The following is a 72,089-nucleotide window of genomic DNA, read 5'->3' on the forward strand; positions in this document are numbered from 1 at the left end:
GCTGCATCTTTCATTCACTTGCTTAGTTGACTCTCTCTCTCTCTAGATTATTTTTACTTTTTGTGATGGAAGGTGGGTTGAATATGCATTTTGATTTCTCAAACTAATTTGATGGGTAGATAGATAGATAGACAGACAGACTCTCCTCAAGATTCTTGCATTTCTGGGTTGCTTTATGACTGCACTCTGGAGGTGATTATTTCTCAGTTTTGGATCTAATTTCTTCAGATTTAGGCATCTGGGTAATTCCAAATCTGTTACTTAGGTTCTTGATTTTTCTGGGTTTTGTTCAAATAATTGTGTGAGTTTCAGATTTTAATTTTTGGCTCTTTATTACATTTAACTGCTCTAATTCTGTAAAATTTTGATTTCTGCTGAGAGAGGAAAGCTAATTAAAAGAGCTTTCTAGTAAAATTTATTTGTTTGTAAAAGCATCTCTGTATTATAGTGAAGCTTCTATCCCAGTTTATGCTGTCACAACTCAACTATTGGTACTATAATCTGTGCAGCTGCAGTAGATTTCTTTTGTTAATGGTTTGATTTTCTGTTGATATTTCATGTTTTTTTTTTTTTTTGTGTTTCGTGTTTATGGGTTGTTAATTCTTTGTAGAAGTAGGCCCTGAGGAATCAGCACAGTCCTCTTTCACTTCCAAGCTGACCAGAAGTTCCCGATTCGTCCTCACAATGGTTTCAAGGTCCTATTCTAGCTTACTTGACCTTACTTCTGGTGACTCCCCAACTTTTGGCCGCGAGAAGAAGAGGTTTCCCCGAGTGGCAACTGTCGCTGGAGTATTGTCTGAGTTTGATGATGACAACAGTAATAGCGTTGGCTCTGATGCTCCGTCATCCATTGCTCAAGAACGGATGATCATAGTGGGAAATCAGCTTCCACTTCGGGCCCATCGGAGAGACGATGGCGAATGGTACTTTAGCTGGGATGAGGATTCACTTCTTTTGCAACTCAAAGATGGCCTGGGAGAAGATGTAGAAGTAGTCTATATTGGTTGCCTTAAAGAAGAAATTGACCCAAGTGAGCAAGATGATGTAGCCCAAACTTTGCTTGATACTTTCAAATGCGTCCCTGCATTTATCCCACCTGACCTTTTTAGTAAATTTTATCATGGTTTTTGTAAACAACATTTGTGGCCTTTATTTCATTACATGCTTCCTCTCTCACCAGATCTTGGTGGTAGGTTTGATCGGTCTCTATGGCAAGCTTATGTTTCCGTGAACAAGATATTTGCAGATAAAGTAATGGAAGTGATTAGCCCTGATGATGATTTGGTGTGGGTTCATGACTACCATTTGATGGTGTTGCCAACATTTTTGAGGAAGAGGTTTAATAGATTGAGGCTTGGATTCTTTCTCCACAGCCCGTTCCCTTCGTCTGAGATATACAGGACACTTCCTGTAAGAGATGACCTTCTAAGAGCACTTCTGAATTCTGACCTTATTGGCTTCCATACTTTTGATTATGCTAGGCACTTCCTCTCTTGTTGTAGTAGAATGCTTGGCCTTTCATATCAATCTAAGCGAGGATACATCGGGCTTGAGTATTACGGTCGCACTGTAAGCATTAAGATTCTTCCTGTTGGGATACACTTACACCAGCTCCAAAATGTGTTGAATCTTCCAGAGACTGAATCTAAAGTTGCTGAGTTGCAAGATCAGTTTAGGGGGAAAACTGTTTTGCTTGGGGTTGATGATATGGACATATTTAAAGGAATCAGCTTGAAACTTTTGGCCATGGAACAATTGCTTATTCTACATCCTGATAAGAGGGGTAAGGTTGTTTTGGTTCAAGTTGCTAACCCTGCCAGAGGCCGGGGGAAAGATGTCCGAGAGGTCCAGGTAGAAACTGATGCCACAGTGAAGAGGATCAACGAGACATTTGGAAGGGAAGGATACAAACCTGTGGTCTTGATTGATACCCCGCTTCAGTTTTATGAGCGAATTGCTTATTATGCAATTGCGGAGTGTTGTCTTGTTACAGCGGTGAGGGATGGAATGAATCTTATACCCTATGAGTATATTATCTGCCGCCAAGGAAATGAGAAGCTAGATGAGACTTTAGGACTAAACCCAACAACCCCAAAGAAAAGCATGCTAGTGGTATCCGAGTTTATAGGATGCTCTCCATCACTAAGCGGGGCAATCCGAGTCAACCCATGGAACATTGATGCTGTTGCTGAAGCTATGGATTCTGCTCTTATGGTGCCAGAGGCAGAAAAACAGTTGCGACACGAGAAGCATTATAGGTATGTCATTACACATGATGTTGCATATTGGGCGCGCAGCTTCTTGCAGGATCTTGAAAGGGCATGTAGGGATCATATGAGGAGAAGGTGCTGGGGAATTGGTTTTGGCTTAGGGTTCCGGGTGATTGTTTTGGATCCAAATTTCAGAAAGCTTTCAGTTGAACTTATTGTTTCAGCTTATAAAAGGACCAAGAATCGAGCGATTCTTTTGGATTATGATGGTGCTATGATGCTGCCGGGTTCAATTATTACCACTCCTAATACAGAGGCTGTTGGAATCTTGAACAATTTATGCAATGATCCCAAGAATGTTGTCTTTCTTGTTAGTGGGAAAGACAGAAAGACTTTAACCAAGTGGTTTTCTTCTTGTGAAAAGCTTGGGATTGCAGCAGAGCATGGCTATTATGTGAGGTACGTGCCTGTTTGTTGTTATAGCCCCCTACTTCTTGTTTCCCTGCAGTTCCTACAAGCTACATAGAACTTTTCTTTATATTAATATTTACTTTTCATGTCATTCAAATTCAATTCCTGTATATTTCAGTTTCCTGCAGTAGAATATAACCTCAACCTCATGCCTGCTAATTTGCCTTTCTATAAGTCTTCTAGGCCATCCTCTCTTTCAAGGCTGGTGCAGCTCTACATTTCCCACTAACTGCAGTTTCCGGCCATAAACTTAAACTTGTGATTTTTGGTTTTGGATCTTTGTCCTAATCAAGTCCTTGTTATAGGTATTACATACACACTTTAAAAACGAAGGAACAAAAAGAGGAAAATATGATGAGAAATAAAAAAGAACTTGTTAATGTAACTTATCTTAGTTGGTCTTCTATCAGTGGCTAAGTTCTGGTTGTAGATGTCACATGGACAAGTTAGAAAAAGACAGGAAAGAAGAGGAGCAGATACTATAAACTTTTTACTTTTCTTCTTGTCATTTTTCTTAATTAAATTGCTTAATTAAAACATCTTTGAATTTTCCCAGTATATAACCCTTTGTAGCTTTCTGGTTGCAAAATTGAAATAATTTTAGCTTTCAGCATAGTAATATCGAACTAGGATTAGATCTGGTCAAGGTTTGTGTCCGAGAAGGTTGGGCAGCTTCAGTTTCTAGTTGTACGAAGAACTGACGAACTTGCAGTCTCACTTGTCCAGTTTACTAACAGCTTGTGTATTCAATATTTCAATTAAAAAATGTATTTCAAAATATAAACTACTCTTTTGTACAAAATAGAAGGGCGGAAAGGAATTAGTGAAATTAGGATGGCTACTACATATGTTGAATTATTTTCCCTACATATTAATTAGGGTAGCTCTTCCTATCAAAAGATTATGTCACTCAATTTACATCATTTTTAGATACCCTTAATACTGAAACATGAAAAGTTCTAGTAATTATGTTACAGCGGATAAAACTATTCATGTTGAAGAACTGGAATTGGAGCTCAATTTATTATTTCTCACATGTTTCGGATTGTCATATGCTTGATAATGGAGTTGTGCCCATTTATATGCTGAAAATTTTGAATTCAAATGCTACAACTCTTAATAATAGAGTTGTGCTAGTTTGTATCCTTTTTTATTCTGGGGACGTGAGGTGTACCACAGTGCAACCTTCATATCAGTCTCTAACCTAGTGATGCATTTTCCATTCATGGAATTTTGGAAAGAGAAACATGTCTGAAGATTTCTTTGTTTGTTTGTGGTGTATTTAATTTTGATCGATACTCTTTTTCAGGTCAAATCATAATGCCGACTGGGAAACTTGTATCTCTATTCCAGATTTTGATTGGAAACAGATTGCTGAGCCAGTAATGCAGTTATATACCGAAACAACCGATGGTTCTACCATAGAGACCAAAGAAAGTGCTCTTGTTTGGAATTATCAATACGCAGATCCAGATTTTGGCTTTTGTCAGGCTAAGGAGCTTCTAGATCACCTGGAAAGTGTTCTTGCCAATGAGCCAGTTTCTGTCAAGAGTGGTCAGCACATTGTAGAAGTTAAACCTCAGGTTAGTAGCTCTTTGTTCTCCTTCCACTGTCAGTTTATAGCCATTCCTAAGTCTAATCTTGTCTTCTATAGTAACATGCACTAAGTAATTGAGACGTTCTTAAATATTATAATTATCATTATAAGTTTGATATGTTCTCACTATAATGAGGACTAAGATTCCAAAGCAACAGATGACATTGGAGTATTAGGTACAAAAAGAATCCTGAATTCCCTATGTGCAAAGGAATATATTCTTTAGGGACGGCATTACATGCAAGAATTGAACATTCCATTAATTAATGTCCAGATAATTGCGTTAAAACCCATGAGTAGAACTCATTCTCAAGAACTAGCTTATAAGGAAAGGGTGCCCTTTGTTTATTCTCATACCATGTTAAGCCGAGGGGTAGAATTTCATCCTTAAAGATTGGCTTCTTTCAAGGAAAGCGTGCTCATGCATTTGTACATTGCAAATCCCAAATGGTACTCATGTGATGTGGAACTATGCTAACTCTCTCATCCAGTGTTATGAACTGGGTTTAACATGGTTTCAGAGTAGCTGTATCGTAAGGATGGGTCAAGGTTATATTGCTTGGCCAAGGTAGAGTGGGAAAACCTAGTGTCTGCAACCCTGCAATCCTGGTGCAGAAGTAAGTGTTAGAATTGTTCCACATGCCCTGCATCCCTTTTGGGTTAATGTACAAGCAAACGGGCACCTTTTGGAAGAAACGGACGGGAACTTTTTCCTTGAAACGAATTTTAAAGATGAGTTCCAACCTGGGTTTTAACTAACAGGTCAGAAAATTGGAGAGAGCGTCAAGTAACCTTATGCAATTGCGTTGGGAGAAGTCGAGAGGATTCAAATCTATTAATAAGTGTAACCTATCATTCTCTAATCTTTAAAGATTTTTCATTTTTTTTCAAGGAAGAAACATCTCATGGTGAATCTAATTTATTGGACTGTTTTGAATTGATTAGACTCATAATAGCATCTCTTGTATGGATCATAAATTGGATGTTGACTTTTAGTGATTCTCCTATATATTTCAGTTCAGATATTACAGTGTGATATTTGTTTTTAAGATTTTGAAGCATGAAAAGTGAAAAAAGTATTGCAAACTCTCTTTGAGGTTTCGGTGGTATAGAGCGGAAGCTTAGCCCCAGACCTTACAAGTTTCTCTTCTTCTATGACCATCTCATAGGGTGTCAACAAAGGCCTTGTAGCGGAACGTCTCCTCGTAGCAATGAAACAGAAAGCAATGCTTCCAGATTTTGTTCTGTGTATTGGGGATGACAGATCCGACGAAGACATGTTTGAGGCGATAATGAGTTCAAGGGACTCTCTCTCTCCGGTGGCTGAAGTGTTTGCTTGCACTGTCGGTCAGAAGCCCAGCAAGGCCAAGTACTACCTGGAAGACACAACTGAGATTCTGAGAATGTTACAGGGGCTGGCCAATGCTTCGGAGCAGGCGGCCAAAAGCGCTGCACCGCAACTTTCTCAGCGAGTACTTACTTTAGAAAAGTAAATAGATTATTCATTGAAACCCCGTTCTGTTATTATGCAGTGACTAGTGTGTGAGTGGCTAAATTGTAAAATTCGCTCATATCTTGATGTTGGCCTTCATTACTTTGTGTGTTTCTGAATCTTTCAACCGAGATGTTTTGGCGGGGCGCAGAGCTTACAGGATGTATGAATCCAATATTATAAATCGTGTAACGATATTATCCAATTTGTGAAGGCATACCAAAGTTTTCAAATTTATATAATTTTCTCTTAGGGGACCAAAATCTAGTTTAGCTTAGATTTGCTAGTGAGCATAAATGTCCATCTGCACGTAATTATGTTTGCAACGTGTTTAGCTAGTTTTGGTTGGTTGGTTGAACCAAACCAATCCCACTATTTTGCATAGGTTTGAAGTTTGAACACAAAAAAGTGTCATTTAGACTGAATTGAGCAGTAATTAGTCTGATTTGGGTAGGTGCTCTTTTTATCTTGTGGAAAATTAAAATTATTCAAAGAACGAAATCTCCAGCACAACTATTTTCGGTATAATCGAAAAGAAAAGCATTTCTAGCAACAATGAGTAAAGACTTATCCCAAAGATATGTATTTTGAATGAAGCGGTCAAAACTAGTAATGGTATCAGTGAGAAAATTCGCCTTCTAAAAAACATGAGATCTAGACATAAAAGAAAAATATTGTACAAGTAATGTGATGTGCTCAATGATGGTATTCAACAGGCAAAGCGTCCTGCACTTAATCAAAATAAAATCAATATTATTTTATCACGTTACTATTACTATCAACTTTTAAAAAATTAAAGGTTAGTTTATTAATTTCATGAAACGTCAAATATTGTTTGGTGGTAGAGATTTATAAATTAGAATGATAGGATGCAATTTTTGCTTTTATATGTGCTTGAAATTTAGTTGTTTCCTTCTCTCTCTCTCTCTCTTTTTTTTTTTTTTTTTTTTTTTTTTTTGGTGAAAAATTGTTTATGTTGTTAGGGTTATGGTTGTTGCTTCATAAGATTATAAAAACTAATGAAAAAAATTTGAAAATTTTGAGTTTAAACGATAAGGACAAAATAAAGGGTAAAGTGAATAGTATTAGGATTGACGATAATGACAAAATAAAGGGTAAAGTGAATAGTACTAGGATTGACTTTTTAGTGTAAAAATATGGTTTTTCATTAAAGTGAACAGTACCAGGAGTTTTTCGTTAAAGTTCCCTAGAATTTAATGAAGGGAGACAATGTATGATATAAAGCAGGACAAGCCAATAGAACTAGAAGGTCATTTGATCAAGTCTCTCAGATACATTATTGTCAACGAAGGGTGAGCACGTGATGTTTTGTTTCAATAATTCGTTCTCCAATAAAAAAAGAAAAATTGTTAGGCCTTTTCACTTATAAGTAAGATGTTTTAGGTTTGATTTTCGTCAAAGGCGAATTTGAACCAGATTATTGCTAGCCCATTGTGAGACTTAGCTTGTTCCCCCACCTCCTTAATGTAGATAATATCGCTTGTTCAAAAGAAAAAAAAAAGATTGGCTTTGGGAACATATACGGTCGGTGACGGGTCCAGGATTTGAATTTGGGTGGTTGTAGTATTAAAGGTTCAAATTTTTTAGATAAAAACATAGTGTGAAGCGTGCAAAAGAAAAAAATTTAGTTTATTCACTAAGGCATTTTGTCGAACACTTGATGAGTGATATTGAGTGAATTTGAGTGTTGTGCATGAAACCTGTCAAGATATGCCTAGCAGGATTTACATCAAATACTTAATATGTACAAAGAGACTAGTACAAAATATTCGAACAGTCCTTGAATGACTTTCACATGTATATTTTAAGAACTTCGAGTGATCCTGAGACCACCTAAGTTCCAGTGTGCATTCGCCACTGTATATGGTTGCAAATGCCTGTCATGATCGTGTCACTATTTATAAACTATATGAGCATCTGGGTGATAGTTATTTGTAACGGGAAGAGATCCTCTCCGGATCTCTCCTACCAAATCCTAGGGATCTGGAGATCCAAACCCTTGAAATTTGATCAAACGACTACAAATAGGGGGCCTCTCTAAAAGTTATAATAATTGTAGCCGTTGGATCAAATTTCAAGGGTTTGGATATCCGAATCCCTACGACTTGGTGGGAGAGATCTGGAGGGGATCTCTTCCCATTTGTAACCATCTCCAAACCTTATTTAATTGTGGAGATAAAAGGCCTTAGGGTTCCAATTGTCCTCCCGTATTACCATTAGACGAAGATAAATATGGTAGGGAGCCTGGTCTAATGCTAATTAATGTACAACAAAACATCTTAAAAGCAATTTGACTTATTATTAATTTATAAATATGAAAAATCAACTATCCAACTTCATTAATGTTTTTTACTGTGTAAAACAAACCCAATATGAGTATATCTTTTTTCTCATACAAAGATATTCTGTACGAGAATATGTATGTTTACCACCGTCAGGTGATGGGGGTGATGTCAAAATATTATGTATGGATGTTATGAATTGCCTAAACAAGAATTCTTGAACCACAAAAATCCTTAGTTAGAATGAGATTCCAACTTAGCACCTTTCCTTTTGAGATTTTGAGAAGAGTTGCTCTTTGGGAGACGAAATAAAAGAAGTGTTTCGTAAGAGCATCTTTAATGGGAGTCCCTATTTAAGGACTTCAACAACGACATATGAGAACTTATATAGGGACTTAAAAGAATCTTCGAGTCCCTAAAGGAATTTTAGCTGCAAGGGATGATCCTCATAGTATAATCCTTAAATTTAGGGACTACAAGATTAAAAAAATCCAAGAAGAAAGTTGAAATGTTGGATCCCATAGGTAAAAGAAGAAGAAAAGAAAAAAAAAAATATAAGTGTGGGACCTACCCTGATGCTGTGTCAGGCGAGTAAGCTTTATTTGCGCTTGTTTTGTGCGTTTGTCATAGCTGCACAACAACTTCATTTGAATTGCAAGTGACATCTCAGTCATAAGTCATGTGGGCCTCACTCCATTTTGAGTCCCTAAAACCAGTCCTCAAATGTAGTGCTTTTTTATACAGACTCCGGCCAATCCCTCTACTATAGGGATTGGAGCTTTGTCCCATTGGAAGCCATAAAGTCCCTAAATTTAGAGACATACGGTGATAGAGGGTGGTCAGAACTCCATTTAGGGACTCTATTGGAGATGCTCTAAGAAATTGTTTCTTTTGTTCACGTATTGCAAGAATGTATATTCTTCCTCGAATTTTTCATTGAGAGGTAAATGATTAAATTCTTTTAAGAAATAAAGTTTTTGGTCGGAATGAAATATTAATCAAACCAAAAGACCCTTTAATTATATAAAGGATTATAGATCAAATCACACTTTTACCATTAAACTATACCTGCTACAATCCGATTATTGTATATAAATGAACCTTTGACACAAATCTTAAAATTTAAACTCATTCAATGAAAATAATTAGGGTGGTAAGCATTACCACCATTTGAGGATGGTGAGCAAAAATGCACCCTGATTTGAGGTATGCTGCAAGTTTGCTTGCAAGGTTCATGCACTGTCCTACAAACGAGCATTTTGGCATTGTGAAAAGAGTGCTAAGAAATGTGCAAGGAACTTTGAACTATGGTTTGGAATAGGAAAAGGGGAAGGGAGATGTCCTATTTGGATATTATGAGTGGTTAGTGACTTAGATGATGATATGAAGAGTACTTTAGGATATGTCTTTACCTTTGGCAATGAGATGTTCTCTTGGACATATGTGAAACAAAGCTGTGTTACTTTGGTCACAGCTGAGGCTGAATACATAAGTGCTTCTGAAGCAACTGCTCAAGCAATTTGGCTTCAATTTTTGTTAAAGGATTTTGGTGAAATGCAAACAAAAGTTACTCCTCTCAAGTGTGACAACACCTCAATCATTGCAATCACCAAGAATCCAGCCTTCCATTAAGAGACTAAACACATTAACAGGAAATACCATTTCATCAAGGAAGCTTTGCAACAAGGAGTCATTGACCTACTCTATTGTCTAGGTTTCAGACATGCTCACTAAAGCTCTAGCAAAGGAAACATTCAACTATTTGAGAAACTTGCTTGGAGTAAAATCAGTGGACAATTTAAAGGGGAGTGTTGGACTATAATCCTGTTTACTGATATTACAGGTGTAATTTTCTTATTGAACAATGTATTTGTGTTAGCTTACAAGTTGGAATTGGACAAATGTATTTAGTTCATAGGCTAGATAAGATGGAGGGTTGAGATTGCATTTGTATTGGTTACTCTCTCTTTTAACGATCACAGTTTGAATTGTATTGAGCTCATAAGCTCAACATGACTTTTGTTTGAATCCATGGAGTTACATCCTCTGTATGAATGAAATTGCTGTGTGGACATTCTCTCCTTCTCACTTGCTCTCATCACTCTAAAATAAGCCTTCATTCATTGTTCATCTTTTTGGATTTACACTCCTTTTTATCCAGTAGATTTTATAGCATCTAAGCCCATCTCTAAAGGAGATGTCAAAAATGCCATATAGATATAACAAGAACAAATTGTGGAGCAAAATATAATCAAGAAAAATATAGAGGTGACACATGGATTCTTGGGGTTAAAAAGACAAGATTACCCTCAAGGGACATTGAGATTTCTACACGCAAGTAGGGGACAATCATCCCTCAATCAAGGTCAAAAGTGATCAAAAGAGGTATTAATTCAAAACCTATTTCATCAACCCTCATCAAATCTTCCCCACAAGGTAACTCCCAAATTATTTCTTTCAAATTATATTGATTAGTTAAATAATTGATTTATTACTCAATTAATTCATTAATTAGCTAATTGATGGTGATTAACACCCAAAAAACCACTAAAGTGGTATGCTCCCATCTCTCCCAAAGGGGCCGGCCACACATACCACCTTATTTTCTCCAAAACTTACTTCCAAGCTTCTTGCAAAATTCTCTAAATTCTCTAAACATTTTTCCCTTAAAATTCTAACTTTGGCATCAGAGGTTCTTCAGCCAAAGCCCCCTATTCATCGTGGGCGCGTGAGGCTCTTGGCCTTGACCTAAGGTGTTAATTGTTTTTGCAGGTGCATTTTCATCCAAGAACAAGAAGGAAGAAATTTTCATCCATAAATTGGTGTTTTCATTGAGAGTCTTGATCAAACGCTCTTAGAAAACTCTCGCATTCAAGGTTTTTCGTTTTCTTGTTCACTTGTAGATTTTTCGTATGTTCTTATTCTTGGAATTTTTTTTTTAAATTCTTCGATAAAACGTAAAAGAAAAGTACAATGGCAAGAGATTCGGAAACCTCGACAAATGGAAATTCCAATGTTCAAGGATTAGGACCGCGAAGATCTACGAGGCTTAACACAACGATGAGTGGAGCGGCACCACCCCCACGAGGCACCACCATGGTAATCACCACGGCAGGCACCTACAGCAAGGCCCACGGGGCCACGACCACGGCTTAAGCCTAAGACCAGACGGCCCGAGCCACTCAAGCTCGATGCGTTGCTAAGCCTAGCCCTAGCCTTACACCCATGTGCGCCACATGTCGAGTAGCCCATTCTAGTGGCCCAGCCTACTCCCGCGGCCTAGCCTGCTCCCGTGGACTTCTAAGCAGCCCAAATTGATCGAAGATTAGTTTAACCGTCCTAACTTCAAATTTCTGGGTCTACGATTGAACCAAGGGCATTTTCACCACATTTCTCTGCGGATTTGACATTTCCTAACTCAAATCTTGCGCCCAGAGTCTACCACAGTTCCACTGCTCAAGGAGACGCATTTCTTCCAAGCTTTTCCAACCCAAATGGAGATCAACACTTGTCTGGATAAGTCGTAGAATTGACGAGCTCCCTTGTACAATAGACGATCTTGGTGAATCAGCTTTTGTAGCGCATTGAGATGCAATGTGCCCTAGATAAGGTGTCTTGAAGTAGGACAAGGGTAGACGAAGAACCTCTCCAGCAGCGTCTCGAAAAGCAAGCACTCGACCGACCATAAACCGAGCATTCGGGCAGTGTACACTCCTGATTGAGCCCCTAAGATAAGCCCACAGAAGAGCATACATTCATGGTTAGGGCAACACTCCGATAATCAACATGAGCAACCTTCTAGGTAAAGTGTTCATTTACAGCTAGGCTTGCAAGGAGTATCCTCCACCTCACATCGGAGTAGGCAGCATGAAGGACGAAGAGAAGTAGTCACTCAATCCAGCTCAAGCTCAACCATCAGCTTATGAAGAATTCCCTCGCCTGCTAAGAATGAACCACATGCACTGCAACCACATCATAGACGAGCCAAGCACGTAAAAGAGCAGCCTAGACCAGTAGAAAGGTAAATTTTTGACATCTCCTGACCGACAAAGGCAAATTCAGGAAAAAGTAAAAAGGTTCATGACTGAGCGATTGCATGATTTCCAACGCAACAAGGTCACTAACGAGGCATTATGATGGGACATGACCAACATAAGTAGATTACCCTTCACGGACGAGATCGAGCAGGCAAAGCCTTCATGCAAGTTCAGCATGCCATATTTCACATCCTTCAAAGGGGATGGAGACCCAGAAAAACACCTAAAGCATTATCGAAGCACAATGATCCTCTATTGAAATAATGATGATCTCATGTGCAAGATATTCGCCACCACTCTACAAGGCAAGGCCCAAGATTGGTTCTACACCCTGCTGCCACAATCTATTCGGAGTTTCGATAAGTTTTCTTTAGTTTTCACCAAAGAATATTCATCATATCGCTCGATCAAGAAAAAGTTATACCACTTATTCAAAATCAAGAAGAACCTAAAGGAGTCACTTTGCGACTATGTGAAGAGGTTCAAAGCAAAGAAGGAAAATTTAGTCGGATGTAATGACTCAATAGCTAAAGCAATCTTCCAAAAAGGACTCCCAGTAGACCACCCGCTATTCAGATAATTGATCATAAAAGAAGATCTAACTTTGGAAGACTCTTTCACGAAGTCCCCCACTACTCTGAAGGAGATTCAAGGTCTGACTGGACGAGCAGCCACATCTGAAGCAGCAATAAGCTTTACCATCATACGAGAAGAGCTTGGGGCCCAACTACCTGTATTCCACAGTTCAAAAGCTCTCCTCAATGCGAAAACTAGCTACCAGAAATTCAAAAGCTAACTTTGGAGACAGTTGTTGCAACTTGGAAGCTCAAGTTATACCTTCAGACACACATAGTCATCTTCATGACGCACTATTCCACCTAATCCAGATGCGCGATGATAAAGGCGCAGACATTGGCAAAGCAAAGTTTTTTTAAGAACGCAACAACTCAACTCAAAAGGCACGCCAAGGGTAAACGAACACTAGAAGGACACTCGAAAGTAAATTTTGTCCTCGTCGTCCCAGAAGATTCTACATAGAAGCAACATGTACCGGCAAGTTGAGCACCACCTCTTGCTACGAGTCACATGGCCCTAGTTGACCCTTGTTCCATAATTCAGCTACGTGTAAAATACCCTCAGCTCCACGGTTCCCTATTGCGCCTTCACGCCTAGCTTAGGCGATGCAACAGAGTGACACAATGACACTCCGAAGGCAGCCAAGCACACCCTAGCCACGCCTGCTTCGCCCGATGGAGACTTCTGGCATTTGCACGTCGACGGTGCATCTAACTACAAAGGCTCGGAAGCAGGTATGGTCTATGTCACCCCAGACGGTTCAATGCTTGAGCAGGCAATTACTTTAGGCTTCAAGGCATCCAATAATGAAATAGAGTACAAAGCTTTACTAGCAGGCCTCCAAATGACAAAAGACTTGGCGGTGAAAAAGCTTGCAATTCATTCCGATTCCCAGCTAATCACTAGGCAGACTATTGGGGAGTACACAGGAAAACATCCAAGGATGGTGCAATATTTAGAGAAAGTACGCAAGCAACTTGAGGCATTTCAGACTTGCACCCTCACTCAAGTTCCGCGGGCAAACAATGCCTATGCGGATGCACTAGCCAACCTAGGCTCTGCCCTCGATCACCAACTCAAATGCTCTATCCCGGTTGAATATCTAGACAAGCCAAGCATAAAGGCAGAGCCGGCAGCCGAAGTGTCACGAGTTAGTACAACTCCCCACGGAAAGGTTGGAGTGTAGAAAGCTCCAAATAAAGGCAGCACACTACTACATATGGAACAACATTCTCGCCTTAAGATCCTACACTGGACCACATCTCTGTTGCTTGGCGCCTCCCAACGACCTAAAAGTTCTAAGCTCAATCCACGAAGTCGTTTGTGGAAATCATTCCGGAGGCCGATCCTTAGTGCAAAAGGCTCTTAATGCAATCTACTACTGGCCTACCATGCATCAAGATGCTAAGAAGTTAGTGCAAAAGTGCGATTGCTTCCAACGTTACAACTGGTACTAGCGAGCTATACCCACAAACGAGTCATTCGCCGTTCATGCAGTGGGCAATCAACTTGGTAAAGCCAATGTGGCACGCTACTGGGGGCAGAGGCATGATGATTATGGCAACCGATTACTTCACCAAATGGGTAAAATCAGAGCCCATGACAACCACAACTCAGCCGGACATAGAGCGCTTCATATGAAGGAACATTATTTGTCGATTTGGCATCCCCAATCCATTGTCACCAACAACGACCCGTAATTCGTGGGCAAATATTTGATGAAGTTCTTTCAAAAGTATGATATTAAGCAGCACATGTCCACATCGAGATATCCTCAATGCAATGGGCAGGGCGAAGCATCCAATAAGACGATTCTCGACTACCTCAAAAAATCCCTTTCCGACAAGAAGGGAAAGTGGCCAGACGAACTCCCCGGATGTCTATGGGCATATCGCATGACCAAATGACAAGCCACCAATGAGACACCTTTATCTTTAGCAGTTGGTTTAGAAGCAATCATTCCTCCCAAATGTCATCGTGCCAAGTATCAGCACCTTACTGCCAAGATTTGAGCAAAATAGGAAGGAGATGACCACAAGCTTAGATCTGGCAGAAGAGAAGCGCGAGCAGACCATCACTCGCATCACAACCTACCAGTAGCGGCTCAGCTCCAGCTACAACAAAAGGGCCAAGGTGGTTAGTGCGAAAGGATAAACTTAATTATGTTTACAACGTGTTTAGCTATTTTTAAATTTAAGTTGTTATAGTTTTTAAATTAAAATAATAAATTATGTTTGGCTCTTTGGCCCCCTCAATTTGAGATGGTTTTTTGTCACAGGGCTATGTTTGGCCTATGGCCCTCTGCCCCTTCTGTTGGAGATGGTAAGAAATATGCTATGACACTGTTCATTAAAATATTAATTTCTTGGAGGGCTATAGGGCTAAAATGAGCCCTCTGGCCCTCCAAGAAATTAATATTTTAATGAACAATGCAGGGCCGTATTTCTTACCTTCTCCAACCGAGGGCCATAGGGCCAAACATAATTTATTATTTAAATTTAAAAACTACAACAACTTAAATTTAAAAACTATAACTTATATTTAAAAATTACAACTAAAATTAAAAAAAAAAACAACTACTTAAATTTAAAAAATACAAGAACTTAAATTTAAAGTTCATAATCAACATCATCTTCACCATTCGCCATTGTAGGAGTATAGTCGGACGTAAACAATAGCCGTCGGGCCATAATTTCCCTCTTTTTTTTACTCATTGGACTATAATCCAAAGTGTTCCATTGCATATTCCTATCATTCATCTCTTCTTGTATTTGTTTCGCCCGTTCTTCATGCCTACGGATCCTTTCTTCTACGGCAAAGGCATTTTGCTCCGCCATTAATCACAATGCGGCGGCTACTTCTTGTTGAGCAGCATAATCATCATTTGCCTTGCCCTTTTCCTTCAATCTTCGGGCCTTATTTCGTTCCATAACCCTAGGTATGGAACCTTCACTCGAGGAAGGATTTTCTACCCTTGTTTCTTGAATGGTAGGAGATCGATCTTCATCCCCATCTACAGCTGAGGATTGAGTTTTGAACACCGGCATAGGACCTACTCTATGTTGAGGTGGATCTTCAAATAACAGATCTTCAAATAACACCCACCCTTTACAAATTTCCCAACAATCGTGAAACTGAAGGGGTTTCGAGCTACCCTCGCTTGACGTTCCTAGAAAATTTCCCAACAATCGTCAAATACAATTCCTCCACTTAACGTACCTAGAAAATATAATTACAAAAATTAAAGGAAAATAGTTTATGAAATTAAATGTAATGTAATTACAAAAATTAAAGGAAATTAATTTATGAAATTAAATGTAATATAATTAAATATTTAAAATAAATTGTGAAAACACTTACTTCGTTGTACTAATTGGCACTGCTTTCATGTCTACTTGTGGCTGTTAACAGTGCTTGATGCCATTTATTCAAACTTGGATGAAGATGTTTCTTCCATCTTGAAGAACAACTCTCGTGGTTTTGGGTATTTGGTGGAGTGATGCCTTCGTAGAACTCAGTATTTTTTGGACACACAAGCCCAAACACCTTCACTTGTTTGAGAACTCCCCTTCACACTATCTTCTGAGACCCATCTATAAGCCCTGCAAAGAGCTTCATCTTCTTTTCGGGTCCAAACCCTACATTTTATTGCAAATGAGGACATTTGAAAATTATTGAAAAAATTGAAGGAAAGATTATTGGAAGAGGTAAGAAAATATGAGAATTGAAATGGTGTAGGAATGACTTAGGTATTGACAGAAAAAAATTGAGAATTTAAAAAAAAAATTCAAATCCAACGGTAATTGACGTCAGCTAGCCACCTGGTTGGACCTTTGGCCCTTTTTTGTCCAATGGGGCCCACGAGCCCTTTGGTTGGATACAGTTTTCGGGTTATTTTCGATCATCTGGTCCTCTGGATCCTTCGGTTGGAGATGATCTTAGAAGAAGAGCTCTGACTTGGTGAATATGGGTTGGGAGCTTTTAGTTTAGGTACTAGTTGGAAAATCAAGTAATTTACTAGTTAAAATAATAATAATATCCAACCGTACCATTATAAGGCCATAGTCATTAACTTTCCTAATGAATTGTGACTAACAAGCATACGTAAGACTTTTTTTTAGAAGAATTTTATTTTATTTATTTATTATTTTATGGAGTTAACCGCTTAGGTCGTAGGTCTAGTTCCTAGATTTTGGTCTCTGCCCAAAACCCGACGAAGACATGTTTGAGGCGATAATGAGTTCAAGGGACAACTGAAATTCTGAGAATGTTACAGGGGCTGGCCAAATGCTTCGGAGCAGGAGGCCAAAAGCGCTGCACCACAACTTTCTCAGCGAGTACTTACTTTAGAAAAGTAAATAGATTATTCATTGAAATCCCGTTCTGTTATTATGCAATGACTAGTGTGTGAGTAGCGAAATTGTAAAATTTGCTCATATCTTAAAGTTGGCCTTCATTACTTGGTGTGTTTCTGAATCTTTCAACCGAGATGTTTTCGCGGGGTGCAGAGCTAACAGAATGTACTAGCTCATTTCCGCATACCAAATGCAGCCTCAGGATGTATGAATCCAATATTATAAATCGTGCAACGATATTATCCAATTTGCGAAGGCATACCAAAGTTTTCAAATGTATACCAAAGACGAGCATTTTTTGCAACAATGAGTCAAGACTTATCCCAAATATACGTATTTTGAATGAAGCGGCCAAAGCTAGTAATGGTATCAATGAAAAAATTTGCCTTCTAAAAAACATGAGATCTAGACATCAAAGAAAGAAAAAAAAATGGAAAAATTAGTATTTGATCCATAGTTACTAATGTTCATTGATTGAAACTTTATTAGTTTTCAGATTTTGATCCAAGTCCTTAGTATTAATATAATAATGAATTACATGTCAGTTACATAATTTTTCAAAATAAAAATTAATAATAGATTTAGAATTTTAATACTCACACCTTTATTAAACTCCTAACTAATTTTCAATTCAAAATATTTCCAAAATAAAAAAAAAAATTAGAATAAGTTTGTACCCATTAGCTTTTTTAAAAAATGTTTTCAATTTTTTAATCTTATATGTACCCATTCGTGTAATTTTTTCAAATTTTTAATCTTAAAATGTATCATTATTAAATATACCAATTTGTTATATGTAAAATGTACCCCTTTTATATATATATATATATATATATATATATATATAAAATCTATTCATTTTTTTTTCTAATCTATTTTTAAACATATTGAGTACATTCTTTTTTCTTTGATTTGAAAATGTATCCATATCAAGTTTAATCGAAGAAATTTACTAATGTTATTAAGCCTAATATCTTTTTTCTTTTGTGATCTTGAAGAATGTACCAATGTTTTGGTATAATAATTTTTTGGTTAATTTTGATGAATGTACCATGTTTACACACACACACACACACACCCACACACACACAATAGTATATTTACATTTTAATATTTTTAATCTCACAAATTTTATTTTTTATTTAAAATCTCATTAATATAAACAACTATAATTTTTAATTTTTAATTTAAAAAATATAGTAACATACAAAGAAATAAATTATCACATTAATTTCAGAAACTTCGATAAAAAATTAAAAACCAACAAGATTTCAGTCAAATAATATTCATACAAGTAATGTGATGTGCTCAATGATAATCTTCAACAGCCTAAACACCCTGCACTTGATTAAAATAAAATCAATATTATTTTATCACTTTACTATTACTATCAACTTTAAAAAAATTAAATGTTAGTTTGTTAATTTCATGAAAAGCAAGTCCAACAACTTTCTTTCGCTCATTATTATACATTTCTTTTTTGGATAGAATTTAATGAAGAGAGACAATGTATGATATACAGCACGACAAGCCAATAGAAAAAGAAGGTCATTTGATGAAGTCTCACAGATACATTATTGTCAACAAAGGGTGACAACATGACGTTTCGTTTTAATAATTCGTTCTCCAACAAAAAATGGAAAATTGTTAAGTCTTTTCACTTATAAGTCAAAAGTTTTAGATTTAATTTTTGTTAAAGGTGAATTTTAACCACATTATTATTAGCTCATTGTGAGACTTAGCATGTTCTCCCACCCCCTTTTTGTAGATAATATCTAGACCTAGCAATTTCTTACACGACACGAAAATAATGGGTTTCGGGTCAACACGATAACTAATGGGGTCATTATCGGGTCACACGATAATAACGGGTTCTTAACAGGTTTACACGAGAGTGACACGCATGTCCTTAACAACCCAACTTTTATTATTATTTTTTTAACATAAATGAAGCAACAAATTTTGGCATATCAGGCCAGAAAAAAAATATTGACAATATGTGAAATTGCCAAGTCAGTCACCACATTAAAGTTTGATGTTTTGAATTTGACGTCTCATTTGAAGATACTCTAAAAATTTTGATTAAGAATAATGTGGTGGTTTTTAAGCATTAAATAATGTGGATGATGACCTAAATTATAACTAAAAAAAAACAATAATGTTAAATGAATAAGTAACAACTAATACAAAAAATTTGAAAAAAAAACGAGAAACCGACCTAACGTGAAATCCAAGAAAGTATTGGCCATGAACGCAGAAAGGAGGCAACGAGAAACTTCCAACGTTGTTTTGTTCTCCCCAAGTTGCGTCTTCCGAGTTGGAACCTGTTAGCCAAAGTCGGACGAGCTCACTTACTTTTCTTAGTAGACAAGTTTGCTTGAGTAGATCCAACTCACCTAATTACGGCTCCGGATTATTCGTGGCCCAAGAGTAGTTAATCAAGATTCCCAAAACATGTGTATGCGTGGCGCTACCAAAAAGGAAATTAAGTTTGAAGTTTTAAAATCGTGAGCGTCAAATTAATATGGGATTGGAGACATTCATGGATGAGCTCCTTGTCAAAGGGTCATGCAACAACACAACAATTTCTCCTCATTTTTCTCGGTGTGCATTTGTCTTTATTTTCTCGTTCAAGATGTAACCATACATAATTGTCACACTTTCAAGTCGAAGTGTAACTTTCCAATTTAATATGATTTTGATTTCTTCACGCGCACTGTAACTTTAAATTCTTGCACTTTGGATTTCATCTTCATTTTCAGTTCCATCCTCACGACTAGTTCAATTGGGTTGATGTGATCATGTTAATTTTATCTTCTCGAACATAGAGTAATTTTTTATTTCTCACACTTGTTGCAGTTTATTTTCCCGCAATTTACTTCCTCGCACTTTGTTATATCACACTTTGAATTTCCAGAATTTCAGTTACACACTTTTATTTTGTTACATTTTATTTTATCATATTGTAATTTTGGTTTCATCTACGTGATCTAATCAACTCCCAACACTAGTTCGATTGAATTGATGCAATTCACCATCCAAGTACACACCAACCCTACCGCCACATTAACCTTTAAATTCATTCCGCCTCACTTTTAGGAATAACACTTCACCCAAAGTCCTCGCTCACAAGGAATGGAGGATCTACGAACGAGATAGGTGGCTTCCTTGGTCCACAAATTGCATTGTAAGAAGTCGTATCAAAGAGCAATCCAAATCACCAACTTCTCTTTACTCCCTTGGCCTTAAGCCGCGAGTTGGAACACCTTCAACCAATCAGAATCACCAAGAGATCTCAAAACCTCTGCTCGATTACCAAGTGGCTGAGACGAATTTGTGACTAACAAAGGCCTTCATAACATGTTGCCTTAATTTTGATGCAAAATTACGAAGCACACACAAAGCATATCAAGCTATTAGTAATTATTCCAACGCTTTCACTTCATACAGTATAGGCGTCATAGAACTAGTTTTGAAGTGCTTTTAAAATGATTGAAAACACTTTTAGAGAAAATATTTTTGGGTTCCACATGATTCACTTGCGTTTTTACCAATGATTGGTTTTAAAAACGTTTTCACCAAAATTTTAAAATCACTTATAAGTGAGCCCATATCTGCTAGTGCCACTACAGCACAACCTACTACTAGATAAATGCCAAAAACAATGGAAAGGTAAGGAAAGAAATCAACAAAATAACAGAACGTGAATGTATAAAACTACATCAATTTTTAGATTTGCTCAATGTAAATTCCTTATCTATGGTCCTAACGTCCTTATTTTGAGGACCTGTGAGGACCTCTTTCAGCTGAATTATTAGATTAATCTAAGGGTATCTAGGCTTAATGGCTTAAAGCCCTTCCGTTACACCGAAACAAAATATTATCCGGGAATTGATTGAAGAAGAATAATTTCTTGCTTTTCTTGATTAATTCCCATGATTGAAGAAGAATGTTAATTACCAAGCACCATAAAAAAGATTGGGATTGCTAGGTTTTAAAAATTGGTTTTTCTCTTCTTCATCGCTAAACCCTATTGAGCTGTGAAACGCCCGTATAATTCCCATGATTTCCTAATTCAAAAGCAAAGTAGATGTGAATCTGAATCCAATAAACTGCGAAGGAAAAAAACAAAAACCATAGATCTAATATTTGGGGAAGACAGAGAGATAGAAAATCTTGGGAATCAAGCAAAGCAAGAACCCATCCCTCTTCAATCAATTCCAGGATAATATTGGGTTTAGATGTAACGGGAAGGATTTAAGCTAATAAGTCTAGCTACCCTTGAATTAATCTAAGGGTACAGATGAAAGAGGTCTTCACGGGTGCTCAAAATGAAGACCTTAGGAAAGGAGAGCTCTGACTTGGTGAATATGGGATGGGAGCTTTTAGTTTAGGTACTAGTTGAAAAATCAACTAATTTACTAGTTAATACAATAATAATATCCAACCCTACCATTATAAGGCCATAGCCATTAACTTTCCCCATGAATTGTGACTAACATGCATACGTAAGACTTTTTTTTAGAAGAAAAAAAAATTCGTTGTGTTAACCGCTTAGATCGTAGGTCTAGTTCCCAGATTTTGGGCTATGCCCAAAACCCGAGGCCTACACCTTAAGTTCTAAGCTCCTCCCAAAGACATTCTAGAACTCTTAACTCAAAATGACCAACCCCAAACCTTGACAAACCTTCTAAAACCCTCAAAGTCAACCCCAGGCTCTAAGGGACCTTACGAAATTCTAAAACAAATAAGCTTGAGGATGAGATGGTAATTTCCCATGTCTTTTATTTAGTCATAGGCTCACTTGTAATAAAATTTGTGGCTTATCCTAAAATATTTAATTAGACTTCTATTTTTCCTTGAATATGCTAATTTTTTCTTAAGGCTTATTCTATTAACACCCCACATATTGTTCATTAAACCTCACATACTTAATACACCCCACATTTTCTTTTTCAATTGAAAATTATCTTAATATACCGCACATACTTTCTCATAATACTCTTACACCCCACATTCTCATACACCTAATATATTCCACATACACCCCACATTTTTGATACACCCCACATTCTTCCAATCTTATAATACTCATTTTCAATTTTAATAAATTAAATTGACTTAGGATTAAAACCCTAACATTCTCTAAAAAGAGAAGCCTACAATCTAGTCTGTTGAGCTTGAATTTCATTGGGTCATCACAACCAATCTCCTTTTCTCTATCTCTTTAGCATTTTGCTAACAAAAAAGGATCTCTGCTAAAAAATGGCAACTGGGAGGAACCTAACAGAGCAAAAGTAAACCCCAGAAGATGAATAAGAACGGAAATTGTGTTGCTGGTTGGCCTCCTATGAAATTGGGTAGTATGGAAAGCAAAAGGAGGCTTAAATAATTACCGATGCCGTTGAATAATAAAAACAATGACAAATATGAAATTTTACCTCATGTGAAGCTTCCGAAATATTGATATCGTGTTTCATTCGTTAAATTTTTTTTCTCAATCAACGTATTTATAGTTTCAATAGTTAAAATTTTATTCAACAATGGAGTGCAGGGTGAGAGGGGTTTTGATAGTTGAAGAAGATAAATAATACATTAAAAGTAATTTGGGGTGTGTTAAGAAATTTCTTATTTTCTTTGAACCTCATAAGGTTGAAATTATCATTGCATAGTAAGTTACATAAGCCACTTAATATTAAATTTTAAGTTGGGGTGCATTCAATATTATGTGGGGTGCTAATAAAAAAAGTCTTTTCTTAACCTATGTCCAACTTGGTATTTAATATGAGTTTACTAGTGAATATTGTAGGTAAATAATGGAGAACGAAATTTATGATATTTTAGATGCAAGAAAGTTAAAAGAAGAAAGAGTCTTTTAATTAAGAAAATGATTGGAGAATTGGTAATTCATGGGTTAAAAGGTTATTGATTGCTTTAGATCCCTAAAGTGAATGATTTAGACTTTTTAAATTGTTCGGATTAACGCTACTTTCATTTGGTGTGTCAGCTTTAGGCCTATAATATATGGATTTGAAGAAAACGACAAGATTTGTAAAAATCATTGTTTGACAATGAGCCCAGTCGAAATTTTAGCGAATTGTGTCTTCTAATGGGTTTAATTTGGATTTTAATATTTTAGGATTTTTTTTTTATGTTTTGTTATTTGTTTAATATATTTCCTATTTGGACTTAGGGTTTGTTAAGAATATTTAAACACATTTAGGGTTGTATTTTATCATCTTATCATATTATTAATCAAAACTTGAGAACTTTTCTCAATTTTTTGGTGTTTTAGGATTCTATCCAAGAGTGACCATTCGTTATCCCTTTTATCTATATATAACTTTCGCTATATCAGCTTCATCACTCAAAAATAAATTGTGAGTAACAACTAGCTTCATTGGACTAAGCAGTATTTCCTTTCCTAATACTAGCATTTGCCTACATACTTTGTGTGTATGAACACATTTTTTTTACAAAATGAGAAGGGGAGAGAGAGAGAGAGAGAGAGCATGGAGGAGTGGGAGGTTTTTGTTTTTGGTTTTTATTTATTTATTTATTTTTTTGAATATTGGAGGTATTTTAACATCACCTGTAGGTGAGGCTTCAATAAAAAAACAGTAAAATTTGGACCTGTGAAATTACATTATTGCCCATCATTTTTTTTTTGTGTGATAGAAGACTAATTTATCTTTTCACCCTCTTTTTGTTGACAAAGAGGGTTTCATTAATTAGTAGAGATAAAATAAATTCCAAGTTTAAATCTCTCACCTCTCCCTAATTAAAAAACATGATAGTTGATCTTGAATTGTAGGTTTAAATTAAGTGTCTGGGAAATAATTGACGAGAAGATATGTTACCTATCATTTTATGCTATAGGTGTTTTAACCGTTATATTTGATTTCTGTTTATATTTTTTATTTTCAATCTCAGTCACTCATTCTCGTATAATTCAATGCTATATGTAGTATTAAAAAAAGGAAAAAAAAAGAATGCTATATGTAGTATTGAAGAAATTTCTAATACAATTTATATATAAACCATATAAAAGAACTCACAGTATATACAAACTTTATAATTAGGATTTGATCAAGATGAGTAGTACCTATCAACCAATAACTACAACTTTAGCGGTTGAGAAGAAGAGAAGCATTATGTATCTTGGCGCCGCCCCTTAATTTAATACGTGCAGTTCAATGTGGGTCAAAAGATGGATGTTATATGTGACAATGCAAAAGTATGGGAGAGAAGAGAATTTACCAATATACTCCACAGTCCACGGCGTATATCATATATGATACACACTTGCTCACCTCGCTAGCTAGCTTCTCCAATCGAAAAACTTCATGTTTTTGGTAATTACCAACAGTTGGTGCTATCTTGGGAATGGGTCACGCAAGGACGTCTTACATGGGAATTGGTCACTGTTCATGACGTTTCTGTCCAATAATAGATTGTCATGTCATGTGTAAGTTTTTCTTTCTATGATAATCCATTATTAGATAAGGACGTTATGATAGCAGTAAACTCGTTTCATATAAGTTGCTATCTTCAAGTGGTCCCCCAACTTCCCCGAAGCCTTCTTACATAGAACATGAACCATTGGACCATATAACATGTTATATATGCACATCCAGCCACCTCATCGACATTAAATTTTCAGTGAGAGAGAAGTTAATGCACGGCAAAATCTCAGAAAGCAATCTCCAATATATCACTTAAGAGGCATAGTAATCAAGGTTTTTGACGCAAAAAGAAAGATAAAAACAAAAGGAAAGAGAGAGTGGTTGAGTCTCTCTAGTCTCATGCCATGTCTCTCTTTGCCAAGGGAGATGATTAATCGTCACACACGAGCGGTTGTGTTTGAGTTGATCTGACTGTTCATGCATGTGAACTCCTCAAAACAGAAACAACAAGAACCTGCTTGCATGCACGACTGATTCTAGCATTACTCACACGGCTAGTCATAAATAATGATAAGTAGCCTCTCAAGAGCGCAGTTATGATGGTTAGAGGAGAAAGGTGCGTAAAAACCCCAACCGTCTGTCACTGAGACATCACTTACACGATACTTCCATAACCTAAGTCAACCACCCATGCTGCTGCTTATGAATAGCTCTCTTAATTAGTGACGCCATCATACTTTTTCTTCCTTTTTTTTTTTTTTTTCTTTCTTTTTTTTTCGAAAAAGAAATAGAAATTAAGTTTATTTTTTGTTTGTTGTATAGTTGAGCAGTAGTGAGTGACCCCATTATTAAACACCTCCGGTCCAGCCATCCATATAACTGTAAATTTGAGGCACACATTGTTCACAACAACCAACCCCCTTTCTTGCTAGCTACTTGTTCCATCTTCTTTCTTTCTTGTGTTTGTTTATCATCCTCCCTTGACACTTTGACACCGATCGATCGAGTTGAAGGCAGCTGCAACAATGACACAGCCGGACACGTTTACTGGCGGCGGTAGCGGCAACGGCAGCGGTACCAATTATAGCGATGCGAAGAAGACAAAGAAAGAAGAAGAAGAAGAAGGTAAAGGAAAGCAGCAGCGGAAGGTTCCGTTGTTGAAGCTCTTCTCGTTCGCCGATTCGTATGACTACTTGCTAATGGCAGTTGGATCCGTCGGGGCGTGCGTTCATGGAGCTTCAGTTCCTATCTTCTTTATCTTCTTTGGCAAGTTGATCAATATTATTGGCATGGCTTATCTTTTTCCCAAAGAAGCTTCTTCCAAAGTTGCTAAGGTAATTAGCACTATTACTTTATATTTTATAAGTTGCAGGTAATTAACACTATTACTTATTTTATTTTGTATTATGTATATGCAAATTTTAGTATTGATTTAATTAATTATACGAAACTAGGTACGAACGGTGTTTAAAATCTACCAACTTGTCGATATTAGTGTCAAAAAATTTTGGAAATCAAGGATCGATACAGAAACGGGGGGAAATAAAAATTTTACCTTATATCGGTGAAATATAGGAAAATCAATGAATATCGAAAAAATATTTACCGATTTACTACAATAATTTTTCAGAAGCCATTGCAGATTTCGAATTTTGACCAAATTTGAATGAATTGATAGCCCGCTCCATTGCAAATTTCCAAATTTACAGTTGAAGTCAACCGATATCAATATTTTCATATATTTATATATCAATATTTTGAACACTGGTATGAATGGCTAAAATACAACACTGGCTATTCAAGCACTACTTCTTTTTTTCTTAATTCAGAGAGCCTAGCTATATTTGGGATGAGGATCCTCTTCGGATCCTCTCTGTGGGAATCTGAAGATCTATCAATCGTGTCCATTCATCGTACATTGTGCGGTCTGTTTTCGTTAAGTACTATTTATATTCAATTTTAAATTCAAAATTCAAAATGATTTCTAACTGCATGATGTATAATAAACGGATTCGATTGATTGATCATCCGGATCACCACGAAAAGAATCCGGAGAGGATCCTATTCCCTCTATTTGGGTTTCTATTGTACTTAACTTAGATCCACATGGACTCTACACCCTATTCTTATGAGAAACCAAACATATGTATGATTATTTTTCTTAAAAACTGGAAAACTAAAATATTGAAAGTTAATTTTATGAGTTTTTTAAAATTTGACTTTTTATTTTTATTTTATCAAAAATAAATTGGAAACTAAAAGTAGTTTTTAAGTTTTAGTTTTCAGTTTTCACTAAAAATAAAAAAATAAAAAATGAAATGATTGTTAAATGGCCTTTTAATTTTCAGATTGATCTGACCTTAATTAGTTTATGTATTTTGGAACTTTTGCAGTACTCGTTGGATTTTGTATATCTGAGTGTGGCTATATTGTTTTCTTCATGGACGGGTACGTACCTAAATATATATATATATATATATATATATATATATGGTTATATTAATTTTGATCTTTCTTTTTGAATTTTGAATTTTTTAATATTCGGATTCTAATCCAATGAATTAATTAAATAAATACAGAGGTGGCTTGCTGGATGCACACTGGGGAAAGACAAGCGGCAAAAATGAGGATGGCATATTTGAGGGCGATGCTGAATCAAGACATAAGTCTCTTTGACACTGAAGCTTCCACAGGAGAGGTCATCTCTGCCATCACAAGTGACATAATTGTTGTTCAAGATGCACTTTCTGAGAAGGTACGTGCAGTAATTCTAGTAATTAATTGGATTCTACCAAACTAATTACTTAATTAATTATCATAATTATAACTATTACCCCAGATAAAAGAAAAAGAAAAGGTTAATTAATTAATGAAACAAGTGAAATTTGATGAGGGTCAAAATAGTTGTTGTCTGGGAATTTGATGGGAGTCGGAGACGGTGCAGGAGTAAATGCAAAAGGCTATCAGCATTTAAAAGTCGGTTGAGGTGGTTGAATGGGTTTATTAATGGAAATAGTTGAGAAGAAAAGTATTTTGGCCATCGAAAACATATTAATTAATTAAGAGAATTGTTATTGACACTTTAAAAATCTTATTTTGCATTCTAAACTTTCTATAATTAGAAAGAAAAATACATTTATGAGGAGTGCAGAATAAGATTTTGGAAATATTAATAACAGTTTCCTTAATTAATTATCGGATTGGTTATTAATTAAAGGAATTGTTATTATCACTTCAAAAATCTAATTATACACACCTTTGTATTTTTCTTTCTAATTATAAAAAGTTTGGATTGCAAAATGAGATTTTTAGAGTGTTAATAAATTTATTTATTTATTTTTTTAATGGAAGATGTAAAATGTTTTTTGAATGGACATTTTATATACTTAGGCGGTTGGCTCCTCTTTTTATGGTAGTGCTATCTACACACAAATTTTACATTTTACAAACCGCTCTCAATTTTCAACCGTCGGATCGAAAGAATTGACGAGATCAATGACAAAAAATTAAAAAGGTTGCGTGAGAGGTAAAAATGAATGTGTGATAGCACTTTCCCTATTTTTAAAGTAAACGTGATTTTTTTTTTTTAACAAACGATATTATCCACACACTAATGGGAGAAAAACTTGTGTGGGGCTTGGCATGCCACTGGACTTTGCTAAGTGGCACTACAATCCACTCAAAAATCACCACGTGACAAGTCTTAAATATACTTTTTTTTCTCATTCTTTTATATTTAAAATTCTCATAATTATTTTTTTCACTAATGAATATGCATCAATTTAATGGCTTATATTTCGTCCCCCCCCTCCCTTTTTTCCCAAATATTCCCTCCAGTTTATGTTGCAGGGCATGCCTGCCTTCTTTAACTTCCCAAACAATCTCATTGTGTAATATTATTTGATTTATCTCTTCGAATATGCTCTTTACGAAGACTGAACCCTTTCCTCATAGCATAAGCATTGAGTACTTGAAAGGCTTCAATGTCAAAATTCACCACCATTCTAATTTTTACATCTTAAAACTCCATCGTCTCAGCAGCAACCTACCAATTAAAAAAAAAAAAAAAAACAAAAAAGGACTACCATATTAATAAAATACTCATAGTAAAGAACGGAAAAAACTATTGTATAAATATGTGGGTAATTCGTATCAACATATTAACCATAACATTGATTAACATTTGAGCCCAAATATTAGATTAACATGTTAACGAAAACAAATAAAAAATTAGGCTAACCCTAATACACCTATATATATGGGTTATTCATGTCAAGTTCACATGATCAAATCAAGTATTGTATAAATAACGAAAAAACTTAAAGATTATTGATTGATTTCCATGACAAAAGTTGGAGAAAGTGATTTTGTTTAGGGTACATAATTTTTTCTGAAGAACAGTGAGAGAAAAAAGTCGGAGAGACAAAGAAGTGGGAGAGAGAAGAAAGTGAAAGAGTTCTGCAACATAAATTGGAGGGACTATTTGGGATGGATAATCGTATCTTGCCATCAATTGTCCTTTTTTTTTTTAATAAAAAAAGAAAGAAAACAAAAAAAATATCCATTAGATTGATGTATATTAATTAGTGAGAAATATAATTATGAGAATCCTAAATATAAAAGAATGGGAAAAAAAAATTACATTTAAGACTTGTTACGTGGCGATTTTTTAGTGGCTTGTAGTGCCACTTAGCAAAGTCCAGTGGTAAGCCAAGCCCCACACAAGTTTTTCTCCACTAATGGGGATGAGATAGGCAGTAGAACTCACATTTACATTTCAAGAAATGTAAATGTGATGTTAATATAGTTTTTACATATCAAATTTGTTCTTACTATCATAATTTTTTTAGCTACTAAATATAAAATACGAGTAGAGTAAGATGCACGTTGTGAATGAATGATGAATGGGTGATGGATTATGGACGATGATGCAGGTAGGGAACTTCTTGCACTACGTAAGCCGGTTTCTTGCAGGTTTCATAATTGGGTTTGTTAGGGTATGGCAAATCAGTCTGGTCACACTCTCCATTGTTCCATTAATTGCCCTTGCTGGTGGCGTCTATGCCTACGTCACAATTGGCCTCATTGCTAGCGTTCGCAAATCCTACGTCAAGGCCGGTGAAATTGCCGAGGAGGTGATCGGAAATGTGAGGACGGTGCAAGCATTTGCCGCAGAAGACAAGGCGGTAAGAGAGTATAAGGCAGCACTCTTGAAAACGTACCAGTACGGGAAAAAAGCAGGACTGGCCAAGGGTCTTGGCCTTGGCTCCATGCACTGCTCCCTTTTCCTTTCGTGGTCTTTGCTTGTTTGGTTCACTAGCATTGTGGTTCACAAGGGTATCGCCAATGGCGGCGAATCCTTCACCACCATGCTTAACGTTGTTATTGCTGGCCTGTAAGTGGTTCAATAATCTTAAATGGTGTTGCATTGTCTTTGTTTTATACCTAATTCAATCTGTATGCATTCGTTCGTATTTATAGTATTTGTTCTTTTAATTTGAAGGTCACTAGGGCAGGCAGCACCAGACATCACTGCATTCATTCGAGCCAAGGCAGCCGCGTATACCATATTTGAAATGATAGAGAGGAACACGATGAGCCAATCTAGCAGCAATAATGGCCACAAACTGAACAAAATTGAGGGTCACATACAATTTAAGGACGTATGTTTTAGTTACCCGTCTCGTTCTGATGTTAGCATCTTCGACAAGCTCAATCTTGATATCCCTGCCGGAAAGATTGTAGCCCTTGTGGGAGGCAGTGGATCGGGAAAGAGTACAGCTATATCTTTGATCGAACGCTTCTACGAGCCACTTGCTGGCCAGATATTATTAGATGGACATAATATCAAGGAGCTTGACATCAAATGGCTTAGGCAGCAAATTGGGCTGGTCAACCAGGAGCCTGCCCTTTTTGCAACAAGCATTAAGGAAAATATTCTCTATGGAAAATATGATGCTACATTCGATGAGATCACACGTGCAGCTAAACTTTCAGAAGCTCTCTCTTTCGTAAATAATCTCCCAGAGAGATTTGAAACTCAGGTATGGATATGCTAGCTTTTCATTGTGACTTTGAATTATCAGAATGTCTCATATAGTGCATCTATCATTTTTCGAGGAAACAAATAGCTTGTGGAAATAAATATAACGTGATATACAATGGCCTTTTACACACAACTCTAAGTTGAATGCTCCATGCTCACCTTAGAGAAATATTCTCTTTTTTTCCGTTTTCATGCATTGACGTTCAGAGTTCTTTTCCTACAGGTTGGTGAGAGAGGAATACAACTTTCAGGAGGACAAAAGCAAAGGATTGCAATAGCACGTGCAATAGTGAAGAATCCATCAGTTCTCCTATTGGATGAAGCAACAAGCGCACTGGACGCAGAGTCTGAGAAGAGTGTGCAGGAGGCACTTGATCGTGCCATGGTGGGACGAACAACAGTAGTGGTGGCCCATCGTCTTTCTACGGTTAGGAATGCAGATGTAATTGCTGTTGTTCAAGAGGGTAAGATAGTGGAAACCGGGAGCCATGAGGAGCTCATTTCTAATCCAAACGGTGTCTATGCAGCACTAGTTCAACTACAAGAGACAGCTTCTTTGCAACGCCACCCCTCAATTGGTAACTCGGGAAGGCCACTAAGGTACTTGTTTGAAACTGTTACATCTTGGAACCTTTATATGAATCATTCTGATGCCTAGATCAACTTCAACAATTAGAATTGAGGTAGACCAATTTCTGCAGAGTATTACAATGAGTTTGGTAGAGGATAATAATCAAAGAGATCTTGTTTCTTTGAAATATTATTTTCTCCTTGCAAACACGGGTTGGGATAATCAGAAATCTTGCAATATTTGTTTAGCTTGTGAATTTGGCTCTAGTCATTAAGAAACATACAGAATATGGATGCAATTAGTCACTATTTGCATATTAATTCCGTAGTGACATACTCTCTGCCAGACTTTAAGCATACTACTATGATCCATTTGATTTGTTAACTGGGAATGACATTCATGTTTTAATAATATGTGGTTAACTTTTCCAGTGTGAGGTATTCACGAGAATTATCCCACACTACAACAAGTTTCGGAGCCAGCTTCCGTTCTGATAAAGAATCTGTTGCCCGTACTGGTGCTGATGTAATGGAGACTGTAAAGTCAAAACATGTTTCAGCAGGGAGACTGTATTCCATGGTTGGTCCAGACTGGTATTATGGCGTGATAGGAACCTTTGGTGGCCTTATTGCTGGAGCTCAGATGCCTCTTTTTGCTCTCGGGGTCTCTCAGGCTCTTGTTTCATTTTACATGGACTGGGAGACAACAAAACATGAGGTTAAAAAAATCTCTTTACTCTTCTGCGGGGCTGCATTTTTAACTGTCATTGTTCATGCCATAGAGCATTTTTGTTTTGGGATTATGGGAGAGCGACTCACTCTTCGTGTTAGAGAAAAGATGTTTTCCGGTATGTCACACCACATACTGTCTTTATCAAGTTTATGCTGATTATATCTTCATTTTACGATACTGATCGCTCATCTTCAATTTTTTATATTTGGTTGCAGCCATATTGAGGAATGAGATCGGATGGTTTGATGATACAAACAACACTAGTTCTATGCTTTCATCACGTCTAGAAAGTGATGCAACTTTGTTAAGAACTATTGTTGTTGATCGGACAACAATTCTTATACAGAATTTGGGTTTGGTTGTTGCCTCATTCGTCATCGCCTTCATCTTGAACTGGAGAATTACACTGGTGGTCTTAGCCACATATCCCTTGATCATTAGTGGTCACATCAGCGAGGTTCAGTTTCAGTACTATACTTAAAAGAGAAGGAATATTTGTTATTTACAGAATGCCAACAGTTTTTACATTTGTTTCAGAAACTTTTCTTTCAAGGCTACGGTGGAAACTTGAGCAAAGCATATCTAAAAGCTAACATGCTAGCCGGGGAAGCTGTGAGTAACATCCGCACTGTTGCTGCATTTTGTTCTGAGGAGAAGATCATCGACCTTTATGCTCGTGAGCTTGTGGATCCTTCTAGACGTTCATTTACTCGCGGTCAGATTGCTGGCATATGCTACGGTGTATCCCAGTTCTTCATATTCTCATCCTACGGCCTGGCCTTGTGGTATGTAGGTTTAATTACCTCTTTCCTTAGTATAGACAATGTAGGTTGGATAAACGACAATTTTATTCTATCCGGTGACTGACATGATGACCTCTTAAGTTATAATGTGTCAACATGAAAAGTAATGCTAAACAAAACTAATCACGGTTGTAATTTTCCGGTGACCTTAATTAGCTTCTAGATTTGATTGATAATATATACATTCCTCTCAGGTATGGTTCTGTTTTAATGGGAAAGGAGCTCGCAAGCTTTAAATCTGTCATGAAATCTTTCATGGTTTTGATTGTGACGGCATTAGCTATGGGTGAGACTTTAGCACTTGCCCCAGACCTCTTGAAAGGGAACCAAATGGTGTCATCAGTCTTTGAAGTATTGGATCGTAGAACTGAAGTCCTGGGAGACGTAGGAGAGGAGCTTATGAAAGTTGAAGGTACAATAGAGCTAAGGAGTGTTCACTTTGGCTACCCTTCAAGACCAGACGTATCCATTTTCAAGGACTTCAATTTGGAAGTGCGCTCGGGCAAAAGTATGGCACTAGTGGGGCAAAGTGGATCTGGAAAAAGCTCTGTGCTTTCTCTAATACTCCGATTTTACGATCCAACCTCTGGGAAAGTCATGATTGATGGTAAGTAAGCTTATGCGTAAAACTTTGTTCTTTTGCGCTAAAACATAGAACGAGGGAAACTATTGCTTGATCTATGCGAAGTTCGAAAAGCAAGACCTCCAATATAGTGTCATTGGATTCACATATTTTAGCCTCGTCAAAACAAATTTCTGAAACAATTTCTTGATCAGTAAAAGTTTGAACAACTTAATCAATCGCTCTTGGACCACTGCAGGAAAAGACATCAAGAAACTCAATATCAAGTCTCTTCGTAAACATATTGGCTTGGTTCAACAAGAACCAGCTCTCTTTGCCACATCGATTTATGAAAACATCCTCTATGGAAAAGATGGAGCTTCTGAAGCAGAAGTTATTGAAGCGGCTAAGCTTGCTAATGCGCACAGTTTCATCAGTGCCCTTCCTGAGGGATACTTAACCAAAGTTGGAGAGCGAGGGGTGCAACTATCTGGTGGTCAAAGGCAAAGGGTGGCCATTGCCCGTGCTGTTCTAAAGAACCCAGAAATCTTGTTATTAGATGAAGCTACCAGTGCTCTAGATGTGGAGTCGGAGCGCGTGGTGCAACAAGCTCTTGACAGATTGATGAAGAACCGTACAACGGTATTGGTGGCACATAGGCTTTCGACAATAAAAAATGCAGATGAAATCTCAGTTATACAAGACGGGAAGATTGTTGAGCAAGGAAGTCATTCGACACTTAGAGAGAACAGAAATGGACCATATTTCAAGTTAATAAACATTCAGCAACAGCAGCAACGACAACAGTAACAAAATTCGGAACAGAATACTCATCCTCACTGTGCCTTTGTAATTCTTTCAATTTTCTTGTTATTTCTTTTTCTTTTTAACCATATATGAATATCATATAGACTTGTCAAATGGAGATATTGCATTTATCTGAGAATAATGATAATATACACATTGGGGCGTTGCTGTACAAAATGAGTTGGTTTTTCTTATTGCTTCCAGACAAATGAAGTTGACAGATAACTCCCCACAAACCACTCTCTCTGACAGTGTAATAATCAACTTCTATATGCTTCCTTCTTGATTGAAAAACTGAGATCCTCAATCGGGATTCTCCTCCAACAATAAGTATGGAGTCCAAACTTGTGTTTTATTTTCTTAAATAAAACTGATGAGTTTAATACATGATATAAAGTTGTTGGATTTTTGGAGCGGGCCCGTTCCACTCTAATGACACTGATATTGTTCCCAACTTAATCACCTGTCCAATCCACACCACATGTCCAATCCGTCAGGTGTGGGGTTTTACCACATAAGGCATCGGTATTAGTTAGAGCCTTGGTTTCTTTTCACTCCACCGATGTGGGAGACTTTAACACTCCCCCTCACATGTAACCCCATTTAGTGGTTCACACATGAAGATTCACATCGATAATTGAAACTCAGAGGTCGACTCACGTTGGGCCTTGTTTTCAACGGAATTCAGCGGTCGTCTTTATATTAAGAGTTCAAACTTGTTTCCTTATGAGTGACAAGCTCGTTGGCTTGCACACAAGCTCATTGGCTTGCACGGGTCATACCGTGGGTTTTGATACCATGTTGGATTTTTGGATCGCTGGACCCATCCTACTCTAACGACACCAGTATTGTCCCTAACTTAACCACCTGCTCAATCTGTCAGGTGTGGAATTTTACCACAAAAGATCTCGGTATTAGTTAGAGTAGAGTAATACTATTTAAACCCCTTGGTTTCTTTTCACCTCACCGAGTGGGACTTCAACAAAAGTTGGGATTCTAATGCTATTTTCAGAAGTTACAACTCCTCAGCCTTTATTTGGCTAATCAATGGTGGACTCTCCAGATGACTTTTAAAAAATCGGCGGGGAGGGAGGAGAAAAAGCCCAGAAGATTGGCGTTCGCTCCCTTCTATAATTAAGTGGCTGCTGCAATTTTCTTTTTTTTTTTTTTTTTTTTTTTTTTTTTTTTGAGATAGGAGAATTAGTGGCTATTCCAATGCACTTGATTTTAGGCTACTCTAAATTTTACATCAAACGGTACTTGATCTGTCTACTGTGTTACATTTTTTGGGACTCCAGGACATAAGGTTCTTTCCAAAATAAACACAAAATCATCTAGTTGAATGCGTCATGCTGGATCTCCTATATAGTATGCATCTAAAATGCAGTAAGCTACATTAAACCAGGTTTATTTACAAGAACATGATAACAAGTAGCCTTTAGTTATCTTAACATTCGTTCCACAGTCATCCAATGTGTATTCTTTGGAGAGTGCTATATGAATTGACAGACCTATTTAACAACACACAAAAAGTCAGGCCTCTTGGTCGTCAAGTATTGAAGTGTACCAACCATACTTGTGTGTTGGGGTTGTACAAGATCCTGAGTCAACAAGGATGCTGCGGTGGCCACTAATTGTGTACTTGTGTGCAGCCGAGCATCGTCTTCTTCTGTCATTTGTTGTCTTTGCTCATCCCAATCAGATTCCATGTTGGAACTTGAACTAGAATTGTCAGCCATTGTAGATCATTTGATTATCTCATGCATCTTACAACAAGCTTAAATGCGGAAATTAGTTAACATGAACTAAAAAAAATCGATCTTTTACCTATGAAATTCAAAGCCTAGTTTCGGTGAACCAAGACTTAACCCAAATCTACAAGAAAAGGGATGAAATTTCATATATACCTTTGTAGATTCCTCTTTGCATGTGCAAAGGCTAATCACCCCAGGGAGGGTCTTCATTCCATGATATACTTTGCTCCTAGGCCCATTGGATTTGAATGGCAGAATAGAAACTCCAAAGTTCCCAAAAGAGGGAACCTTTAATTTCTCTACACCAAGGTAAGTTGTGAAGAGGAGATGAGTGACCTAAGAGGGAGATTGATGCTAGTGAATCTCCTCCTAAGGGCTAGCCTATGTAGAGGGAAAAGGGAGAAAGAGTTCCTCAATTTCTCCGAACAAAGGCCTAAATGAGGCTAAGGCGATAACATACTTTATATAGTCCCTCTAGGTCAGTGACTTAAATAAAACCCTAGCACTCATCTCTCTATGGCCAGCCTATATAGAGTCATTGGGATTTTGGCCCTGTCGATTTTAAGTTGTCATACAACCTAAGTTAATGTGTTTGATGGTTTGAAGCCTATTATTCCTTAAAGCCCAAAACTAACTCAGGTCTAATACGAACTTATTCATTTGATTAGTTAACGTCTTAATATAGTAAATTAAACCATTTAATTGTGTTTACTCAACTTTCTTTGTATTCTTCAATCTCTACCTTAATTGGTGTACGATCCATTAGGTTTTGTTGGATCAAGTTCAAGGCACGTGGTTTAGTAGTTGAAGTGAGTCTGGAATACCATAAATAAAGAAGGGATCATAAAACCAGGCTTTAGGGGTGGTTCTGGCATAGGTGCTTTGACGATGAAGTCAGTATTTAGGATATAAGATAAGTAGAGTGCTCTAAGTAGGGAAGAAGTGTATCACCCATTGTGAGAAGTCGATGCACCTATTTATAAACATACATAACCTATCTTTGGACCTAGGTTTTGGGAGAAAATGAGTGGCTATATATAAGGGTGTGGCTGGCCTTATTAGGAGAATTGGGACCGGCCACATTTGGTTGATTTGTGAGATTGATTGCAAGATATTATGTAAAATAATATCTTGCAATTAGTTTGGCAATTAATCAATTAATTAGGAAATTAATCAATTGATTTTGGCAATTAATCCTAATTTGAAAAGGATGATTGGGAGTTACCTTGTGGATGAGGATTTGATGATGAATGATGAGAGGGTTTAAAATAATACCATTTTGATCACCTTTAACCTCGATTGAGCCATTATTGTCCGTTGTAGGCGTGTGGGAATTCCGGTGTGCCTCGAGGGTAATTTTGTCTTCTTTACCCAAAAGTCCACGTGTCGCCTCCGTGATTTTCTTGATTATTTTTTGCTCCACAAATGCCCCCACACCTATTGGGCTGCTCACAGGAAAGGGCAGCAGGTGTAGAGATCTCCAACTTTGATGTAGATTCCTACTTAGACTTGGAATTAGATTTTTCTAGGAAGGGGAAATAAATCAACTTCGGAGGGCAATTATTTATCCCTACAAGAAAAAGAGAAAGCTAGAGAATATTTATTCCTCCTCCCTTAGCACTCTTCTTTGCTTGCCCGTGCAAAGAATCGTCTTCCGTTGATTTCTTTGTCTTCTTCACGCCATACCAATGTAAGAAAAACTTAATTTTCCTTGTCTTCTTCTTGGGAGGTGTTGCCACAAGGCAACCGTCAGAGTGGTGCGGCATGTCGACTGGCAGGGTCCAAAAGTCGGCTTGGCATGGGCCAAAGAGGTGGTATGGCTGGGGCCAATGCTTGTATTACTTAGCTTGACTGAAGCCAAGGATTGGCTCAGCATGGGCCAGGGAAGTGGCGTGGCATGGGCCATGGTTTGATTTCTCAGCTGTTATAGATAGAGCAATCAAGGATGAAGCTGCCAAGATCAGAGCTGCTGAATATGAAGTGTCAGATCAGTTATGTGGCTAATGTCCCCTGACCATTTGTTGCTTAGATGGTCTTCAAGTATTCGATCTTTTGAGTTATGTGGCCTTCTTGCACTGGAGAGCTTACCCAGATGAGTTTCGGGGAATTAGTTTATCCTCTCGCGCTGGAGAGCTTACCTAGATGGATGTCGAGGAATTAGTTTACCCTCTCGCAGTGGAAAACAATTAGTTTAACCTCTCACACTGGAGAGCAAACCCATATGGGTGTCAGGGAATTGGTTTACTCTCTTGCATTGGAGATCAATTAGTTTAACCTCTCGCACTAGAGAGTGGACCCATATGGGTGTTGGGGAATTGGTTTACCCTCTTGCACTGAAGAGCAATTAGTTTAACCTCTCATACTGGAAAGCAATTAGTTTATCCTCTCGCACTAGAGAACTTACCCAAATGGGTGTCGGGGGATTGGTTTACCCTCTTGCACTAGAGAGCATATAAGTCATTGTCATAAGTCTAGCTAATGAAAGCTGGACTGCTAGACAACTGAAATAATCCTCAGCCTATGAGGTCTTGTTTGGCGATCTATTTGTGACTTCAAACTGCTTGTGGAACCCGCATAAGGGTGTAAATGGAAAGTGCAGCGAGCTGCTCCTAGACTTTCTTCAAGTATTACACCATTGTTAAATGTTTCGTCATGTGCCCTTCTGAGGCTTGGTTGGTGATCAATTGAAAATCTAAATAGATTGCAAGCTTTTTCACTGCTAAGTCTTTCGCTAATAAAGCCTTGTCTTTTGCTCCGTTGTTGGATGCTTTGAAGTTTAGAGTGCCATGGGCTTGGTTGGAGCGATTAGGAGCCATAAGGCAAGATCAACAAGGCTGGGAGCAGTGGTATAAGATCAAAGGTTACCGGGAGCCGTAAAGAAGGTAGGCATGATTATGAGCATAATGTTGGGGCTGACTTGGGCCTAGTTGTGCGTAGCAGGTGGAATTGGAACACTAGGTATTTGATGCTCGGCTACTAGTGATGTGCTGTTTTAGTATTGAATCATTTGGAGTGTTGAGAGCAAGACATGCCCCTAGTTCTTGGTAGTTGGGCTGGTGTGTCCTTCTGGTACTCGTCTGCCCTCGGCGCGCTATTAGGCTGAGCTGCTGCATTTGTCGGAACATAAGTAATCTTTGTATCCGAAAATCTTTGTTGGATAGTCCCATCTGCTTGATTTTATCAATGAAAGGTGACCTGCTTATGTTGGTCATGTCTTGTCGAAGCACCTCGTCAGTAGCTTCGTTACGCTGAAAATCACGCAATCGTTTGGTCAGGTGCCTTTCAACTTCTTTTTGAATTTTCCTCTAGTGGGGCAGCAGAACTTCCGGCTACCCCCAGTCGTGACCTGTTGGTCTAGGCTTCTCTTCCATGTGCTCGGCTTGTCTATGTCGTGATTGCGGTGCATGTGGTACATTCCTAGCAGGCGAGCGAATTACTTGCAAACTACCGGTTAAACTTGAGCCCGATTGAGTGAGTATTTCTCTTCGTCCATCTTGTTGCCTATTCTGATGTGAGGTGAAGAATGCTCCTTACTGGCCTAGCCGCGAATGAACACTTCGCTTGGAAGGTTGCTCATGCTGATTATTGGAGTGCGGCCCCAACTGTGAATGTATGTTTGTCAATGGGCCTAACCGAAAGTGCACGCTAAGACGAGAGTATACACTATCTCGAGGGCCCAGTCAGTATTGTACACTGCGAGAACACTTGGTTCATGATTGGTCAAGTGGTTGCTTATCGAGACGCTACTGAAGAGGTTCGTCATCTACCCTTGTCTTACTTCGGGACACCTCGTCTGGGGCACGCTGTATCTTAGTACGCTGCAAGAGCTGATTCACCAAGGTAATCTGTTGAGCAAGGGCACTTGTCAACTCTATGACTTTTCAAGACAAATGTTGTTCGCCGTTTGGGGTGGAAGAGCTTGGACGATATACGTCTCCTTGAGTAGTGGAAGTGTAATGGACTCCAGGCTCAAGATTTAAGTTGGGATTTGTCAAATCTGTGGAGAAATAAGGTGAAAATACCTCCGGTTCAATAGTCGGCCCAGAAATTTGGAGCCGGGACGGTTGAACTGGTCTTGGACCGGTTTAGGCTGCTTGGGACACCACGGAAGTGGGTTGGATCTTGAATTGGGTCGCTGGCGAGGGCTGCCCCGTATACACTGCGCATGGGCGCTAGGCCTGCTTCCTCCTCAACTGGCTTAGGCCGGCTGCTGTGCGGCGCATACCTGGGCCAGGCTTTGCAAAATGGCGAGAGCCTGGGCTTGGTGCTGCTCCATGGCGTAGGCCTGGGTGTGCCATGGTTTAGCTGCTGGCTTCTAGGCCTAGGCTTCCTTCTGGGCCTGGGCTGCTGAAATGGCCGCAAGCTGGGCTACTTTCAAGGTTTACTCTTTTTGGGCCATAGCCTGCTATCTGGGCTGGCTACCTTGTGGTATGGGCTTGGGCCTGTTGCTGTGAGGTGACCTGCTCATCGTGAGCAGTGGGCTCACCGAAGGTTGCTGTCGTGGCTACTACCACAGTGATTATCGCGATGGTGCCCCGTGGGGGTGGTGCCGCTCCACTCGTCATCGTGTTGAGCCTCGTGGATCATCGTGGTCCAAATTCTTGAACGTTGGAATTTCCGTTCGTCATGGTTTCTGGATCTCTTGTCATTATACTTTTCTTTTACGTTTATTTAAAGAATTTTTGTATTAAAAAAATCTAGAAATAAGAACATACGAAAAATCTACGAATGAACAAAAAATTAGAAACCTTGAATGCAAGAGTCTTCTACGAGTGTGTAAATCAAGACTCTCAATGAAAGCACCAATTTGTGGATTCAAATTTCTGCCTTCTTCTTCTTGGATGAAAATGCACTTGCAAAACAATTAACACCTAAGATCAAGGCCAAGAGCCTCACGCGCCCATGATGAATTGGTGGGAGGGCTTTGGCCGAAGAATCTCCGATGCCAAGGTTAGAATTTTAGAGAAAATGTTTAGAAAATTTTTAGAAGAGAATTGGACCTAGGTTTTGGGAGAAAATGAGTGGCTATATATAGGGGTGTGGCCGGCCTTATTAGGAGAATTGGGACTGACCACATTTGGTTGATTTGTGGGATTGATTGCAAGATATTATGTAAAATAATATCTTGCAATTAGTTTTGCAATTAATCAATTAATTAGGAAATTAATCAATTGATTTTGTCAATTAATCCTAATTTGAAAATGATAATTGGGAGTCACCTGGTGGGTGAGGATTTGATGAGGAGTGATGAGAGGGTTTAAAAGAATACCATTTTGATCACCTTTGACCTCAATTGTGCCGTTATTGTCCGTTGCATGCCCGTGGAAATCCCGATGTGTCTTGAGTGTAATTTTATCTTCTTTACCCAAAAGTTCATGTGTCGCCTCCGTGATTTTCTTGATTATTTTTTGCTCCACAATACTCATTTTAGAAAATTAATCTTTACTCGTTTTATGTAAGAGTAATACTAAAGAGAACATATATTTATATCACATTGGTGTACTTAAAATTCATTGAATCTGTCAAACGATAATTGATTAGATGTTGTCTTAAAAAATTCTTGTCCTATACTATTCAACTTATTAAAACTTTGCCGTATAATTACAAATGACCCCACCTTTGAGACACAACAAACTATTGTGTAGTTTAGCAACAAAAGAGAAAGTAGGAAATTTTGTGTTGTTCCATGGAAAAACGACATGGATGATCTGTTTTTCTTGTTTAATTAGTCTTTTTTTCCGAACTTTTTTTTTTTTTTTTTTGTCAAAACGAAATGCGTGGGTTAATCTCAGTCGTATCAAATAAAAGTCAAAGATTTTAATCTTAGGAAACCAAGTTTATAAATTAAATTATCCCACTTGGAAGATTTGTACATGATGATCTAGCTTATCGTGTAAAGGTCAACATATAGGTTGATGCATGTTGAATCCTGGGCTTCAAAATTCAACTCATCTGTCATATCTATTTCTACAGTTTTCTTGCTTAGGGTTTCATCCCATCAATCGACAGCCTTGTGAAGGAAGCGAATGAGGTAAGAAAAGTTGAACTCGAGGTCTAGCATATCTTACTGTCCTTTTCTATACGCATTAATCCTTAATTTGACCAGTGAGATCGAGGAGGCATCTTTGAATATACAAAATACCTTGAGCTATAGCTATCATGCAGTTGCATGCAGATGTCAAAACCAACTTCTTAGATATATATCTTGTTTGTTACTTTGTACCAAATGACAAATGTCAAACATTAATTTTGTGAATGTCAAACGTATTACATACCTTTTTACAATGCAGTCCAACCTATTTTATTTTATTTGGAATTTGAGCAAAGGCTACGTGCACTGAATGCGTGTGTACTCGATGATACATATTCTGGTTTTTAGTATCACCAGAATTTAACTAACTTCCTTTTAATTTATTCTTCTAAAGAAATGTAGACAACTAAGGTCGTTTAGTTGTTCAAGGGGAGCAAATAGAGAATGATAGCAATTTGATACCAGTTAACTTGTATATATGGTGTAAATGATAAGCTAAACTGAACAATTTTTAAGCAAAATCTGCTGGAGTAAAAGAAAATATTGATATACCAGTTAACTTGCATGTAAAATGTAAATGATAATTGCGGGTTATGTGGGCAATAACTGAGAAGAATGACGATTTGATGTTGAAAATATGAAAGCTCATCGTAAACCTTTATACCCCAAGAGCATGACTAAATATAATTTTTCGAAATAATATTGCAGTCATTCCTGGGTAGGTATGTACATTATTGTAAATTTGATGTCAGATTTCTTAGCAGTATGAATGCCTAACATCTTTAATCTATTCACTAATCAACTTCTTGATACAAGATTGATCTTCTAATCGCGTACGTATGCCATACATACATGTTGAGTTTGAATGAATGAAAATTCAAAACGTAATGTGGTAAACTGAATGAGATCAATAATGTATGTTTTCGGTCCAAGGAAGATTGTGGAGAATATTTGGTAAATGGGTGATCTACTAAGCAATGGCAAGATTTTGGGAGAGCAGTTGGAAACTGCTGCATGTTTTTGAACAAGATTTTAATTAATTCAATAATTTTATGTTAAATTAGTAGGACAATTACAAAAATGATGACCATTAGGATGAGGCATATATGAAGATTAAGATAATAAATTGAAGAATAATAATATAAACTAAGCAGCTTAGTTTTATTACCTAGTAATGAGGTTATGCCTGACTCAACATCCATATGTATAATCTCCCACACTGAAGAGCAGGGACGGATCTACAGAGGGTCCTGGGAGGTCCCAGGACCCCTCGGCCATCCTAAAATGTTGCTAGAAATTTTCCGCAGGACCCCTCGTACTCGAACACGAGACCTGTGCAGGCTGTCTGTGTTGCTGCAGCAGCAGGTTGCAACTGTTGCAGGTTGCAACGCAGAAGAAGAAAACAGGGGAGAAGAAGAAAACAGGGGAGAAGAAAGAAAACAGGACATTAAAAAAATTAGTCCAAAACGCAGTGTTTTGGCCTTTTTTTTTTTTTTTTTTTGTTAAACCAATGAAATCAACGTTTGAAATTGGTCCACCAAGGCACCAATTACATATTCTTTTTGAAGGGCCATCTTTCCTGTTGTCCCTTTCACTTCCCTTTCCCCGTTCCTTCCACTGCTTTTCCCCCAAATCCCCCCATCTTTCTTATATTCACCCAAAACCCTAAATTTCTAATCCCACCCAATCCAATATTATAATTACATTACTCCAATATTATACCTCCACTTGTTTCAATTCTCCAAGCCACCACTATTTGGTTCCAAATTCAAGTAAGTTTTTTGGTATTTTAATCTAATCTCAATTAAATTATATTAGATATTGGTGGAGATTTTTAGTCTATTATTGATATGATTGTTGATGTGTTTTATGTTTGTATACTCATTTTATAATTGAAATTTAGATGGAATTTTTGTTTATTGGTTGATTGGTATATGTTTTGTGTTTTTGGTTAAATGTGTAGTTTAGAAATAAGAAATATGGAAAGATTTTTCAAGCCAAAGCCAATAGCACCATCTACTTGTTCGGGTAGTTCGAGCTCAAGACAAAATGAGTGTGACATTGATTTTAATAATCTTGAGAGAGACCCGGGAAAAAGAATTCGAATGAATGACTATCCTTCTAATATTCAAGATGAGGTCCGCAGAGCATATTTGCAAATGGGACCTTGTAGGCCTATAAAGTATGAGTTCCCATACACTTTGCATGCAAAGAAAAAACGACGATTTGTTGTTTCGTGGTTTGAAGAATATGATTGGTTGGAGTATAGTATATCTAAAGATGCGGCATTTTGTCTTCATTGCTATCTCTTTAAAATCAACTTTTCACAATTAGGAAGCGATGCCTTCACTGGGGTAGGCTTTAAGAAATGGAAGAATGCAAGAGAATGTTTTGACAAACATGTTGGTCCTATTGGTAGTTTCCACAATAAAGCTAGAGAAGCGGCTAGTTATCTAATGAACCAAAAGACACATATTGAAGCAGTTGTGATCAAACAATCAGAAGAAGAGTGTATGAAATATCGTCTTTGCTTGAATGCATCAATAGATTGCACTAAGTTCTTGTTGCGACAAGGCCTTCCTTTTCGTGGCCGTGATGAAAGTGTCACTTCGAATAATAAGGGGAATTATTTAGAGCTCTTGCAATTCCTTGCAAATCATGATGAGAAAATAAAGGAAGTTGTGTTGGAAAATGCTCCGGGAAATCTCAAGCTAATAGCTCCTTCAATTCAAAAAGATATTGTCAATTCATGTGCCTTCGAAACTATTAAGGCTATTATGAAAGAAGTGAAAGAGAGTAAATTCTTTTCTATAATGGTAGATGAATCACGTGATATTTCAACAAAGGAGCAAATGGCGGTGATTTTGCGTTATGTGGACAACAAAGGTCAAGTAATTGAAAGGTTCGTGGGAGTCCAACATGTTACCGAAACAACTTCAAGTAAACTAAAGGAGTCCATTGATGAGTTCTTGAAACTACATGACTTGAGCTACTCCAACCTACGAGGTCAAGGTTATGATGGTGCGAGTAATATGAGAGGTGAGTTCAATGGCCTTAAAAAAAAAATTTTGGATGAAGAAAGTTGTGCATTTTATGTTCATTGTTTTGCTCATCAACTACAATTAGCTCTTGTTGCCGTAGCAAAGAAAAACTCCGATGTTGCCGCTTTTTTCACATTGACTAATAGTTTGGTAAATGTTGTTGGATGCTCATGTAAGCGTCGTGATGCACTTAGAGAGAAACAACAAGAAAATCTCTTGAAAGCTATTGAAAATGATTGTCTTGAAACGGGGCAAGGGTTAAATCAAGAAACTAGTCTCAAACGTGCTGGGGATACACGGTGGAACTCACATTATGGTGCTTTGATTAGTTTGATTACAATGTTCTCATCTGTGGTGGATGTGCTTGACATGATTGTTGAAGATTGCTACAATGATAGTGTTGGTGAAGCAAAAAGGTTATTAAAAGATTTACAATCTTTTGAGTTTGTGTTCCTCCTCTTTTTGATGAAATCCATATTAGGAGTTACAAACGATTTGTCACAAGCATTGCAAAAAAAAGATCAAGAGATTGTGAATGCAATGGCTTTAGTCAAGACATGTAAAGAACAACTACGTTGCATGAGGAATGATGAAAATTTTGATCTTTTGGTTGATAAAGTATCATCTTTTTGTGTTGAACATGAAATTGAGGTGCCTAATATGGATGATTTATATGTCATTCAAGGGAAGTCATTGCGTAAGGCTCCAAGAAAGACCAATCATCATCATTACAAAGTGGAGCTCTTTTTCGAGGTCATTGATTTCCAACTTACAGAATTAGATGATCGCTTCGCTGAAGGTAATACCGAATTGCTTATTTGCTTGGCATGCTTGAGTCCGAATGATTCATTTGTAGCTTTTGATAAAGAGAAGCTTGTTCGCCTTGCTCATATGTATCCTAAAGATTTCACGGATCGAGATAGATCGGCACTTCAAGATCAACTTGATATTTACATTCATTTTGTGCGTTCTGATAATGATTTTTCTCAATTGCGGGGAATTAATGAGCTTGCTAAGAAAATGGTGGAGAAAGGGTTGCATCGAACATTTGCATATGTATATTTGCTTGTTCAGTTGGCTTTGGTTTTACCGGTTGCAACTGCTTCAGTGGAGAGGGCATTTTCCGCTATGAATATCATTAAGGGTCCACTTCGCAACAAAATGGGAGATCAATGGTTGAGTGACAGCTTAGTTGTTTACATTGAGAAAGATGTTTTTTCATGTATTGGTAATGAAGCTATCATGGAACATTTTCAGACCATGAAACCTCGTCGTGGACGCTTGAATTAGGATTTTATAGCTTGTAATATTGTTATGCAAATGATTTTTGAATAAAATGTATTATATTTAACTTTTCAATGTTATTTTTGTCTATAAATTTTTTAACCTTTACTATTGGGACCCCCCGAGTTTAAAATCCTGGATCCGCCACTGCTGAAGAGGATATATATGTCAGAGATTACATCCCTACACACACACATATATATAACACGTGATGAAATAAGAAGATGACAAATAGATCAAACATCATAAGTTATGTAATCAAATACTTGAATTTAATTTTCAGCAATGCAAATAGTAATACATCTTCCAATCCTTTAATATGATAAGCAGCATGTCAGTCCAGTGTCACGAATTAAATCTCGGAAACAAGAATACATATGATCAATGTACTTAATACCATGACTGAAAATGTTTCAGTCAGTGATCAAAATGGTATAAACTGAAATAATAATTAAACACTGACGCTGCATAACTTGATCGATCCAAGAAATATTCCTTACTGGACTTATTTTTCAGCTTTAATTATTTGATTACACATTAACCATGAACAACTTGTTTGGTACAAAACAACAGGTGATAGAACTAATTAAAATTCCAGATGAAACCATAAAAGTCACTAATGGAGTTTAACATTCTGCAGATCGACTTTTCACTTGAATTTGACCTGAGAGCTAGTAGTTCGTCTTAATTGTTTATGAATAGCATCAGAAGCATCCTTGACATTCTTCAGAGTGCAAGTTACAATTCCAAGAAAAAGATGGAATGATGGAAAGTCTTCTATATATATGGACATGCTGCAGTATTCTGTTTTCCTTGGATAATTCCTAATGAAAGTTGTAATGTTATCACACTGACATCAACATATATCGGAACCACAGTAAATATATTGGACACTACAATTCCACGAAAAAAAATGTCAAATTTTTGGTATCTTTGCCATCTCAATTCAAATACTTGTTCACTATGTGGCCAACAACAGTCAATGACAGCACATCTTCTCAAGTAGCACACAATCTGTATATTTTTCATCTGCTTTTCTTCATGTCGCGTACCTTTTAGTTTCATTGTCACAAAACATAAACACAATCCGAACCTTGAATCGTAGGTACGCCACCTGATTCTTCTGGCATTCGATATCCAACCGAAATCTGACCCGTGGCGTTATGAAAATTTGTCAACCAAATTTACTGTCTCATTTGATGACACATGCACTACCTAATCCTGTTAACTATGGTGCCATCTAAATGGTTTATAACTTTCTAGGTTGCTTCCTCGTCAATCGTCATTGCTTGTTTCGGGGAGCTAAGAAATATATCCTAACGAGGAAAAGAATGAAATGACATCACTCTTTGAATTACATCTTCCTTACACCTATAAAATCAGCATGTCTAAGAAAGCAGTTTGAAGAAAGGTCCCTGGACAACCTTCATACCTTTTTCCAACTTTAATTTCATCGTCTTGAATTTGGATATATTTGTGTGTTAATATTAGCACAATGGTTAGAGCCCCTTGTTGTGATGAAGAGAGCAGTTTGAAGAAAGGTCCCTGGACAACCGAAGAAGATGCAAAATTGATGGATTATATTCTCAGAAATGGCCATGGAAGCTGGAGAGCTCTCCCCAAGCTTGCTGGCCTCAACAGGTGTGGCAAGAGTTGCAGATTAAGGTGGACAAATTACCTGAGGCCTGATATTAAGAGAGGAAAGTTCTCCGAAGAGGAAGAAAGAGTTATCATCAATCTTCATTCAGTTCTTGGAAACAAGTATGCTAATTAACTTGCTCCATCCATCACAATTCACACATAAAATTAAGTTTCCTCCAGAAAAATTTGTGAAACTAATTAATTAAAGGTGTACTTCGCTTGTTCTTTCAGGTGGTCAAAGATTGCAACTCATCTTCCAGGGAGAACCGATAACGAAATCAAGAACTATTGGAACACCCAACTGAGAAAGAAGCTCCTGCACATGGGGATTGATCCAAACACCCACAAGCCAAGGACTGACCTCAATCAGCTCCTCGACCTTACAAAGTTGCTCAGTGCGGCAAGTGTTGGCAACTCGAACATGATGACTAGTCTTTGGGACAATGCCCTGAAGCTGAAAGCAGCAGCAGGTGCTGCCCAACTTACCAAAATGCAGTTACTTCAACATTTATACATGATGCCGGTCGTGAGGACAAGTAATAGTAGTGTTCCTGCTAATAATTATAATGTAGACTTGATGAACCCTTCTAGTAGCCTTTTTGGTTCTCACATTCTTAATCCGTTTGGAGGAGGACATGTGAGTGGAGCAAGTACCATGCTAAGTGGTCAAGAATGGAACCAGCAGGCAGATGTAGTCGATGGCTTCCACGTGATTTCTAACTCGTTAGAAGGATTTGAAGGTGGGTTTGGTGCACAAGGAGTTATTAGTAGCAGCAGTCCTGATCAGGAGAACATGAGCAGTAGTTGCTGCTATGATGATATATATTTTCAGACCAAGAACCACCCACTTCCTGCATTAGTTTCATCATCATCAGTATATCCTGGGACTTCTTCTTCAGCAGCGAACCAAATGGAAATGAGCATGAGTGGTCCTGCAGCACCTGCGCGCACGGCCATCTTTGATGCTTGGGAGAAACTCTTGGATGATGAAACAAGTGAATCCTACTGGAAAGATATTCTAGAGTATGTTCTTGCAGATTAATATCCTCTCAAATGTTTCGCTTCATTACTTTCATGTTACATTGAGTATTGAATATTTCCTCTTTATTCTTTGAGATAAAATAAAATTCGTAATAATTAATCTAGAAACTGTTCACCCGATGCATTTGCCTCCTTATAAACTAAAGTTTACATTTTTCTTTTTGTTTTGCAGATCAATTTCATAAATTCCTTCATCGTGATCTCTCTGGCTCGTACAGCCTTTCAACCATGAAGAAACTTTTCAACTTCAGACAGAAAAATTATTTCTGCATTCATTATTCGTTAATAAGGTTTATTTTTCGGATTGGTTATTGCTTGATGTGGCTTCTGAATTCTCAACTCATATACATATGTTTTTATGTACTCGGCACCTATGTGAAAGGATTAATTACCTCCAAATTCTTGTAAACTTTTACGTAAAGTATTGTTCAATTTCCTTTTCCATTGAATATATATAGTAGTTCACTACCGTAATTTCATTTCCTACATATATATAGTCTCAGTAGCACTCTATTTGTTGCCTGTAAACACAGAGAGAAGAAGAAGAAGAAGAAGAATAAGAAGAAGAAGAAGAAGAAGAAGAAGATTGATGCAGTATTTCGTTAGAAATTAAACTTATGTTCCATAATATGAGAGAATTAATTAATTAAGGCTTTGACCATGCATACTGTTGCATGCCAAAGTCAGACTTGTATATGTATGTGTGTGTGTAAAGTATATGTATGTGTATGTTGCTGTCGAAGGGATCTCCGAGTGTAAGATCAGCTGATGAATAAAGCAAGGGAAGGATATTGTCGGTGTTTTCAATGATTAATTATTAATACTCCATGCATATTTATGTGAACAGTCACTAAAAGTCAGATTAGTAGTTAAATTGCTACTCATTAGGTAAGATTATTTCCGTTTAATACAAGGTATTGACTGGTGCAAAATCCATTTACCAAGTTCCCAACTAAACCACCTAACAATTTTTAAAACTAAATTGCCACATTGGGATAACGTTTAAAATACTAATTAGACAGACTTAGCGTCATCTTTATGTTTGGGGTCTCAAAATACAGTCACTAAAAATCAATACGATGTTAAGAGATATATTGACATTTTTTTATCAACGAGGAAATTTTGATCTTTGTCACAAAAAAATAAACCTAAAGAAATTTTCATCTTTTGATTTGAAATATAATACACTTGTATAATAATCCATGGTTTGATTTGAATACAATTTGTGGATGCAAATTTCCACCTTCTTGATCTTGGACAAAATTGCACATACTAACACCTTAGGTTAAGGCCAAGAGCCTCACACGCTCACGATGAATAGGGGGGCTTTGGCTGAAGAAGCTCCGATGCCAAAGTTAGAATGTAGAGAGAAAAAGTGTTTGGAGAGTTTTTGGAGTTTTACAAGAGTGTGGACTTAGCTTTTTAGAGAAAATAGGATCATATATATAGGGAATGGAGGTGGCCCGCCTTTAGAGGTTTTTTGTGTGAAAATGGGTGATTTAATTGGTGATTAATGGATTAATTAGGAATTAATCCATTAATTAGCCAATTAATCTCCATTTATATGGAATACTTTGTAGGTTATGAAGTAATTACCTAAGATGAGGATGGATGAGATAATTTGGAATTTGTTACCAATTTTGGACACTCTTGGCTTGATTAAAGAATGATTGTCCACTGCTCGTGCGTAAGACAACCGGTGTGTCTCAGGGGTAACTTTGTCCTTTTTATCAAAAATTCACGTGTCGCCTTGTGATTATTTCTGGCTCCACAAATGCCCCCACACCTGCTAGGCTGCTCGTAGGAAAGGGCAACAGGTGTAGAGATCTTCTTGCTCTAGGAAACTTAGGATTGCTTCCTGTTTTGATGTAGATTCCCTCTTTAATATGAAATTAGATCCTTAGCAAAGGGAAATAAATTTCTCTCAAAGCCTATTGAAGTCCATCTTAAGTGGGTTATTAAAACAACTGTGGAGAGTGATTTATTCTACCCTACAAGAGAGAGAGAGAGAGAGAGAGCTTAGAGGATATTTGTTCCCCCTCCTCTAACAATCTTCTACATCTTGCCCGTGCAAAGAACCGTCTTTCGTTGCTTTCTTCATTTTCTCCGTGCCGTACCAATGTAATAAAAACTTAATTTCTTCTTGTCTTCTTCTTGGGTGGTGCTGCCACATGGCAGTCGTCGGGGTGGTACGGCACGTCGGCTGGCAAGGGCCAGGAGTTGGCTTGGCATACGCTAAGAAAGTGATGTGGCAGGGGCCATTGCTTTAGCAGCCTGGCTTGATTGAAGCCAAGGATTGGTTCGGCATGGGCCAAGGAAGTGGTGTGGAATAGGCAATTGTCTGGGCTACCTGCTGAAAATGAGGAAACCGCTTGAGTTTGATTTTTCAACATTTGTTGCTTAGTTGATCTTTAGGCATTCAATTTTTTGAGTTATGTGGCCTTCTCGCACTAGAGAGCTTACTGTAAACACGAAAAATTCCTGAAACAAGAATACGTGTACAAAATATATATATTTTTTTGTGTTTAATGATTTTGGGGTTACAATCTCTTTGTAATTTGATCCTCTGATTCTATCTTCGTAGGGTGTAGGTTTGTGGATGAGCTGTTGATCCAAAGGGCCGTCAGGGCTTGATCTAAGGATGAACAGTTGATGAATGGATCTTCAAGGGGCGTTGGGCTTGATCTTGAAGAATGGGTGTATGAGTTTGTTGAGGTTGTTGATCCAAAGGGCCGTTGGGGCTTGATCTTAGGATGAACGGATGATGAACACTTTCTTCAAGGGGCCGTCGGGGCTTGATCTTGAGTCGGTGGAAGTTCTTCAAGGGCCGTTGGGGCTTGACCTTGAAGGAAGATTTGACGAAGAACGAAGAGTGTTTTCTTGATCCTTCGGGATTTGCTTAAGAGCTTTAGAGTTTTAAGGCGTCAAGGTTTTGGTGTGATGTAAATTCCCTTCTTTCTTTTTCTCCTCAAAATGAATGCCTTGGCTTCCTATTTATAGAATTCTAAAACTTGATTTTTGGATTTAAATAATCAGATGAAATAAATCATTTCTGCCAGGTATTGACACGTGTCCTATTTGATGACCTTTCCAATTTATTTCGATTTTTCGTTGAGTCACACGCTACATGTAAAATTTATGTGACACGTGAGCGTTGAAATTTTAATTATTGGTCAACATTCATTTCACCGAAATTTTGATGTCTACAAATGCCCCCACTTCAAGGCGCGTCGTAGACATGTGCTTGTCACGTGTAGAAGATGCGTTTTGAAGTCCCTTAATGTAGATGTCAACCCAAGGGCCGTCGGGGCTTGATCTTGAATTGGGCTGAAAATTTCTTCAAGGGCCATCGAGGCTTGATCTTGAGTTCGACTGGAAGATTTTCTGGTTTCCTCCCATCGTTGATTTTCCACAGGCTTAATCTTGAACTAGGCTGGAGGATTCTTTTGGTCTCCCCCGAAGGTCTGAACTTAACTCCTTTTATCTGGAGTTGAACTTGATTCAAGGGTGGTGAACACTTGATTTTGAATCAGACTTGTGATTTCTTCAAGGGCCATCGAGGCTTGATCTTGAGTGAAAATAAGACCATGAGCGGTTTCAGGATTCAGACACATGGCAGGCAAACACGAGGTGGAGGTGATGACCTGTTTCTTTGTTCAATCTGTCCAATTCATATTTGAAGAGGGTTAGAGGATAACTCAGCATATGCAGTTGTTGCGTTTGCTGACGATCCACAAGATTGATGTTTCATTGTCACTCGTCTTAGCTGTTCTCCAAGCAGATGTGGTCCCTTCTCTGGAAGTGTATCAACCGTTGAAGATGACTACTCGAGAGCAACGCTAGGTAAGCAACCAGGGAATAGACTCCAGGTGGTCGGTTCCAGATCGGAAGACTGACTCCAAGTGCCGGCTGATTGCTCTCTTTCTCTTTGCCATGCGAGTAATAACAAGGACAAAGGAAAAGACAGGGAAAAAGCATGATATGAGATACCTTTGCTTTCCAAGAAGCAGCGAATGAATCAGCATATATATTTGTTGTGCTTGTCTCCACATGCTTCGATGTATCATTTTCACTTGCCTTACTTGCTCTCTTTGCAGAAGTGGTATTTCCTTGTGCAGGTTTAGCATCTTCTCTTGTAGTATTTGTCCTCTGATGCAGGAGTGGAATGCAAACCTTGCATTTGAATGGACCATCACTTCTTGGTGGCAGCGCAAGTTTGAGTGGAGGTTCCGACATATTGCTTTCTCTGTCCTTGTCTTGGCAGGTGAGAACAAGGGCAAAGGAAAAGACAGGGAAAAAGCATGATATGAGATACCTTTGCTTTCGCCCTTGATGATATGAGATACTTTTGCTTTTGAAGAAGCAGCGAATGAATCAGCACATATATTTGTTGTGCTTGTCTCCATATGCTTCGATCTACCGTTTCCTCCTGCCTCATCTGTACTCCAGGCATCTGGTATCTTCTTTGGGGAAGAAGAAAAAATTGAGTATTTCGAGAGGCTTTGCTGGGAGTGCGCCCTCAGAGGTGAGGAAGAATTGGGCATTTTTTTGCAGGTCTGCCTTGCCATAAAAGATGAAGGCCGACATATATAGGGATTTCCCAATAGCAAGTGGTGGTACTGCTCCTTTACCATTGTCGACAAAAGTTTTGATCCAGCAAATCAGGCTTTTTGAAAAAGAGTGATGACTCTTCGATTTCTGAGCAAGCGCCTCTTCGATTTCTGAACAAACGCCTCCTTGATTTCTGAATGGCAAGTAGTAGTGCGGATGCGGCTTTGTCAGAGATCTTTTGACAAAGTTGCACGCGTTTTCTGAAAAGCAGAGAAAGCGTCGCTGAACTTTACGCAGGAAAATCCGGCTTTTTGAATCAGTGGTCGTGTCGCCTTTCCTTTTAATAGAGGTATCGATCACCTCCAACATGCACACTTTGAAGATTGCCCATTTGTGAAAATCGTCTCCGGCCCTTTGAGATTTAACTTCATCCACCCTTCTCTTTTAACACCTTTGAAAATGGCTAACCCATCGAACATTTGCTTAGATTTGAGTCTCAGCAGTGATCCGGTTACGCCGCATCAGGCTAAGGTATGGTGCCCGTCTTTCTTATCTTCTAATGGTCCTCTTACAGGTGAAGATTCCATGATGACGGATGCAACAACAGCTACAATAGTAGCTAGGAACCTCCTCACTCCTAAAGATAGTAGGCTGCTTTCAGGACGGTCCGATGAGTTGGCCGTTCAAGAGTCCCTAGCTCTCAGCGTTCAGTGTGCGGGCTCTGTGTCCAACATGGGCCAACGCCTACTTGCTCGCTCCCGTCAAGTTAAATCGTTGATGGCAGAGGTGGAAAATCTCAAGCAAGAGATCAAACAGCTTAAGCACGAGAATAGAAGTTTGCACGTGCTTGCAAATAACTATTCGACGGGCATGAAGAGGAAGCTTGATGAGCTGCAAGAATCTGAAGGTCGGATTCAAAGTGACCGTCAAAGGCTTGCGGCTTATCTCCAGAGGCACCTTTTTCCTGGGTCATCCAGCGTTCCACCAAGTATTGAGGCCTCGAATGATCTATCTTCGATGCCTCCCGCTTCGATGCCTCCCGCTCTGATGCCTCCCGCTTCGAGAGTTTTGCCAAGTAATGGGGCTTCACGTGAACATCCTTTGTGAAAGCTCCATCTTTTTTTTTTTTTTTTTTTTTTTTGTACGCACTTGTAATTTCTCGGAGATCAATGAACATGCTTTATTTTATTCAGTGTATTGTGCTAAATACAGATAAAACATATATATCACCAAGATGTGTTATTTCCCTTTATTTTTTCTTTTTTTTTTAAAAAAAACACACTTTTGCAAGTGATGCCGTGCACCACCTTCTCCTTATTTTCTTCTTTGCAATAATTATGTTGCCCTCCTTTTTTCCTTCTTGACTTGCTAACAGTAGCTTGCCATTGTGAGTGGTTTCAGCTTTTGGCATTGTGAGAGCCGAATGCCCTCCAATCTGCTAATTTAAACAGTTGGCAGCTGGTGCTGCCTTTTACAGTGCTTCCCAACATCATCATTACTTCCCAACATCATCATTGCTTCCTCTTTTCCTTTTTCTTTTGACTTGCTAATAGTAGCATGCATCATCTTTTTTTTTTCTTTCTGTATAATTGCTCTCGGTGCGCCTGGCACCATCAATACTTTTCTTCTTTATTAATATTTTGTTTATTTATTTATTTTATTTTATTTTTTATTTATTTTTTATTTTTTTATATATATATATATATATATATGGTGCTCTGCAAGGCTAGGTTTGTGGGTGAAAACCCAGGCCGAGTTCGAGAGAAGACGGAGGAGGAAGGGGTGTCCGTGCTGCTGAAGCTGATCGGTAGAAGGAGAGGGCTCGCAGAGGAGGACGAAGATGGACAGAAAGCTGGAGTCGAGCTTGGAGGTAGTGCAAAGCGTCGAGCTTCACGATCGGCTAGTCGTTTGACAGCGGTCGTTGAAGTTCTTCTCCAATTCAAATGTAGCAGCAGAGGCAAGAAGATGGATGAGGTCTTTGGGTGTGAGTTGACAAACTTTGGTTTTGTTGATCACATTCAAAGGCAGCAGCCATGGCGGAGGTGCAGAAGCAGCTAGAGCTTGAAGTAATGCAAAGCGTCGAGCTTCACGATCGGCTAGTCGTTTGACAGCGGTCACTGAAGTTCTTCGCCGATTTTGACCACGGTGGCCAGAGTGAAGCTGAAGGACTTGCAGGCGAGGAGCTGCATGGATGGAGAGGAAGAAATGCCTTGTCGTGTTCCGTCATCTCAAGCTTGTTCGGCGACCCAACAACCACCTGTCCACCGCCGTCGACGACGGCGTCTCCGAGCCCGCCGCCGTGCAAGAATCTGCAGCTGGCTCCGTTCTTGCAGTAGCCTCTGGCGAAATACAAGCAAGGTTTCCACCCAAACCCTGAGTTGGGGTCCTCCAAGCTTACGTCGCTGACTGAGCAACTTCGTCGGTGGAGCGGGGAGTGGAGCTCTTGTATGTTTTGGTTTTCTTCAGATTTAGGCTGAAGGAAAACATGTGGGTGCTGCCATTTTTGGACTGCTTCGTGTTGTTGTTGCAGGTATAGAGAAACGCAGGGGTTGCTAGCGTATAATAGATTCTTTGCTGACCAAAGTTTGTTCAAGAAGACACCTACCTGCAAAACAAAATTACTGGGAAAAAATGAAGAGAATATAAAACGTAGGTTTTGTACCTTCTGATTGTTGTTTGTGGTTTGTTCCCCTTCCCTGCAAGACTCAATTCGAAATCGTCGGCAATGGGATTAGTCTTACGTTGTTTCTTTTCTCTCAATTTCTCTCTCAATTTCTGCAGTCTTTCTTTTTTCTGTGTCCCCCTTCTTACTGCAACTGATGCCTATTTATAGACATCTTAGGAGGGTTCTAGAGCTTTTACATGGAGGAGATAGAAGCCATGTCTTCTGCCACTTTCTCTTAACCTCTCTTACTGACTTCATGTTCTTTTGTTGCAGAAAAAGGGGAGCAGAGCTCTTGGATTTGATTGGAAATTCACAGGGTGGTTTAGACCACCCCGAAGAAATTCATGGGATTGACGGCAGTAGCGGTGGTTTTCGTTGGCGGCAAAGACGTCCTCTTCCGTGACAGAGTTGAAGCTGTGAATGGAGGATCGAATCTTCGACGACGACCGCAGCAGCAACGACTGGGTCCTCGTGAGCTTCGCGTGGCTCCTACCTTCTTTTGACACCCTCAGAGTTTGGACCTCTCTGGTCGCTTGCGTGCTTCATCATCATTTGGGATCATTTCGCGGTTGGTTTGCAGCCGCAAGTGCAATGCTCAAGATCATTATGAAGATCCTGGATTTGATGTTGAAGGCCTTTGATATGTTGCACGACCACGCTTAGCACAGATTTTGCAAGGAACAGAATCTTCAGGAATGTGTAGTAGCTTCTCTACTGTTGCCATTTCTAAAGACGTCTGGGGAAGGCTAAACTGAGATTCTAAAGTATTGAGGCAGTCAAATATGTCAACATCCATATTTTTAGCTCGTTTACTTGGCGGAGCTGAAAAGACAATCGAATTGGTATTATCCCAGGATTCCATCCCGAAGCTAATGGCAGGATAAGAATGCATGGCACTATGGTGGCCGTTCTTAGAGCTAACACCTTCACCAGCATTTTGACTTACTTGAGAGATTTGAGAAAGAGAATCTTGCCCAGTGAAGCTCAACTGAGACTTTAATCTTGTTACTCCGGGACCACCATTATTGCCCCCTTGTGATCTATAGCTTCCAGTTCCTCTTGTAACTGAGAATCCTCCATTGCTCTCAGGGGCAGTGAGATGGCTTAAGAAGCCAGCTGGAGAGCTTCGCTGGCAAACCAGAGCCGCCGACGATGTCGAAGAACAAGAAAAAGAGTTGGAAGATCCAATCTCATTTAGACCGTGCGATCAGAGCAGTGGCTTGGTGGTGCTGGTGTCCCTATGGCTGCTGTTGGATGAGTTGACTTTGAAGCTAGACTCGGAGCTAGTGAAGGAGGGAGAGAGAGCAAAAGGAGAGAAGAAGATGGTGACTTGGGCCGAGGAGCTGCAGTTGGTGTAGAAGGCGGCGTCGTCGACCACTTCGAGTTGAAGCACAGAGCAAGTATCTTCAGTCTATACTTGATAAAGCTTAGAAGGCTTTGAATGACCAGGCCGATTCGGCCGCTGGGCTTAGACTTTAAAGACTTGCTGATTTTTTTTTATTTTTTATTTTAATTTTAATTTTTTATTTTATTTTATTTTTTATTTATTTATTTTTTCTGATTTTGGGAGAACACATATACATGCATTCCCTTCCTCTATTTTTTTTTTTTTTTTTTTAACAAATAACATGTAATTTTTTGTACAAAGAATGTAATAATATTGACTTTCATTAATAAAACATTTATTTATTTATTTTGATGTGACTGTACTTGAAGTTTTGAAGTTTCAAGTTGCCTACGTACTCTTCCAAAGAAAGGATCAAGTCATAACGTAGTTCAAATGAGTGATGGTGTTTGATGATGATTTTGCTGTACACAGTTTATGCTCTTACGGGCCAGGATCGTTTGTTGTCACCTTTTAGGCTCGTGCAGACCAGGAGCTTTTGTTGCCGTTTGCAGTTTCAGCTCATGCAGACAAGGAGCTTTTGGTGCCGTTTGCAGTTTCAGCTCATGCAGGCAAGGAGCTTTTGGTGTCGCCTTTTATGCTCGTGCAGACCAGGAGCGTTTGGATTTGTCAAACGATCTTAGAGAGGCATTCCTTGCAATCTTCATAGCAAGGAGTCTTGACTGAGTGATTGAAGAAGTCTTTGGGGAAGAAATCGCGCATCGTGATGGCAACGGACGATCTTTGTGTCATAATTTCATCATCCTCAACATTTTCATGTAGCTTTGAAGGTTGACGGTAGCTGCTTTGCCTCCTTTTCGATTGGTGAACTTGGGGAGGAGACCTATGTTTCTTGTGCATTTTCTTTGGAGTGACATAAGTCCATCCTTCAACTTCACTTGACTTGACTGACATGGTTTTGGAGCATGCCCCCAGCGGTTGAGGTGAAGATTTTGAGTTCAAAGAGCCAGGAGTGACGGTGGTATAGTTTGACTTCACCACATCATTAAGATCTAGCTCGATGATCCCTTTCTGAGCCAACTTCATGATGAGATCTTTTAGCACAAAGCACTTTTCCGTCGGATGACCAATGAAGCGGTGGAATTTACAGTACCTTGGACTATCAGTACGGTTCATATCTTCCGGCTGTTTGCACTCAGGTAGGTCGATCACATTTTTGTCAAGCAAGTCTTTCAACATGGCAACCACGTCAGAGTCGGGGAATGGATAAGTCTTCTCCTTAAGCTCCTTCAAAGTACGTCTATGTATCTCTTGATCACGAAAAGCTTTGGTTTGAATCGCCTTGCCTCGTGTATGGATTTTGAATGGAGTTGTGTTGACCGTCATTGCTTCCTTGGTGGGTTTCCACGCAGCCTTATCCACCTTTGGCCCCAAAACTTTGTCATTCTTATAGTCGGCGATCTGTTCTTTCTTCCCATGACAGGTGATGCTTAACTCCATATCATGGGCGCGGGTGGCTAACTCCTCAAATGTTCGTGGTTTGATGCCTTGAAGGATGTAGTGTAGTCCCCACTGCATGCCTTGAACGCACATCTCAATGGCGGAGGTTTCAGAAAGTCGATCTTTGCAATCCAGACTTAATGAACGCCATCTATTGATGTAGTCGATGACAGGTTCATCATTCCACTGTTTCGTACTGGTCAGCTCCAGCATGCCCACAGTGCGACGAGTGCTGTAGAAGCGGTTGAGAAATTCCCTTTCTAGTTGATCCCAACTGTTCATAGACTCGGGTTCGAGGTCGGTGTACTAGTCAAAGGCGTTACCTTTCAGAGAGCGCATGAACTGTTTGACGAGGTAGTCTCTCTCCGTCCCAGCATTGTTGCAAGTTTCAATGAAATGGGCGACATGTTGCTTTGGGTTGCCTTTTCCGTCGAATTGCATGAATTTTGGGGGCTGATAACCCATTGGCATCTTCAAAGCATCAATCTTCTTGGAGTAAGGCTTTTAGTACAATACTGAGTCATGTGAACTTCCTTCGTACTGTGTCTTGATAGTGCTTGCAATCATCTCCTGTAGTTGCTGGATAGAGGGAGATCCCATGAACGTCGTTGCTTGGTCTAGCTTCAGCTTCTCTTCGACTTTCTCTGCTGGAGGCTCTTCTTCTTCGTCGACTTCTTTCTTCAATGGACCAACATTTGGGTCGACTTTCACGTCGAGCCGCGCATCTAGTTGGTTGATGAGTGCGGCGATCTGCAAATCCTTCTCTTCCACAGTCCGTGTAAGCTTTGCAATCGCTTCGCTTATTTGAGCAAGTTGTTCTTCAACACAGGTGACGCCAATGGTCATGACTTGTGCAACCAATAGACACAACTTTCCTTCAGACATCCATAGTGCTGATGAAGAACCTCATTGGCCATTTTGGGGTGTCATCTTGTGCTCCTCAATAGCATGCTTTGGTGCCCCCAGCATGGTCAGGTTGATGACCGACTCGCGCCTTTGGTGCTGCTCTTGCTTGCTTAGCGGTATCAACTTTGCAGCAGCATGTTGAGGAGTGGTTGCGGCACCAATGGATGCTCTATTCGTGGCGGAAGTGCTCATGCTTCTTCCCTTGGTGGTTGCAAGAATGGCTTGTCCCTTGCTTGATGCCATTGATTTTGGAGGTGTGCTTTGGTTTTCTTGAACGGAGAAAGAGATGAGAGGTAGAGATTATCCCACCGGGCGTGCCAAATTTGTAAACACGAAAAATTCCTGAAACAAGAAACAAGAATACGTGTACAAAATATATATTTTTTTGTGTTTAATGATTTTGGGGTTACAATCTCTTTGTAATTTGATCCTCTGATTCTATCTTCGTAGGGTGTAGGTTTGTGGATGAGCTGTTGATCCAAAGGGTCGTCGGGGCTTGATCTAAGGATGAACAGTTGATGAATGGATCTTCAAGGGGCGTTGGGCTTGATCTTGAAGAATGGGTGTATGAGTTTGTTGAGGTTGTTGATCCAAAGGGTCGTTGGGGCTTGATCTTAGGATGAACGGATGATGAACACTTTCTTCAAGGGGCCGTCGGGGCTTGATCTTGAGTCGGTGGAAGTTCTTCAAGGGCCGTTGGGGCTTGACCTTGAAGGAGGATTTGACGAAGAACGAAGAGTGTTTTCTTGATCCTTCGGGATTTGCTTAAGAGCTTTAGAGTTTCAAGGCTTCAAGGTTTTGGTGTGATGTAAATTCCCTTCTTTCTTTTTCTCCTCAAAATGAATGCCTTGGCTTCCTATTTATAGAATTCCAAAACTTGATTTTTGGATTTAAATAATCAGATGAAATAAATCATTTCTGCCAGGTATTGACACGTGTCCTATTTGATGACCTTTCCAATTTATTTCGATTTTTCGTTGAGTCACACGCTACATGTAAAATTTATGTGACACGTGAGCGTTGAAATTTTAATTATTGGTCAACATTCATTTCACCGAAATTTTGATGTCTACACTTACCCAGATGGGTATCGGGGATTTAGTTTACCCTCTTGCACTGGAGAGCAATTAGTTTATCCTCTCGCATTGAAGAGCAATTAGTTTATCCTCTCGCAAAGGAGAGCAGACTCTTTTGGGGTGTCGGGGACTTGGTTTACCCTCTCGCACTGGAGAGCAATTAGTTTATCCTCTCGCACTGGAGAGCATGGAAATCATTGTCGTGAGTGCAACTGAAGAAAGTTGGACTGCTGGGACAACCGAAATAATCCTGAGCCTGCCCCTGGTTCTTGGTAGTTGGGCTGGTGTGTCCTTCTGGTACTCGTCTGCCCCCAGAATGCTATTAGGCTAAGTTGCTACATTTGTCGGAACAGAAGTAGTCTTTATATCCAAAAATTTATATGGGGTAGTCATGTCTACTCGATCTTGTCATTGAAAGATGACTCGCTCATGTTGGTCATGTCTTATCGGAGCGCCTTGTCAATAGCTTCGTTGCACAGGAAATTGCGCAATCGTTCGGTCATGAGCCTTTCTACTTCTTCCTGAATTTACCTTTGTTGGGAGTGGCAGAGTTCTCGGCTGCCCTAGTCTTGACTTGCCGGTCTAGGCTGCTTTTCTACGTGCTCAGCTCGTCTATGCCGTGGCAGCGGTGCATATGGTGGATTCCTAGTAAGCGAGGGATTTCGCAGGCTGCTGGTTGAAATTGAGCCGGATTGAGTGACTGCTTCTCTCCGCCCGTCATGCTGCTTATTCCGATGTGATATGAATGATGCTCATTGCGGGCCTAGCCGTGAATGAACATTTCGCTTAAAAGGCTGCTCATGTTGATTATCGGAATGTGGCCCCAATCGTAAGTGTATGCTCGTTCGTGGGCCTAGTCGAGAGTGCACGCTCATCCACGCATTAAGACGGGAGTATACGCTATCTTAGGGGCATAATTGGGAGCGTACTCTACCGAAACGCTCGGTTCATGGTAGGTCGAGACGCTGCTGGGGAAGTTATTCATCTGCCCATGTCCTTCTTTGGGACACCTCGTTTAGAACACGTTGCATCTTCGTGTACTGCAAGAGCTGGTTCACCAAGGTCGTCTGCTGTGCTAGGATGCTCATAAACTCTATGACTTTTCAAGATAAGTGTTGTTCGCCATTTGGATTGGAAGAGCTTGGAAGGATTGTTTCTCCTTAAGCAGTGGATGTGGGTAGACTCCGAGCACGAGATTTGAGTTGGGGAATGTCAAATCCGCAGAAAAATATGGTAAAAATGCTCCCAGTTTGATCATCGGTCTGGAAACTTGGAGCCGAAACGGTTGAACTAGTCTTTGACCGATTTGGGCTGTTTGGAAGGCCACGGGACTAGATTGGGCTGTGGGAGCAGGCTAGGCCACGGGAGGTTAGACCAGGGGAGTAGGCTGGGCCACGAGAGCAGGCTGCTCGGTGAGAGCAGGTTGGACCACGGGAGCAAGCTGGGCCACGAAAACAGACTGCTCAGCGGGAGCAGGCTGGGCCACGAGAGCAAGCAGCTCGGTGGGAGCAGGTTGGGCCACGGGAGTGGGTTGCTCGGCATGTGGCACACGTGGGTGCGAGGCTAGGGCTTGAAGTGACATGGCTTGGGTCATGGCCTTGGTGCCATGAGCCTTGGATGGCACAGCTTGGGCTTGCTTTGGTGGCATAAATAGGGTCGTGGTAGTGGTGCCATAGACCTCGCCGCGGGTGGCCACCGTGATGGTTCCCATGGTGGAACCTTGTGGTGGTGGTGCTGTTCCTCCTAGGATCACATTTAGTCTCATGGATTTCTACGGTCCCAATTCTTTTATATTGGAATTTTCACTCATGGAGTTTTCTAAATTTCTAGCCATTGTATTTCTCTTTTTTCGTTTTATCAAAGAATCTTTGCAAATAAAAAATTCTAATAATAAGAACGTACGAAAAATACAAGTGGACTAGAAAATAGAGAAAAAAACATTTTTTATGCAAGAGTCTTCTACGAGTGTGAATTTCAACTCTCAATGAAAGCACCAATTTGTGGAAGCAAATTTCCGCCTTCTTGATCTTGGAAATAATTGCACCTGCAAAACAATTAATACCTTAGGTTAAGGCCAAGAGTCTCACACGCCCATGATGAATAGGGGGCTTTGGCCGAAGAACTTTCGATGCCAAAGTTAGAATTTAGAGAGAAAAAATGTTTGGAGAGTTTTTGGAGTACTTAGCTTTTTAGAGAAAATAGGGTCATATATATAAGGAATGGAGGTGGCCCGCCTTTAGAGGTTTTTTTGTGTGAAAATGGGTGATTTAATTGGTGATTAATGGATTAATTAGGAATCAATCCATTAATTAGCCAATTAATCTCCATTTATATGGAATAATTTGTAAGTTATGAAGAAATTACCTAAGATGAGGATGGATGAGATAATTTGGAATTTGTTACCTATTTTGGACACTCTTGGCTTGATTAAAGAATGATTGTCCACTGCTCGTACGTAGGACAACCGGTGTGTCTCAGGGGTAACTTTGTCCTTTTAACCAAAAATCCACGTGTCGCCTTGTGATTATTTCTGGCTCCACACAATTCATTAATTTGTACTTAAGCATCCATATTGTGATCATCTGACGGATTTACAATCATATTATTGAATGATATTCTTCTCTATATACACTACTACAATATTAGCTTTAGGTGTCGAATGATGGTGGTGGTTTAATAAGACATTATGTCAGATAAAAGATATCCGACACATCATTCAGTTAGTGTCGAATAACAATGAAATCATGTCGGTTATATCCGACATAAATTTCTGGCGGATATTTAGTGTTAGATGCAACCGCCATAAAATTATTATAACCGCCAGTATTTTTAAATTCTTTTTTTTTTAAATATTTTTAACATATTCTGGCGGTTTTTAAGTTAATGGTGGCAGTTATAACTGACAGAAATTGACTATTTTGTTATTTTAGTTTCTGGTGGTTATTATTTTAGTATTCTAGCAGTTATAACCAATAGAAATTGACTATTTTATTATTTTAAAATGTTATATTGATTATAAATAAATAAATAAACACATGGTTTAAATATATATTTTTTTCACTCATAGCATTGTCGGATATAACCGACACGAACAAAGAAAAATTTTGGGTGGCCGCCAGAATAATCTCGGAATATTTTTTTTTTTTTCACTCATGGTCACGTTAGCTAATCTCTAAATTTTTTTTTTCTTTTTTTGTGATTTTTTACACATGCTACCTCGAAGTATAAACAAACATATTTGACGGTTGGATCGTTGAAGCTAGTTTCATAGAATGCATATCCTATCAAATTAATAGATTTAACGAACACTTAAGAGCTAATGTTACACTTTCATTAAGTATAAAATAAGATTTATCCACTAGTGTAAATATTTTAAATTGCAGATCGAAATCATTCATTGCAGTCTTATAGGGTCAAGGAGTAACTGTAAAAAAATCATCAAAATCTAAGCTAAAATAATCGTTAAATTGTGATTTTTCGTTTATAACCATCGAAAACTTTTGTTCCGTTACCTAATCTCTGAATGTTTGTTTTTTTCAATTTTTTACGTATGCAATCTCGGAGTGTGTACAAACAAGTTGGACGGTTGATTGTTGAAAAACATTTTGTAGAATGCGTATTGCATCAAAACGGTAGATTAAACAAACACTTAGAGTTAATGTTACACTTCCCCATCAAGTATAAAATAAGATTTTGTGGTATCCACTAGTGTAAATATTTCAAATTGAAGATCGAATTCATTCAATGCATTCTTATAGGGTCGAGGAGTGTAGCTGTAAAAAATCATCAAAATCGGATCTAAAATAACAGTTAAATCGTGATTTTTCGTTTATAACCATCGAAAACTTTCGTTCCGTTACCTAATCTCTGAATGTTTGTTTTTTGCGATTTTTTACGTATGCAATCTCGGAGTGTGTACAAACAAGTTGGACGGTTGATCGTTGAAAAATATTTTGTAGAATGTGTATTGCATCAAAACGGTAGATTAAACAAACACTTAGAGTTAATGTTATACTTCCCCATCAAGTATAAAATAAGATTTTGTGGTATCCACTAGTGTAAATATTTCAAATTGAAGATCGAATTCATTCAATGCATTCTTATAGGGTCGAGGAGTGTAGCTGTAAAAAATCATCAAAATCGGAGCTAAAATAACAGTTAAATCGTGATTTTTCATTTATAACCGTCAAAAACTTTTGTTTTCTTACCTAATCTCTATTTTTTTTTTGTGATTTTTTACATATGCGATCTCGGAGTGTGTACAAACAAGTTTGACAGTTAAATCATTGAAAAAAGCTTCACATAATGTGTATCGCGTCAAAACGATAGATTAAATAAACACTTGAGTTAATGTTAAACTTCCATTAAGTATAAAATAAGATTTTGTGGTATCCACTAGTGTAAATATTTTAAATTGAAGATCAAATTTATTCATTACATTCTTATATGGTCGAGGAGTGTAGCTATAAAAAATCATTAAAGTCGGAGTGAAAATAACCGTTAAACTGTGATTTTTCATTTATAACCGTCGAAAACTTTTATTCCGTTACATAATCTCTGAATTTGTTATTTACGATTTTTTACATATGCAATCTCGAAGTGTGTACAAATAAGTTTGATGGTTGGATCATTGAAAAAAGTTTCATAAAATGCATATTGCGTCAAAACGGTAGATTAAACAAACACTTAAAGTTAATATTATACTTCTATTAAGTATAAAATAAGATTTTGTGGTATCCACCAGTGTAAATATTTTAAATTGAAGATCGAATTTGTTCATTTGATTCTTATAGGATCAAGGAGTGTAGTTGAAAAAAAATCATCAAAATCGGAGCTAAAATAACCATTAAATTCGTTTATACCAGTCAAAAATTTTTGTTTTGTTACCTAATCTCTGAAAATTTTTTTTTTTTGCAATTTTTTACGTATGCGATCTTGTAGTATCTACAAACAAGTTTGAAGGTTAGATTATTGAAACTAGTTTCGTAGAATGCATATCTCCGTTAAATTTGCCTAAATTTTGAAGTGGGAAAAGTAATTTGTGCTAAATTTTTATTTATGTTTTTCAAGTATTGATTAGACAATATTTAGTTTGTGTGATGACATTTTCATTGTACAATTATCTTTTTGTTTTTTTATCACATATTTTCATGGGTTATTATCCATTAAACCAAACAATCATTTATGTAATTTTTAAAAACATATTCTATTTAAATACATTTTTTTTTTTTTTTTTTTTTAAATCGTAACAAAATTTTTTAGGGGGAATTTAAAATTTTGGGAGGGAATATTTTTTCTAACCAACAGTAATGAAAATTTTTTGTCGGTTTTTATTTAAAAAAAAATGTTTTGTCGGTTTTAACAGACAATAATGAAAATTTTCCAAAATAAAAACCCTCTATCTCTTCCTTTCACCGGTCCGTTCTCCTTTCCCCCTTCCTTCCCTCTTTTCTCCTCTCCTCATTTCCTTCTCCTTCTTGCTTCAATCACCATGGATGAACAATTCGAGAAGCAACATTCCGAAACCAGTACGTTTTAAATTATTTGTATTACGTTCAGTTTGTGTTTTAAATAGAAATTATAAACTTCTTAACTTTCTTAAATAGAAATATCAAAGCATGAGAAAATCCCGCATACAAAGGAAGTTGTTGTATGAGCCCAAATACAAACACAGGAAGAAAGGTAGCAATATAAAGGAGAGACCTTGTAAATTCCTCATCGAGATGAATCAAGAGCACAACTGTAGCAGTGAACGAGAGCATGGTCGTCACTAGCGAGAAGAAAAGAAAGGCAAATCCTAAAAGCAGCTTGAGACGAAGAGATTGATGGAAGTTTTTGTACTTAAACTGAGATGTCAAGATCAAGAGAAACGTGACGAGATAAGACAATGAGCTGATGAGCGAGATAAGGTCTATGATGATAAAGGTGGTGAAGAAAGGAAAGTGTCGAAGAATAGGAGCACCACATGAACTGTAACCCCAAGGAGTAGTGTAGGCGGCCGCACAACTTGCACAAATTTCCGGTTTGTCTTTTCTTTTCTTTTTCAAATATATTTATCTATCTTTCCAATCCTTTTCTTGTTGTTGGGGGTCAAACTTCTGCCTAACTATATATATCTAGGTTAGCTACAAAACAAGAAACAAACTTGAAGAATTGAAGAATATGGTGTACCTTAGAGGAATGTTGCACATCCCAAAGTTGGAAAATGCAGTGAATGCAGGGGAGCCCAACTTGAAAGGGAAAGAAATGATTTAGAAAGTGGTTTATATATATTTTTTATTATTAATATATTTTCTGTCGGTTTTATCCGACAAATAATGCTCTTATTTATTCATTATTAATAAATTCTCTGTCGGTTATATCCGACACAAGTTCTATCAGTTTTAAAGTATTTTCAATCAGAAAATTCATTTCCTGATTCTATCGCTTATTATATTCGCCACTGCATCTATTCTCTATCGGTTTTAGAGTATTTTCTGTCGGTATTATCCAACAGAGAATGCTCTTATTTATTCATTATTAATATATTCTCTGTTGGTTATGTCCGACATAATTTCTGTTGGGTTTTAGAGTATTTTCTGTCGGAAAATTCATTTCTTGACGTTGGCAATTCTGTCGCTTATTATATTCGCCACTACATTCATTTTCTCTCGGATTTTGCTTAATATTAGACAGTAATATTGTAAGATCCCACATTGCCCAGGGGAGTGGATCTTGTAAGCCTTATATGTATATTATCATCTCTACCTAGCACAAGGCCTTTTGGGAGCTCACTGGCTTCGGGTTCTATCAGAACTCCGAAGTTAAGCGAGTTCGGGTGAGAGCATTCCCAGGATGGGTGACCCATTAGGAAGTTCTCGTGTGAGTTCCCAGAAACAAAAATGTAAGGGCGTGGTCGGGGCCCAAAGCGAACAATATCGTGCTACGGTGGAGTCGAGATCGGGATGTGGTGAGGGCATGGGCCGGGATATGACAAATATACATTTCTTGTCGGTTATCATAGAGACACTAATAAATGGTTTCATAGTAGTGATATGTAAATGAGAGGTGGTAAGTTCGATTCTCATGGCAAGTGAGTTTAATACCCAAAAATGATGACTTACTCATTGTATGGCTTAACCTTAAAATTCGATCCCTTGGCTAAAAATATCATTGTATACATACCAAGTGTGTATTAGTCACTGTATTTGCCTAGTTGAATTTTGGTTTGTTACGTTGCTTTCATAACATATAAACATACGAAGGTGATGACAAGAAGGTATAATACTTGAAGGGAGTATTTCAAGAATCAAATAACAAGATAGAAAAGGATTTAGTTTATACATAGGATTGTTTATCGTCACTTCCCAATTTGTTAACTACACCTCAATTACTAAAACACCTCACGAATACTTTTTAAACTACACATTGACTCAATACAACCACTTAAGTTGTCCAGACTACTCATTCACAAAATGGTCATCAAAAACTCGTCTTTTTCTTTAGTACTAAAAGAAAATGCTCAAATAACTTTTTATTTGTTTATTCTCTTCTGCACATCTAGGGTTTTGTCAATTTAGGATTTAGGTTCTTGTGAATTTTTGGGTATTAGGTTTCGTAATGGCCTTAAAAAGGAAAAAAAAAAAAGAGAGAGAAAATATTATATCCTCTATAGTTTTTCTATATCGTTTATATTAAACATTTGTGTCTTTTTAAAATTTGATTAAAGTGCTTTGACCAATAGTGTGACGACCCGTCCTGGAATTTATGGAACATAATGGCATTTTGGTAATTTCTCTTTGTTGGGCTAGATATTTTGAAGTATGCTTTTGGGTCTTAAAGGTGAGCCAAGTGGGGCCTACTCTGATTTTGGTCCCCCAGTCTCTCTTTTCCCTTGCCTACCACGTGTCTATTCTTTCCCCATAAAGTCCTCTCTCTCTCACCTCTCTACTAACTCACTCTCACTTTTCTCCCTTCTTTCTCGGCAAGCATCGAGATGGTACCATAGGAAAACCCCACTTGAAAACCACCACGGCCTCGGCGATGCCCTTAACTCACCACCTGGACCTCGTCACCTTGAACCCTGGATAAAGACTTGGGAATCGATCGTGGCAAAGGCCACAGTTCATGATCTCTGACGAGTTTCCATCACCTCCAACATGGGTAAGCTTCTATAACACTTTAAACCTTTTCATTTTTTCCTCATAGTTCATTTTTGATAGTATTTGTGTGTTTTGGATATTAAGACTACGAAGAACCACCTTGGAGAGCTTTTCGCAGATTTCGGTGAGAACCTGTGGGTTTCAGACAGTTTTCCCTCCAACTCCGGCCACCGCACGTCTTGAAATTGGTATGAATCTCTTCCTTGTTCCTTGGGCTTCAATTTGGTATATTGCATAATGTATTTTGATTAAGTTTTGGGGCTGAATGGAACTTGGAAAGCTCCGGCTTTCCTCTTCATCCAAACCAGCCAACCCGGCCTGAAAATAGGTCAAACCTGACCCGCAGAACCCAGCCCAAACCTTGGGCCTATGTAACCAAGCCCAATTCACTTAGCCCAGGCCCAACCCACCTAAACCTAACCCAAGTCCAAATCAATATTGGCCCAAAACCCTCGGCCTAACCTAGAACCCTGGCTAGTGAGTGGGCGCATGTGAGCACTTGTCTTGGGCGACGCGTGGAGCACATGTGCCTTCACCGGAGATACAGTGCTCCACCGCCGTCCATGGCGCTAACATTTTGGGGACTTAAATTAGCGTGTGATCATCCGGGTCGCCATCCCATGGCGGCCCGTGAAGGCACGTGCGGCTACACATGGAGGTACCCAAGGTCCCCTTTTATATTTTTCGACGTCCTAAATCCGTTTATGACATTCGTTTCTATATATGGCTTCGGTCAGGTGATCGAGTTGCCTATGGGTGAATTATACTTATATTTGGCTTCTACAGGAAGATACTCATATTGGCTTCAGCCGAACGTGTGTATGTGGCTTCGGCCGGGCATGTGTAGGTGGCTTCGGTCGGAAGAGTTTTGTATGCCTTCGGGCAAATGAAGAGTTCTATATGCCTTCGGGCGGGAGATGATACCACTACTAGGCACATTATATACAATATATGTTTTATGAAGTTTTATGGCATGCTAGGATTTTCGGAAAACCTATTTTATTACGCTATATGAGTTTTCATAAACTTTGGGTGTTAGTACGTTGTTGAATATCTATGTTAGTATTACTTATATATCAACTTAGTCCACTTATGTTTTGTTTTGCGCCCTCTCAAGACTTAGAATCGAGGCGTACAATCCCAACATCAAGGCATTCCCGTATCGGCATCTTCGAGTCCTCTCGGTGTAGGATCCATCTCTTTGTTCATTCAATTTTATATTATTCCTTTTTAGTGTCTCGGATTAGTTGTATGCTCTGAACACGTTCCACAATTGAATCTTCATTATAATTAAATTTACAAGTTTTATTTATGTCAGTTAATTGTTTTTAGTTTTCATGCATCCTAATATGGCTTTGTCACCTTCGGGTGTCGGCCAGCACGTGTCTACCCTAGTGTTTGGAGAATATCAAGGTCGGGCATGTCAAATAGCCACCTCAAGCCAAATTACATGTCATTATTTTTTTTTTTTTTAAATTAAAATAATTTTTAAATTTATTTTATCTGCATGATGCACTTTTCCTTATTTAGTAGAGATATAAGTAGTAATTAAAATTTTCTCTTCTCCATAAAATCAGTGATCCTTGTCGTTGAAATTTGATACGATATAAGCTACTGTAACTTTTAAAGTGTATCTCTATTTGTAGCCGTTGAATCAAATTTCAACGGTACGATTCCCGGATGGTGAAATGCCCTTCTCTGTCAAACGATTCAATCTCTCCTACTCTCGCCTAGCAGCTCACCAGCAACTCACTCTTTTAAATTGACTCTTGCGCAAGTTCCGCTACATCCAATAATGGGTCCCACTCTCCTCCTCTATGGAGACACCTCCTTAACTCCTTCGTCTTCTTCACCAGCTCAGCAATCCTCGATTACCATTTTGACAGCTCTACAGGGTTTGCCCGTTTTGGAGCTTGCTACAATTCTCTTCAATTTGGTACTCTTTGTTGGGTTTCTTTGCAATAACCCATTTATAGGGGAGGACAATTTAGTCATTTTAAGTTTTACAAAAATCTTATTTTTGTTATATTGTTGTGCATGCATATGCTTTTTTGTCCTAAAATTAAGAAAATAACTCATTTCTATCAATTTCCCAAAAACAACAAAAAAAAAAAAAAAAAAATTCCGGCTGTCATTTTATAAACATAACAAAATGCGCAGGTAGGCGGATGCGAGTTTGGAAGTACTATTCCAGTGGAGGCGGGGACGAAGAATCCCCTTAAAGTAGATGGTTACGGAGGAAAAATCACCAATGGAGGTGGCACCACCGGCCCCGCTATGCCCTATTGCCATCCCTGTTTCACGTTGCTTAGAACGAATATAGGTTACAACTAAACCAAGACTTTAAGACATGGAGGCCAAATGCAGAGAGTGACCGGAATGGATACAGGAATTTTTCAGATCACACACTGCAAACGAATACTTGGGGAATTTGAACGACTCCAAAGAATTATATTGCCACCCTGGTTTTGTTGGTCCTCCCTCTCCTTTCCAAGATAAACAGGAACAACCAAGGTCCTGAAAACATTATTCCATTTCCTCAAGTTTCCCCATGACACTTGGAATATCTAATCCAAACGGAAAATGATCCAAGCAAATATCTAAAGACTGCATAGAAATGACAAACCGGCATTGCCACTGTAACATATATAAATCAAAATCAATTACTCTACTGCAGAATCATATTGGAATAGAAACACCACAACACAGAAAGACTGAACCTGCTCGATGTTAATTCCCCAAATGACTTGAACTTGGGTCCTCAATAACGCTCTGCTACCTAAACAGAATTCGATCTCCATGGAAGACTGCTAGAGATTCATATCCACCCGCCACTATTCCACATTTGGTAACGCTAAACCAAGATACAACAGCAAATTCAAAGTTGCTGTGGCAGCCAGAAAAATTAACTTCTACCTTTCCTTGTCAAATACCAAACTTGGCTTAAGTTTTACATCTAACAAGGGGTCTGTACATGAAGCTCAGTCTACAGATGGCGTCAAGGACATTATTCTCAAAGGATTAATTCCTATAAACACTATCACATAAATCATGACTTTTACGATAAGCCCACAAAATTGTGCAACGCACAAACATTCAAAGGAGTAGCAAAGATGCATTTCATGAAAACTCACAGTAGCTATAC

At 38.4% G+C, this 72,089-nt stretch overlaps 4 protein-coding genes, 1 non-coding gene and 1 pseudogene across 11 annotated transcripts in view; 4 read left to right on the plus strand and 2 right to left on the minus strand.

Annotated features, from left to right (window-relative positions):
• Positions 1–6,033, plus strand: part of LOC137710390 (alpha,alpha-trehalose-phosphate synthase [UDP-forming] 5) — a 6,417-nt gene extending 384 nt beyond the window's left edge. The window contains exons 1-4 of one of the 7 annotated variants that reach the window (XM_068449360.2): positions 1–192; positions 611–2,669; positions 3,991–4,264; positions 5,448–6,033. The exon at positions 1–192 is cut by the window's left edge and continues 193 nt beyond it. In XM_068449360.2, coding sequence (XP_068305461.2) covers positions 685–2,669; positions 3,991–4,264; positions 5,448–5,771 — 2,583 coding nt within the window. In that variant the 5' untranslated portion in view covers positions 1–192; positions 611–684 and the 3' untranslated portion in view covers positions 5,772–6,033. Of the gene's footprint in view, positions 243–610; positions 2,670–3,990; positions 4,265–5,328 lie in introns of all 7 variants that reach the window. The other 6 variants (XM_068449361.2, XM_088695974.1, XM_068449362.2 and 3 more) reach the window with 6 other exon arrangements.
• A 16,123-nt stretch (positions 6,034–22,156) lies between these two features.
• Positions 22,157–22,250, minus strand: LOC137711795 (small nucleolar RNA Z107/R87). The gene has a single exon (XR_011065140.2). It is a non-coding gene; the product is annotated as a small nucleolar RNA Z107/R87 (small nucleolar RNA).
• Positions 22,251–25,100: 2,850 nt separating this feature from the next.
• On the plus strand, positions 25,101–34,145 carry LOC137711373 (ABC transporter B family member 2). The gene is made up of 11 exons (XM_068450606.2): positions 25,101–25,781; positions 26,841–26,895; positions 27,027–27,202; positions 29,382–29,842; positions 29,951–30,491; positions 30,717–31,093; positions 31,496–31,911; positions 32,012–32,253; positions 32,334–32,581; positions 32,794–33,206; positions 33,421–34,145. The coding sequence occupies exons 1-11, from the start codon at positions 25,473–25,475 to the stop codon at positions 33,969–33,971; spliced, it is 3,789 nt and encodes a 1,262-aa protein (XP_068306707.2). The 5' UTR covers positions 25,101–25,472; the 3' UTR covers positions 33,972–34,145.
• An 8,841-nt stretch (positions 34,146–42,986) lies between these two features.
• LOC148696444 (uncharacterized) lies at positions 42,987–46,153 on the plus strand. Its single transcript, XM_088695976.1, has one exon. The coding sequence runs from the start codon at positions 43,709–43,711 to the stop codon at positions 46,082–46,084; it is 2,376 nt and encodes a 791-aa protein (XP_088552102.1). The 5' UTR covers positions 42,987–43,708; the 3' UTR covers positions 46,085–46,153.
• A 1,331-nt stretch (positions 46,154–47,484) lies between these two features.
• LOC137709777 (transcription factor MYB53-like) lies at positions 47,485–49,231 on the plus strand. The gene is made up of 3 exons (XM_068448761.2): positions 47,485–47,839; positions 47,951–48,742; positions 48,933–49,231. The coding sequence occupies exons 1-3, from the start codon at positions 47,574–47,576 to the stop codon at positions 48,943–48,945; spliced, it is 1,071 nt and encodes a 356-aa protein (XP_068304862.2). The 5' UTR covers positions 47,485–47,573; the 3' UTR covers positions 48,946–49,231.
• A 6,953-nt stretch (positions 49,232–56,184) lies between these two features.
• On the minus strand, positions 56,185–60,022 carry LOC137727977 (uncharacterized; annotated as a pseudogene).
• Between the last annotated feature and the right edge of the window lie 12,067 nt (positions 60,023–72,089).

This window comes from Pyrus communis, chromosome 6 (genome assembly GCF_041283825.1).
Source record: "Pyrus communis isolate YQ-2024b chromosome 6, ASM4128382v1, whole genome shotgun sequence".
Classification (NCBI taxonomy): Eukaryota; Viridiplantae; Streptophyta; class Magnoliopsida; order Rosales; family Rosaceae; genus Pyrus; species Pyrus communis.

Coding starts and splice junctions, on each gene's coding strand:
- LOC137711373 (XM_068450606.2), top strand. CDS start 25,473: ATGACACAGCCGGACACGTTTACTGGCGGCGGTAGCGGCAACGGCAGC. Junction 30,492..30,716: donor CAGAGAGATTTGAAACTCAG/GTATGGATATGC, acceptor CTTTTCCTACAG/GTTGGTGAGAGAGGAATACA. Junction 31,912..32,011: donor TAGAGAAAAGATGTTTTCCG/GTATGTCACACC, acceptor ATTTGGTTGCAG/CCATATTGAGGAATGAGATC.
- LOC148696444 (XM_088695976.1), top strand. CDS start 43,709: ATGTGTAGTTTAGAAATAAGAAATATGGAAAGATTTTTCAAGCCAAAG.
- LOC137709777 (XM_068448761.2), top strand. CDS start 47,574: ATGGTTAGAGCCCCTTGTTGTGATGAAGAGAGCAGTTTGAAGAAAGGT. Junction 47,840..47,950: donor CATTCAGTTCTTGGAAACAA/GTATGCTAATTA, acceptor TTGTTCTTTCAG/GTGGTCAAAGATTGCAACTC.